At 43.5% G+C, this 72,089-nt stretch overlaps 2 protein-coding genes across 2 annotated transcripts; one reads left to right on the top strand and one right to left on the bottom strand.

Moving 5' to 3' along the window:
• The first annotated feature begins 22,224 nt into the window (after positions 1-22,224).
• LOC143840726 (uncharacterized) lies at positions 22,225-53,777 on the top strand. Its single transcript, XM_077344265.1, has 5 exons — positions 22,225-22,262; positions 40,833-40,997; positions 42,348-42,434; positions 53,246-53,332; positions 53,452-53,777. Exons 3-5 carry the CDS (start codon positions 42,377-42,379, stop codon positions 53,625-53,627), a joined length of 321 nt encoding a protein of 106 aa, XP_077200380.1. The 5' UTR covers positions 22,225-22,262; positions 40,833-40,997; positions 42,348-42,376; the 3' UTR covers positions 53,628-53,777.
• A 908-nt stretch (positions 53,778-54,685) lies between these two features.
• On the bottom strand, positions 54,686-57,915 carry LOC143840286 (uncharacterized). Its single transcript, XM_077343610.1, has 3 exons — positions 55,995-57,915; positions 55,362-55,445; positions 54,686-55,183 (listed from the first exon to the last, which is right to left on the bottom strand). Exons 1-3 carry the CDS (start codon positions 56,614-56,616, stop codon positions 55,086-55,088), a joined length of 804 nt encoding a protein of 267 aa, XP_077199725.1. The 5' UTR covers positions 56,617-57,915; the 3' UTR covers positions 54,686-55,085.
• Between the last annotated feature and the right edge of the window lie 14,174 nt (positions 57,916-72,089).

Genomic DNA, 72,089 nt, shown 5'->3' with positions numbered 1-72,089 from the left:
GATGACAATTTAAAAAGAAAACCTAACAGACATAGAGTTGTTAGTGGTTTATTGTCCACATACTGGGCAGTTATAGATCACTTCTGATCTCCTCCTGGTGAGTTTACAATAGGCTCACTATGATTTTCTTGGAAAGAAAACTGCTAGAGAAATGTTTCATTAGGTGAACAAGCCTTCATTCATCTTCATGTAGGAATACTGATCTTCCATACAGAGGAGAAAGGAAGGGAGCCTCCTGCATTCTCCAATACTTTGTAGAAATCAGGATTAAAAGGAACATAGTTATGTAGAAGGGCATGTGGTTTCTTTGGGCAAGAAAAACAGCCAGTCTTACTCTAGCCATTTTCTGAAAACCACATTTGCGGTCTTAAATCCCTCCCCAAAATAAATAACAGAAATCCTGGGAATCAAAAACATTCTGGCCACCTGAGTGTGGACCTGATTTTCGACAACACGATCCTTGCTTTCTCCCAATGAGCAAATGTTCTAAAAGCGTGTTTCTTACATGACGGCTCTCTTGCATCAAATGAATGCTCCATTAAACGGGTGGACACAGGGACAGGCTGGCATGCAGACGGGATTTGTTTGGATTGGCATCCCTGCAAATGGACTTGTTAGTTTTTCAGCGAGAGAGCTGTTTCCGTTACCTAGGTAAATAGTGTTCTGTGTTTCAACAAGATTATTATTATTTTGAGAATGTTACTCTGCTGCTGGCTGCATGTAGGAACAGGGATACACAGCTCAGCCATCCAAAAGGCAGCTTTGATGAAATAGCAGCCTTTAAATCCCTTTTTTATTGACTGTGGTGCCAGCTGGAGACTAGCTAAGGAGAAGACCAACTTTTATTAAAGCTTTTCGGAACATATGACCCTTCTGTGAAATTAGGACCAAAGCATGAGGCCCATCTATATGAGTGATACTGGATTTCTGATTTACCTTTATCCGTGAAACTAGCAGAAAAGCTTCTTGTATCCCTGAATGCCACAGGCGCTAGACCATCCCCCCCACCTTGCCCTGGGCAGGCCATCCAAGACCTGGAGAGGCCTCGGCAGGCCTTATTGGGGTGCAGGGGTGTGTGCTGGTGGGCAGTCTGCTCCTTCACCTGTCACCCTGACAGCTCTATCAACATCTGGCAAGGCTGTGGCTGGAGCTGCTTGAGGCAGCAGGAGCGCTGGCAGGGGATCCTTCCCACCCGACCAGCCCACAGTCCAAGGCCCTCCACCCTCCCTCCCAGCTTCTGCTTACTGCGCTGGAACTTCTTCCAAATGGAAGAAGTTGGAGGGGGATGCAACCAGGGGCAGGACATCCTTCCTGAGTGGCGATTCATTGGACGGACAGCCAATCAGAAATGGGCCAGCCGGGATAGCCAACTTGATTGGTGGTTAGGAGGCGAGTCCCAGCTCCTCCCAGCACCCATTACTGGCTTTATTAATGGTTACAGATACAGATATTAATACTTGCCGAACCCTTGAATCTTCACTAACGTTTTCCGCACTGGAAGCTTCATGCCAGGCTGCAAACTGGAGTTTCAGCCAAGGCAGGTTACTCTTCCTCATCCTGCTCCTGCACAGGGGAGCATTTGGCCCAGTGCACATTATCCGTCCTGGACTTTTGCTCCCACATGGGAGCTGGAGCAGCAAAGTTCCCAATGCAGAAACAGTCTTACAGGCCTGCTTGCAGCAGAACACATGTAGACTTTTATAACACAGTTGTCTAATATAGACTACATGTTGCGTTCATCATGGTATCCTGCCCAGACCTCCTCTTTTAAACTATCTAGTGAGTCTGTTTCTCTTTCATTTAAATCCTGATACTAAGTACATGTGTAATTGTTCCCCCAAATGTATGAATTTCTTCTATGCCTATGGGCATGCACAGCTGAACTATAACCAATATGCTTTTCCATTTAATCTCTACTTTGTTCATTTTTTTGTGTCCATCACTTTTTTCTTGGCATTCAGAAGTCCTGGAATGTGCTCAGCAGTAATGAGTGATTACCTTGGTTGAAAAGAAACATCTTAGGTTCATCTGCTCATCTTGAACTACGGTGTTAAAAATGGTTGCTTATGTATCATGGTACAAGTGAAAGTACAATTCAATTTTTTTCTTGTTTTTCAAAATTTTATTGTAATTCTATTGTTTCCCCACTCTTTCTAAAATAAGTATTCACTGTCTTAGTTTCTTTCCTTTTATGACTTGGGATGTGATTGTGTTCCCCTGCTGGGTGTTTTCCCTCACAGGTCATCCCAAGTGCCAAATGTCCCAATCTGTGATAGTATTGCTCCAGATGTTGACTTACTGTGCATTATTTAGATTAATGGCTCATAAGTGTTGGCTGATGATGGGCAGAAATGTTTTCAATTTCCGTTAAGCATTAGGACAAGCTTTCTCAACCAGGGTTTTGCCAATTGGGTACCAAAAGTACTTGTGGATGTAATTTCTGAACCTCTGTCCATTATTTTTTACACTTCTTGGAAAACAGGTGAGGTGCCAGATGATTGTAGGCAGGTAAATGTTCCCATATTGAAGAAGGAGGAAAAGGAGGATCTGGGTAACTACCGACCTGTTAGCTTGACATCTATAGCTGGGAAAAATTAGAAAAAAATAATCAAACAGTTGATCCTTCAACAGGTAGAGCAAATGGCTGTGATTACTAAGAGTCAGCATGGTTTTCTCAAGAACAAGTCATGTCAAACTAACCTTCTCTCTCTCTCTCTCTCTCTCTCTCTCTCTCTCTCTCTCTCTCTCTCTCTCTCTCTCTCTCTCTCTCTCTGAGAAAGTTACCTTGCTGGATCTGGGGGAATGCTGTGGATATAGTTTATTTTGATTTCAGAGAAGCTTTTGATAAGTTTCCACATTATGTTCTTGTTGACAAGCTGGTAAAATGCAATTTGGGGATCCTATTACTGTGAGGTTGAACGATAACTGGTTGATAAGATTGCACCCAAATGGTGCTTGTTAATGTTTCAGCATCCTCTTGGAGAGGAGTGACAAGTGGAGTGCCTCAGAGATGTGTCCTGGGCTCTGTGTTGTTCAACATGTTCATAAATAATTTGGATGCAGGAATAGAGGGGGGTGCTTATTAAATTTGCAAATGATACTGAACTGGGAGAGGTAGCAAACATAGCAGAAGACTGAATCAGTATACAGGATGATCTTGACAAGCTGGAAAACTGGACTAAAAGGAATAAAATTATTATTAGCAGAGAAAAATGTAAAATTCGGTATTTAGGTAGGTAGGGAAAAAAATCAAATGCATCATTATAGGATGGGAGAGTCCTGTCTTGGCAGTAGTACATGTGAAAAGGATGTAGGGGTCTTAGCAGACCGTGCATTGTACATGAGCCAGCAGTGTGACTTGGTGGATAAAAAGGCAAATGGGATTTTGGGTTGTCTCACAAGAAGTATAGTGTCCAGATCGTGCAAGGTGATGGTACTGCTTTACTCTGCTCTGGTTAGACTTCACTTAGATTACTACGTTCAGTTTTGGACACCACAATTGAAGAAGGATGTAGACAAGCTGGAGTGTGTCTAGAGGAGGGCAATGTAAATCATGAGGGGTTTGGAGACCAAGACGTATGTGGAATGATTGTGATTGCTTGGTCTGTTTAGCCTGAAGTGAAGATGACAAAGATGATATGATAGCCATCTTCAAGTACTTGATGGGTTGTCACATAAGGGATGGAGCAGAGTTGTTTTCTGTTTGCCTAGAGAGTAGGATCAGAATCAATGGGATAAATTTAATTGAGAAGAACATCCGGAAGAAGTTCCTGACAGTCAGAGCGGTTCCTCAGTGGAACAGGATTCCTCGGAAGGTGGTGGATTCTCCTTCCTTGGAAGTTTTTAAGCAGAGGCTACATAGCTATCTGACAGAAATGCTGATTCTGTGAATTTAGGCAGATTGTAATTGGGTCAGCAGAAGGGATTGTGTCTATGCTTGGGACTTCTGGCCCTTTCATTCATGCCCAGAGAAATGCCAATTGCCATGGGGTCAGAAGGTAAATTTCCTCCAAGCCAGACTGGCCATGGATTCTGGTTGTTGTTTTTTTTGGGGGGGGGGGCATCATCTGGGCATGGAATTGGAGTCATTGTGGTGGGCAGGTAGTTGTGAATTTCCTGCATTCTTCAGGGGGTTGGACTAGATGACCCTGGAGGTATCTTCGAACTCTCTAATTCTATACTTGCCTAGCCCTGTTTCTACAGGCAGCCTCTATCTGGTAGCCAGCACAGAGTGTAGGTATGGTTCTGTTCCACAAATTATCTGAAAATAGTTCCATGCTGTCACTTCCTGTGCTGTGGGAGTGGCCTGGTGGTGGCACTTCTGGTAACATATGACTTCCAGTGGCATGGCAAGAATTGTGGCCAGTTGACATCACTTCCAAGGTTTCTCGAAGCCTGAACAATATTTCATGGGTTTCTCAATGGTAAATTGGTTGAGAAAGGCTGCATTAGGACCTCAAGGGTAAAGCATATGTCACTGTGTGTGAAGGAAGTTTAAAATAGACTCTTGATCAATTTAATCAGGTTATGCTGGTCAATTAAAGATCTTTGTGGGTTCTAATAAGAAAAATGTAAGAAGTACGTGCTAACATTCACCCAGGGTATTGAGGACTGGAAATGTACTGAAAAACTTTCTTGATTTACAAATGAGAAATAAACATTCCTTATTTTAATTTGTCAGGGTGGGGTTATAGCAACAAAAAATAGAGCACAATGCCAGTCCAATCACACTGTGATTTGTGTATGTGTGGGAAATTATTTTAACACTTCAGATAAAATAAATCATTTTACTTAATTAAAAAAGATGTTACAATATTTAAAAATACACAACTAGCATAAAAACAACATAATACTAATGTAGCTGACTGAACCAAACTGTTATTTTTTAAGAAAAAGAATTTAGAAGAGACAAAGCAAAGGTCTTTAAAAATAAACGAACATTGAATTAGAAATGTCCACGTATATGCATTCCCGTTATTTTTCTGTCCCTGAAGGGCCTAGAAAGGCACATGACCTTTGAACAAGATCTATTCATAATCTCTAATTCATTCCACCGTCCTGCTGTTCTAAAAAGGAGTTGCTCCAGATATCCAAGGGCCTAGTTAAGGAGAAACATGTGTTTTGAACACATATTCCTGGAGAAGAATGCATGGCTTGACAATTTTTACAATGGGCTCAGTCCAAAGTCCTCCCAACAATAGTGGGTTTGTAATACACAGCAATCTCTCTCTCTCTCTCTCTCTCTCTCTCTGTCTTTCTCTTTGTGCACCCACCATGCAAATGTGCTGACAACAGCACGAATGGTTGAAACAGAAGCCTGGGTTCAGCCTCATCACACAGATGATCAAACAAGTCACCATACTTGTCAAACCCATTAACACATTTCCCCTCATCATGGAGCCTCAGCGCAAGCAAGAGGAACTGTATCCGTCTTCTGTACCTGCAAACCCAGACCAGAAGGGAAATTGTTTATGGAACCTTACTTCTACCAATAGATTACTCTTGCGGGATTAGATATTGCTGGCAGAGTTGAAATAAGCAATGTAGTATCAACGCACCGGCTGTTTAGAGAATACATAGGGCCTTTTTGCACAGGGATCTTCGTTGCAAATTGTTTGCGGAATGAAAAATCGCCATTTAAAATAGTGGAATTCGTCGTTATGCATACCTGCCTTTGTAGTGGAATCAGTTGCGTTTTTTAGTGTTTCCCACAGGCTTCCGGTCTCGGCAGAAATCGCTAGAAAGGAAGCGCTATTGCCAAGCTCGTCCCGCCCCTGGCCGTCAAGCAGCCAATGGGCAGCCGTTAGCATGCTCCCAAACAGCCCCTTTCCCTTTAAGAAAGGTTTTTTTAAAAAAAAAACGACCCATAGCAATGAATCTAGGTAGATTCGTTGCTACGGAGAGACCCATCCAGCTGCCTAATGTGAGCTGTCGTTTGATTGTATGATCATTTGCACGCTGCCTCGAGTGATAAAAAAAAAAATCCCCCCCCCTCTCACGGGCACGATTTTCGGCTGAATTTATTTGTAAAAAATAAAGGGACTTTATTTCAGCAAACGGGCTTTTCAGTTGTTTGTGCTTAGTGACTAAAGGTGAAGGACTGAAGCCAGGGAAGCCTCTAAACAGAAAGAGGCTCGCCGGTGCGTTTATCCCCGCTCGCTCGGAGAAAAAAAAATGGCGATCGCTTCGCCGGAAGTTTGGAGGAGAGAGCCAGGGGGAGGGACTTTGAAGAACCAGCAACAATGGTAACGCACAGATCTTTAGCGCTACTGTTGCAGATTGGTTGCAGGAGTGTATCGCTATCCGGAGGGTGAATCCACTTTTCTGGATTCCCCTGAAAGCGCCACAACGAAGCGCTTTTTGCTGATTGGTTTCAGGATTGTTGCAGATTGTCTACGACGTCGTGGGTTATGTCAAATTAGTAGCGTTTCCAAATAGCAACCATTCTGCTACTTTGAAGCCGTGCGAAATGGCCCATAGTTTTATTGAGAACAGAAACAACTTTGTAAAGAAGAGAAGAGAGGAGAGAGAGAGAGAGTCAAAGCTGTCTAACTGACTAATTGATGTGGAGGGAATGGAGATAGCAATTCAAAGGAGCAGGAAGCATCCAACTGAGCCACCAGGAGGAGATTATTTGAAAAAAACAGGAAATGCCTAATCTAAATATGTACTCTAATATCCCCCCTAGTCCCCTATAAAATATCCCTCATATAGAATCATAGAATCATAGAGTTGGAAGGGGCCATACAGGCCATCTAGTCCAACCCCCTGCTCAACGCAGGATAAACCAAAGCTTCCTAAAGCAATATGCTATTGAAGTATGCACACTACAGATCTTGCAAAGTCCAAGAGATTTATTATATTTGACAGCTTGCTGCCCTAGTGAAAGCATCATGGATTCACGTGATACTCTTGCTAAACTGACCACTTATTTCTGGTATGCCTAATCCTGCAGAGTGCTTGTGCTCCATATACACATTCTAATTAGATTCTGCATAGCTCTATAGAAAGCAACTTTGACAGATGCTGTCCTTGATATCTTCCCAGTAAATCTGTGCAATATTAATCTACATACATTATCCTTTCCCAATATTTTATATGGTAGAGACATATACAGGGACTGTCTAAAGGCCGCAAGGCATCTGATTGACAAATACAATCACATCAAATTGACATTTGATGATAACTCAGAAGTATGACTTCATTGGGCTCCGAAGGCTGTAACTCTGCTTGAAACGAAAGGTTGCTTAGGGCAGCAATTAAAAAGCATGCATGCGCATAGGACATCCCATTAACATCAATGGAGCATTTTTGAGTGCATTGGAATTGCAAAATGTATCAGGATTTTTCCCCCTTAAAAAGATTCTACACTGAAACAAAAGAAACAAAGTAAGTAAGCCAACTGCTGTCATCTGCACTATTATTCAGTAGTCAAGAAGGCCTCGGGCCATAGCTGCACAGGATGGTAGTCAGCTTGTGTCTTTGAATGCAGGTTGCCACTGAATACCTGTAAGACTGCAGCTGGGGGAAAAAAAGAATATCCATGTGTTTGTTTATTGAATTTATTTCCTGCCACTCCCAGACTAGCTGGCTCGTGGCAGGTCACAAATAAAAAAACTCCAAATAAAACCCCAATTAAAATCCACCCTACAAACCGCCTGGCGGCAAAATGATCTAAACTCCAAACCCCCCTCCCCACAAGCCCCCCAAATCAGTGCCTCAGGAGCTGTTAATAAGAGGTTATCCCAATGTTCTCGCTATTCTGAGGAGGGACTCTTTGATTTTCTCTGCATTCGCCTCAACCAAATGCCTGTTGAAAGAGCTCCATCTTGCAGGTCCTGCAGAACTGTTTAAGCTCTGACAGGGCCCTCAGCTCTGTGGGGGCAGGACCACAAAGGCCCGGGCCCAGGTCAAGGCCAGCCATACTCCCCACAGGCTACAAACCAACAACAGATTTGTACTCACAGAGTGAAGCACCCTGTGGGGGGCATAAAGCGATAGGCAGTCCCTCAGATACGTGAAAAACTCTAAGTGGGAGAAGGGATAAATTCTTCCACCATCAGGTTCACACAGCCCTTCTTACTGAGTTGCTGAACTGGAAATGAACCCTACTGGCTGGTCCTGCTTTGAGCAGAGGGTTGAACTACAGGGCCTGTATGGCCCCTTCCAACTCTATGATTCTCTGTTTTGGTGCACCTTCCCTCACCATCTACTACTTCAAGTGGAAATCCCCTGCCTCACTTAACAGGGAGTTGGCGGTAGCCCATCTTTGATCACATTGGCCTCCTGCTATCATACATCCCCCCCCCCCCCCAAAAAAAAATAATATTCAGGGACAGTTATTGGAGGTGTTTGTCTACATGCATTTCAGTTATTACAAAGCCAGATTTCGGTAGGGTGCTTAAGGAGGTCTGGTCTACAGCTTTCCCTCTTCATCCTTGTGCTTTTGTGGACCATTTATACATAGAGAAGAATGGGAAATTATAAATGCCTGCTCAAGAGAAGAAGTGGTTTTGGAGGAGATGGCCATTAACTTCTGCTGGGAAAGATTCATTATAAGGCAGGCTTAGAGTTTTGCTCTTCAAGCTGATTTTCATTTGTTTGTTTTCTTTGAGAGTGGCCGGTGTTTTGTTTAAATAAGATTCAATATGACATTGCAACTGATTACAGAGATGGCTGACATTCAAAGCATAGACAGCTCTCTAGTCACATGAAAAGCAGCAATCCAAATAAACTCGAGCTCTGCTGAATTTGTGACTTTGTTAAAAGTTTTGCATTCCAGTGCCTTCATGATATGCAACAAGGAACATGCAAAGCAGCCTCATTTCACAGGCGTTTTGGGGCATGCTTCTCAGCTGATTGGTTTGGGCCAGAATGCTCAGTTTTTCAAAATAAAAAATGCCCCCCCCCACCGTCCGCTTTCTGTTTCTTGTCTTTGGACAGTCTATGCTCACCCCTCATTCAGCATTGTGCCCTTCTTCACAAGGTGACTGCTTTTAGCAGCCAGCCGGGCTGAATAGCTGAAGTTTTGCCAATGGCTAAGAAAGCGGTGGATTTTTCTTTGCAATGCCAATTAACTCACTGCAGGGAAGGAACATTTCTCCCCCTTCTTTTGTAAATCAATGAATATGTTAACCCCGTATGTGCTGGAGGGTAAGTACTGCAGGCAGGTTGCTTAAATCCTCTTGGGAATCAAACACCCAAACTACTGATAGGATAACAGACTCGGTAAATTTTAGGCTGAGCTAATTTAGTGTGTGTTTTTAGCAAGAAGGCTGGGATCCTGGATAGGAGATCTGTGTTTCCCCTTGGCAGATTATATATAGACCAACTAGTCATTGTGTTAATTGAGCTACAGGGGTAAAACCATCAAGGGACTTATTGAGATTATGGTATAGTCACAGTTGTCACACTTGGAAGACCTCAACAGTTAAAACGCAGAGCTGGAAAGCACGTCATTAATGCCAAATGGTCACTATACACTGCCGTTATTCCCACGCACAAGCAAATGCATCACTGGACTGAACGAATTTAAGCCACTTACGTTGCATATTCAGTCTGTGCCCAGGACCATACGTTCCATCATCCATGCCCATGAACCCTACTACTCTGTTTTGAGGATGGGATGGCATCCCTGTGAATACCAGCTGCCAAAAGCATATAGGCAGGTCTTTGTGGTCTTAAATGTCACACCCCCACCCAGACCACTGCTCCCTTGTGTGAATCAGATTATTGATCAGTTGCCAAAGTTAGTCCAAGATTCTGGTTATTACCTACCCCAGGGATTTCAAACCAGGGGGTTGTGGACTCCTGGGGGTCCATGGGAGCTCCAGAAGGGATCCGTGGCTTTTGCCTTAATGGATTGGCTACAAGCTAGGGAACCGGCCACTTCCATTGCTCCCCTCGCCCTCCTGAGTGTGAGTGAGTTCTCTCATGGTTCTGTGCCTGGGCTTGTGTACGTCTGACACAGGAGCTTGTAGGCATGGAAGAAGGCACTGACAGCTCTGAAGAGGTGAACATTTAACCTGGGAATAGCTCCTGTAATTTGTATTTTGTAAATGTGCATTCTGAGGCTTATCCTGACCTGCATAGCCCAGGCTTGCTCAGTCTCATCGGATCTCAGGAACTGAGCAGGGCTGGCCCTGGTCGGTATTTGGATGGGAGACCTCCAAGGAATAGCAAGGCCATGATGCAGAGGCCGGCAATGGCAAACCACGTCCAAATATCTCTTGCCTTGAAACTCTATGGGGTTGCCATATGCCAGCTTGACTTGATGACAAAAACAACAACAATCCTAAGGCCTGAAATGGATGTGGGGAACATTTTCTATTTAATTCAGTGGATCAAAGATTTATTTATGGATTCAGCAACTCAGGGTGGGAATAATACCTCTACTGGTGTAATCCCGTGCAGACTTATTCTGGTCTATGCTTCTGGCGTCCCGCAGGGCCTGCAAGACGCAGCTCTTCCGCCAGGTCTATGGTTGAGGCCGGCGCACTAAGGCAGAGCTGGACCCCCCCCGGGTTACTCATATGGTGGGTTAATGGTCAATGACCCCTCTGTCCCTATGGCTGATAATGGGCTTGTTGAGTACATGTAGTTTTCCGCTGCTTCTGGTCATTTTGTGGATTATTTTCTCTAATTTATGGAGTAGTTCTGGCTTTTAGGGGAATTTTATTGGGGTTTCATATGTGTTTTTATATATGTTGTAACCTGTCACAAGCCACCGGGAGTGGCGGGCTAGAAATATGATGATGATGATGATGATGATGATGATGATGATGATGATGATGATGATGATGATGATGATGATGATGATGATAGAAGTCCCCAGAGCAAGTACTGGAGCAACTCTGTATAAGATGTCTCTGTAAGTGTCAGTGTTGCATATTTTGATGTCTGCAGGGGGGAAAAATAACAGCTATGGAAAGGTGACAGGAGAATGAGAGGGGCTAAAACGGAGTACGCGTTATCGGGAAAAGAAAATGAACGAAGCCTTTGCTAAAGTAAAACACATTTCTAATAGAAAATTAAGCAGTTTGTCTGCCGGCAGAGATAATGCACAGCCTGGTGTCACTTTGAAAAGGTATTAATTTAATGCATGACGCTGGTAAGAAGGCTTTGTGGAAATTATATGCCCCATGAGTAAACACTGCTCAGAGTTAGGCAAAGACCCTGGGAGAGGCCATGGAGAATCCTTCCACTTAGAATATCCATTCACCTCTATGACAGTAGCTTATCTTCAGTCTGTGACAGGGCATCAGCTCCTTGCCTCTCCTATGGGACTCAAGCCGAAGGGATGACATAGCTTTCTCTCCCCTTTTGCCTTTTTGTCTTTGCAGTTCAGCGTGGCAGTCTTGGGAGTTACATTCCTACTCAGGCTCTGGCATCACTGAAAAATCCCATTTCCTGCTTTCTACATGGAAGTGGGGGTGGGAAAGGAGGAAGGAGGCGCTCGCTGGGATATTTAGCCATTGTTGCAGGCTGCATAACGCAGCAGTTGCTGCTAATTGTTGGTGGCTGCTTTTACGCAGGGAGAAAAAGACAATAACTTGGAAGGGCTGTCTCTGGAATGCATAACGGAAGCATTTGGCTCACAGGGCTCAAATGACTGTACATTAGGCAGGCTGTGCAAAGCTCCCCAGCCTTGTAGCACTAATGACTCGTAATATCTTCAGCTGGAATTTACTGTAATAAGAAATTATGTAGTCCTTAGAAAAGGTAATGGCAGATAATAGATATGAAAATCTTGGTGCAGGGCCATGCTCAGTTCCGTGACTACGGTTGCCAACTTCCAGGCTGGGGCTGGATCTCCCTCACTGTTACGATCGGTTCCCAGCCGATCTGAAGCAGTTCCCCTGGAGAAAATGGCTGCTTCAATCCCTCTTTGGCATCCTGTGACACCAGCTGAGGTGTCCCCCCCTTCTCTGAACCTGTAGCTGGCAGACAGCTACAAGTCAAAGTTCTCTAAGAAACATATGATGTGGGTATATGCCAGGTACCCACTTCTTAAAAAAGAGAATTTTAAATATGTGGTGTGTGATATGATGATCCCTTGTTGTCTGTTGCCTCAGAGGGTTGGACAAGAACCAACGGGTTGAAATTAATTTAAAAGAATTTTCGGCTAAACATCTGGTAAAAGTTCCTGACTGTTAGAGCGGTTCCTCGGTGGAACAGGCTTCCTCAGGAGGCGGTGGGTTCTCCTTTGAAAGTTTTTAAGCAGCGGATAGTTATCTGAGAGAAATGCTGATTTTATTAACTTAGGCATATTGTGAGTGGGTGGGTAGGAAGGGATGTGCCAGTGTTCGTCTCTTGTGGCCCTTCCTTGTATACCCAGGGAATTGGTTAAGGTTGAGAACTTTTCTGTGTGTATACTCGGGGAATTGCTGATCACCACCGTAGGATGGTAGGTGAATTTCTTCCAGGCCAGGCTGGATTCTGGAGATTTTTTGGGTGAGGGGGAATCATTTGGGCAGGAAATTGAGGTCACTGAGGGGAGGCAGGTAGTTGTGAGTTCCTGCATTGTGTAGGGGGTTGGACTAGATGACCCTGGAGGACTTTTGTACACTATGATTCTAACAATAAATGCAAGAGCTTGAGTAGGGGGAAGATGCAATAAACATAAAGATCTGGGACAGGTATCTGGATATTGCAGTCTTTAGAATTGACTGTATGTCATGGCTAATTCCATTACTCCATCCTCCCCCACCCCTGGAAAAGATCCTTTATTCTTACAAAATGCAGTTTATAGGGTTGTGATCTGATGTGGACATCGAATACTCACCCTTTACCCTTGGGTTGTTTTGCCAACAAAGACCACTCAATCAAACTGCCATGGATATTGATCAAACCATGTGCTTAATTGACCTTTATGCAGTTCCCTTCCTGCTCTTCTTAGTTAAAGGTACGTGGCTCTTGATGTCCTGTTACAATATTCGCAACTGAAGCAAGCATGTGCCCAAGGAACATGATCAAAGCCAACTGACCTTATCAAAAGAAATAATATGTTTGCAAGTTAACAGAAGTAGCTTTGACCCATATGGAGTAATGGTTTATAAGCTCATCACACACAACCTGCTTGTTGCATCAGATATATAAAAAAATGCAGAACCATGGGAGAAAAGAAGAAGATGTTGGAGTTACAGATAAAGCAAGAAGACTTTTAACGATTACTATGAGTCAAACGAATGCTATTTAAAACTGAGCAGAATAATACTTTACAATTGGCTAGAGAGATGAAAGTTAAAATTCTAAGAAATGAAAAATACAATTCTACCCTAAATTATCTACAAAAAGATGGAAAACAGCTAACCCACTAACTGAAGGCAACAGGAGAAGCCAACAAACCAAGAAAAAGGAAACTGAACAAAACCCAAGAAACTCCTCAGAGGTGCAGAAAATGAAACTCAAAACAAACCAGGGCTAGTTTATGGAACCCCCCCCCCCCAAAAAAAAAAATGACAAAAATAGTAACTCTCCCAAATATTAGCAACCAAATGTTTCCTCCCTTCCCCCAGAGAAAAAATGGGATGGAGGAGAAGTTAGCTATGCATTAATCCAGTCTCTCAAGAAAAGAGCCCAGTGTAGTTCGGGTAAGATCTGTCCAACCAAGCAAGGAAATGAGGATCACTGAAGCACACACAGTATAAAATGGCTACCACATAATTCCTTATGAATCTGCCCAACTGTTATGGTAACCTCGGGAGGCCATGCTTTGTGTGTCCCTGCCTTCTGAGATTAGATGGGTGGCAATTAGATGGGTGTTTTATGTTTTCTTTGTAATTTAAGTGTTTTATATGCATTTAAACTCTTTTAAAAATTCTTTTAAAAGTTGTTTTAATGAGGTAATGGGCTATTTTAATGGTTTCATGATATAGCTTAATGATGTACGTTTTAAATTATTAGCTGCCTTGACGGCCCTTGTAGGAACAGAAAGGCAGGATATAAAATTTTAAGACGATGACAACAACAACAACAACAACAACAACAACAACAACAACAACAACAATGTCATTGATGGCTACTGTGACTCCCTGGGTGACATGTTGGCATTGGGACACTCCTGATGGCCTAACTGGAAGAAAACACATCCAGGCTTGAAGGGAGGTGAGGACGCTGGTGGAAAGGCAATGATATGATTGGGAGGGGGGCTGCAGGGGCCAGGTGCAACACAGAAAAGCAGCCGGGCCCTCACACCCTTCGCAAAGTACTTGAAACTCCAAAAAGAGGATGGAGGGGGTGAGGGGGTACTCAGGGGGGTGAGCAGAAGGCCATAGAGGAGCCCCAGACACCCACCAAATGGCGGCCATGGATCAAAAGTCTCCCAGGGATTGGAAAGCATGGCAGTATGAGGAGAATAACTGAATAGACAGCAAGGCGGGAAAGCATAGTGGCAAGACTGAGGTCCAGAAACTGGTAAGCCCAAGGAGAAGGATCCTGACTACTGTCCGGTGACCACTCTGAGGCAACGATCAATTGTTACCCCCGCCATTTAAAATTCCCCTCCTCTCTAAGAAACACTGTGTGACTGGCCAAGGCGTCTCTCCTGACTGCTCCCAGCGCTATGACTATGTTCCGGGAATGGGAGGCAAAGCAGGCAAGCTCCATTCAATTCCCAATAATTCATTCATGATTTTTCTCTGGGATGTCTTTGACTTTCTCAGATATAGCCTGCCGGATCTCATGCTGGGTGAATGGGATCACTTTCAGGGTTGGCAGTATCCAGCTGCACACCCCTGAACATGAGTTTCGTGTAGACATACTTCTGAAGGAGCTGAAATTGGCTACAGTTCCCTTGCAAAAGACCTTTTCACGCTTCACGTGGCAACTGCATTGCTTCATTGCTTCCTGTGCTAAACATGTGAAATATTAATCTTCAGCAGGGAGCCTGCTATGATGTGAATTCACTGCATCTGTGGCACAGGCAAGATTCCTGCAGGATCATTGGGGGGGGGGGGTGTTCTATTGTCTGGGTTAGGAAAACAGCTGCCTTTATAGAGTGCTGATTGGTCAGTCTTTTCTCAGTCACAAGGCTACTTTCTTCTTAATTAAAGTTGAACTGTAGATAGGCTGGGCTTTGTCCCTCCTTTATTGGAGGCAAAGAAAAGTGAAAAATCCAAGGGAGGAAAAAGCATTAAAAAATAATAAGCACCATATAATTGGATAACCAGGCAGTGAAAATAGAACAGAATGCAAAGGGGGACAAGTTGCCTGAAGCACTCTTTCTCTCTCTTGTAGCTTTCATTCCAGAGCCAGGTACATGTGTCAGTAGAGTACGAGAGAGAAGGGAGAAGCAGAGCACCCCCTGTGGTAAGAAGCTCTTGTTATTCTTTCAAAGACTGGCTTATTTGTTGAAGGAAATCCTGGCATAGCCGTGTCAAATGTGTCTGAATGTGCAGAATTGGCTAAATGTACTTCATTGATGAGAAAAAATCAACAACTTCTGTTTTTATCAGCTGAAAACCTCTTATATTCTTGCACATAAAGATTATTCGATGATTTGTTGCTTTAGAAATTATAAATGATAGTTGCTGTAATAATTTTAAAGTTATAGAATCATAGACTATTTCCGCACGAGGAATGTGTTCCTGGCCTTTGAATGCCAGTGACTTTTAGAGCCCCCTCCACATGATGTTGCCTGCATCCCAAGGCTGTCCAGTAGCCTTGTCAAGATTTGGCCATTTTTAAATCACGATTCAGGGAATCGCCAAAACTGGATTCACCACCCTAAATCACACACATCATCGGTTAGCAACCAGTGAGCAGCCAGGGATAAGACTGTATGGAGGGGGGAACACGCAATAGTCTCAGCAGCTTTGTCCCGCCCTCCCCTCTCCATTTCCTGCTCCAAGTAATTTTTTTAATGTTGCAGCATGACTGCAAACTTAGATTGTCAAATGTGAAGTAAGGTCTTCTTTAAAGTGTCCACAGTCTTTTTGGAATCAGGCAGGAAAAACATAACCCCTTTCTGTTTTCTGGAGGTGTGGAATGAGCTGGGAAAGGTAGTGGTAATCCAGCAGCCTTCTCCTGATCATACAGAGGTCTGAGCATCTTGTTTTTAAGACAACCATTTGCACAAAATGTATTTTTGGGCTTTGGTTACCACGTCCAGCCTTCTCAGGCAGGTAAAAACTCAGGCAGGCATAAACAGCCTCGTTTGTGTTTTCTGGAGGTGGGAAATGAGCTGGGAAAGAGGGGGGGGGGGTGATCGGGCTTCTCCCGATCATGCAGGGGTCTGAGCACTCTGTTTTAAAGCCAACCATTAGCACAAAATGTCTTTTTGGGCTCCAGAGACAATGTCTAGCCTCTCAGAAATCCACCCAGATAGAAATAAACTGCAAAAGAACATGAATTCCAAAAAAAAGGGGGGAATGCTGTATCATTCTGACATTTCTCCATAGCTACATGGCAGTGTTGATTTTTTTAATTAAAAATGCACCTGTATTGTGGCATTACCACATAGCAACAGGAAAGTGCCTTAAAAAAAATTCAGGGCGGGGGGGGGGGAGAGAGAAAGTTCAGTCCATGAGAGAACTGCTGTGCTGTGATTGGTGGCTTCCTGTGATTGACAAGCCAAGGAGCAGAGGGAGAAGTTTGGCTCGTTGTCTCTTGCAGCCTTGTCAGGAGGCAGAAAGCCGTGACAGGGCAGAGGGAAAACATGGGAGGGATCTCCCTGTGAGGAGGGCTGCAAATGCAAGATTTACCATCCCGTGTTTGTAAGCAGGAAGCCACTTGCATTTTACCTCTCCATGTGGAAAGTCCCAGACCCAGTACCAAGCCCTGTGGCACCCCACTGCTCACCTCCCTCCAATCTGATGAAGCATCATTGACAACTACTCTTTGGGTGCTGTTTTCTAACCAGTTCCCTATCTCCCTAAGCATCTGAAAATCCAGTCTTACTCCACACGCAGCCAGCTGGGTGACCCTGGGCCACCTGTTAGAGCTGTTCTCACAGCGCAGTCCTGTCAGAGCTCTCTCGCCCCCACCTACCTCACAGGGTATCTGTTGTGGGGAGGGGCAGACAAGACAGTAGTAAGTCACTTTGAGACTCTTCTGGGTAGTGAAAAGCTGGGTATAAAAACCAACTCCTCTTCTTCTGAACCTTTAAACTGGAGATTGAATTTGGAACCTTCTGCTATGGTCTGACGCTGAGCTACATCACCTGGACTGGGGGGAGATTAAATAAATGTCTTGAAGGATCAGGCTGAGGTGAGAAATACAGTCCTAAGAATTTTTTTTCTTACTTATGCAAATTTTAAAGTAGTGGTAAGAGAGAAGATCATGAAAGGATTCAAATCTATATTTTGTGTGGATAAGGGGGGGGGGGGACAGTGATTTTTTCAGCAAGTTAAATTCAAAGGGAATGTTTCTAAGAAGACAAAATGAAGCTAAATGAGGCCTCTTTGGCCCATCAGACTCAAGGGCACTTTTTGAATGCTGGAGGCTGTTATTAATGAGGAACATTTTGAGGGAATTCACGCATCCCAGACCCATTTGACACAGGTTCACATTTATCACCTTCTACCCTTTCTGGACTCCATTTAAATCAGAATGATGAACGCCATTAAGGGGGCTTTGAATTATATTGCCTGAAGGAAACTGGGATTCAACAAACATCCTAAATTAACAGGAAATAAATGGTGGGGGGTGGGGCTTCCTTATCTTGAGTTCTGTGACAAAAACAACAAATCTGCTATTTAAGAGGATTTCATTATATATTTTTGTATAGTGTTCGATGTAAAAAAAGAGGAAAGGACCAAAGAAGGGGGAAATTATTTTTCCCCACCCACTGCTCAACCCCCCCCCCCCAGGGATGTATTTTCACAACAATTTTATGTTTTAAAAACTGTCAGCAGAAGACCCAAAAAAATTAACTAATGATAGAAATCTGGCTGGGTGAAAGGGGATGATTTATAGCATTCATAGGCCACAATTTGCTTCTTCATTGCCCGCAATCTTGCTGCATCCAATAATGCATTTCATGTCTCTTTAAGTGAGATTAGCATTAAGGCTGCAGTGTTCTGAGCTCTGTGTGCGTCCATTCATCTCAGCACGCAGCCCCCGTTCACAGAGTGCTGATCACTGAGGGAAAGATGGGAAGAGAGAACATTAGGGCAAATTAGGGCACTCTTGGGTGGAGTCCATGTTTGCCTTGTACCACCAGAGAAGAATATATTTTCTTTGCCAAGTGGCTCAAGCTGAGAGACGAAAGCGGTGAGTCGTTTAATAGGCACCCAGTTCCATTTTTCCAACTTCTTACCCCACAGACTTGGGTAAGTGATAGCATAAATCTAACATGTTTAGGGTACAACTATCAGAACCCAGAGAACATTTCTCAGGGGGAGGGATCTTCCCCCCTGTGGGAAATACATGTTATGTGTATTTCTCGTGTCAATTTATTTATTGCATTTGTTCCTAAGCTTTTCCCCTAATGGGGACCCTCAGCAGCTTACAATATAGTTCTCCTTCTTATTCTTACAACTGTAAGAGGTAGATTAGGTTGAGTGTGTGTGACTTGGCTAAGGTCACTCAGAAAACTTCAATGGCAGAATGGAGATTCAAACTTGAGTTTTCCCGATCCAGGTTCAACATTATTATTTATTTATTGTATGGTAGCCAGAAGATGAAAAGATAAATATAGAGCAGGTAACATGAGAGAAAAATTTTTCCTGACAGTCTGACGCTCAGAGGGTATGTGGGACAACTAACTTCTCTGGAGTGTTGTCAGGGCCCCTTCCCTCCCTTGCAAACACACACACACACACAAACACACACAAACACACACAGATGCCTTTCCCTCCCCCCATACCTGTTGATTTCCCGACCTCCTCCCTGCCTCCTCTCTCCAGCATAAAGGCAGAGAGAGAGAGACTCCCGCCTCTCATTTCACCCATTACCTATGGGTTTTCCAATCTCCCTCCCTCCCTTCCTCCAAGCAAACACATACACACTGACTCCCTTCACCCCTCCTGCTTACCTGCTCCTCTTCTGTTGCCTTAACCCCTGCGGGTCATGCGCACATGTGCACATGTGTGAGTATGCATGCGTGTGTGTGTGAGTATGCTTGCTTGCATACACTCCCTCCCTCCCTTTGCCCCTCCCACTTATTTGCTCCTCCTCTGTTGTCTCGACCCCTGCAGGACATGTGCACATGTGTACATGTGTGAGTATGCATGCGCGTACGTGTGAGTATGCTTGCTCTCATGCACTCACTCCCTTCCACTCTCCTGCTTACTTGCTCCTCCTCTGTTGTCTCGACCCCCGTGGGTCATGCGCACATGTGCACACGTGTGAGTCTGCATGCGCATGCATGTGAGTATGCTTGCTTGCATGCACTCACTCCCTTTGCCCCTCCCACTTACCTGCTCCTCCTGTGCTGCTTCGGCCCTGCAGGTTGCGCAGCAACTGCACAGGAGCTGGTGCAGTCACTTCAACTGCCTTGGGGGAGGGGCATCCACTGCCTCGGTCCCTTGCATTTTACACAGAGGCTGCCCCGGCTCCTTGGTCTGGTGCGTCCACTGTGTCAGGGATGGGGCAGCTGCTGCCTCAGCCCCAGCAGTTCGCGCAATGGCTGCCCATGCCTCAGGGTTCAGTGCGACTACTGGCTGGGTCCTCCATCTTCTGGTGTGTTTTGTGGATGGGACAACAGATGTCACGTCCATCTACATTTCATTTTGATGAGGCGTGCCAGAAGATGTGTCCCACATCAATAATAAACTGCCCTTGTGGAGTGAAAGTGTTATTGCATGTGATAATTTAGTTTCCCAGAGTATTTTTGTATGCTTGCACATTTGTAAAATTATGTCAGGCAGCCTCTGAATAAACCCACTTCCACTGTCTTGCCGCTTCTGAGTAGAAGTCTATGCTAGCCTAGAGATTTAATGATCTCCATTAGCTTAATTAGCACACACACACACATATATATACTTGGAAAATCAGCAAGTACAATTATGCTTATTCTTAACCTATGCATGTAATGCATTTTAATAAGGCAGCATGCTACATTCTCCCAGCCCTCAAAATGTGTGTGAGATGGTAGAAATTAGACATATGTATTTGAAACAAGGTATCTGATGTCATACATTTGATTGAGCAGTGCAGTTGGATTATTTATATACATCTTCAAAGAAAGCAACAGAGCCTTCCTAATTACCCCTGTGAGAAAGATTCCACTTTCCACATTTCCAAAAACTGGTGCCTCTTGAAGATTTGAGACCAACATTAGTGCAGAAATGCCAGCTCTCAGGGGTAATGTATAATTGCACTTTTATCAGAAATCATACCACTTCTCTTGCACAGACTTATTGTCAATATTTTGACTCACTGAAAGCATCGCCTAAAACGGCAGTTCTGACTTGTCCCCAAGTAAAGGCGAAAAACCCAACAGGAGCCACACAGAAGGCTGTGAGGCATAATTCAACATCTGGGCTCAGACACTTGAAGAAGAAACACAATGGGATTAGTGAGACCGATCACACAAGTGCTTTGAATTAAGATGCCGGAATAACAGAAGCTTCTGAAGGAAACTGATCCAGGTGATTTCATAGGAGAGGTGTGCTCCAGAAAAATACAAACAAGGAGAGACCCAGATCAAATACTAGTGAATTGCTGGTTAGGAGAGCATTTTCTCACTTTCCATTCTTCACCTGCAGTATGGTTGTTATATCAGCAACGCAACCTGAAGGTTACATGGTAGAGCTCGTGTGGTGTAATTGAGTTTCAAAAAAGAATCTGGCAGCCAGAACTCCCAGACCACACCTGTCAATGAACCATGGACAGATACAGGGACTTTGTTTCATGGAGTTAGGCTCGCCTGAGGGTTCTTCTTCCCCTGGGCTCCTGAAGTGATAGGAAGGGGGTTGTTGGTAAACAACAACAACAAAGCAGATGGGAGTGGGGAACCAGACCCAGCTCTCTTGCCTTGTTTTGCTCTGTTTGGTTGATTTCATTCTTTCTTCTTCTTCTTCTTCTTCTTCTTCTTCTTCTTCTTCTTCTTCTTCTTCTTCTTCTTCTTCTTCTTCTTCTTCTTCTTCTTCTTCTTCTTCTTCCTGGAACTGTAGCTAAACTGAGAGAGAAAATTTAAAGCTTCTATCACTGGAACAAGGGAGATACAAGTCTGATGTTCAAAAATATAAGCCCTCACTTGTTCTTTTCTTAAACTCAGGAGAATGGAAGACTGGCTGCCTTTTCTGCTGCTAGGGTTCATACAAATGTTGCCAGCAGGGGACATAAGCAACAACAAATGAAATAATTTTTCAAAAATTTGATTCTCATATTTCTGTCACTCATGCATACACTTCACACACACACACACACACACACACGCACACGCACACGCACACACGCACACGCACACTTGCTAAGCTCCATATACAGACATATGCATCCCATTGGGAAATATGACTGAGTGAGTAAATGGCTGTTTCAGCAGAGATTCTTCACATTCCAGCCTTCAGTGACCCAAAGCTAACATGCAGTTTCTAAATGGCAGCTTAGCTGTCTGCCTTGGAGAGATGCTTCCTAAGCTACTCTTCTTCCGTTTAGGACAGGCTTTATCAACCAGGGTTTCTTCATGGCCTCGAGAGGGTTTTCCAAATGGGTATGACCATATATGGTCATGTTGACTGCTCTGCCTTCTTACAATGGCCAATGTTGGGCTTGGAGGGGGGGAAGGTCCTGGGTGAGCATGTACACATCTATGTTTCCCATCCATATTCTGCAATATTGTGCCACCTCTGGGGTTTCTCGAAGCCTGAAGAATGTTTCAGGGATATCTCAAAGATAAAAACGTTGAGAAATGCTGGCTTGGGAAATGGATGCACTGGGGCTTTCTAAACTTGCACAATCCTCCTTTATTATTCCACTTCCCAAAAGGGTCCCTTGGGGAGTGACACATTCTAGGGCCACCCGTGGCCTGTGCCTTGTATAGTATTGATCTACTCAGCACGGACTGAGCATGCTTGGGAAGGAAGAAGTCTCTTTTCAAAGGTACTCTATAAGAGCAGACCCCAGCCAATCCGTTCAGAAGTCAGTCCCACTTTACTCAGCAGATTCTCAGAACTGCAGCGGACAAATACCACAATTGGGTTAAGAACCCAGCATTACTTGGAAACTTCATTGTTAGTATGAAATGCACTATCTTAATGGATATCCTTGATTAATATTATTTTTCCACACAGAGAAAGATTTGAGCTGAGCTGTCAGGCCTTTTGCTTTTGTCTTGCAGTTTATGCAGTTTCCTTGTGTCATCGCAACAAAAACAGGTAATCACAGACTGCCACAGCAGCCTGCTAGGACAGAACAAGGCTGTTTTCAAAACTGTAGATGTCGCTGGATCCATCTGTGCTTCCTGCCTGTTGATTCATTAATCAATAGTAATAAATATTACAGAAAGGAAATTCTCCCAGTGCTTCGGTCGACTGTTTCAGTTCTGTTGCTTCAGATCTGAGGCTATTAGATTAAGCTTCAGACACTGTCAAAAATATTGATATTTCAAAATGCTGGACATTTGTGAGGAAATGCTGGGGAAATCTGTGGAAATCTGGAGGTGGGTAACACAGGAAGAAACCTAGAAACAGAACAATATTTTTGGAAGACTGTTTAGATAGAAGTACAATCACTCCTCAATTTTTTTCTCTGTTTACATTTGTACTCTGCTTTTCTTCTGAATAGGGACTTAAAGCAGCAGACTTCATACCTCTGTTTCATCTGACCACTACATATACTGCCTCAAAATGGCAGTCAGTATTTGTGTGAAGAACAGATTCCAAATCTGGTAGAACCAGAACGTTCTGCTGAGTTCGTTCTGTGTGACTGCAGAGAGTAGCACCAGCATCAAACAGGCTACACATGGGTCAAGCAGGCAGCAACAGTTCTGTTTACAGTAGGCCAGAAGCAAGCGTGACTCAACTCTCTTTGGTCTAGTGCCACTTAGAGGCTCAGTGGGAAATCAATAGCCTTTGAAGGGGAAGCACATAGATCTTCAGCATAACCAGCGCATCCAAGTGGTGAGGGTTTGGCAAAGGAAATGTTCCCCCCCTCCCATGCTGTTGTTGTCTGACTCCAAGGCAGTCATTCCTTCTGGGAATTGAATAACAGTGGCTCAAGGATGTGTGTGTGTGTGTGTGTGTGGGGGTACTGTCACCACTGGACTTCAGAGTGAATTGCAGAGAGTCATGTGGGGAGGGAGCACATAGCCCTGTCCCATTTGTGCTGCCCTCAGCTCCAAGGGGCTGCAGACTGAGGACTGTGGCAGCACCAGTGCACTTCTTTGGAACAAGGGAGGAGATAATAGGTGGCAACTAATGCCAATTCGGTGACCCAAGTAAGCATTTGCATAAATCAGCCTTTCTCAATGATTTTACCATTGAGAAACCCCTGAAATATCCTTTAGGCTTTGAGAAATCCCAGAAGTGGTGTGATCATGTAAAATATGGTTCTGAAGCACAGCTGTGTACGTGCCCACCCAGGGCCTTTCCCCTTCCCACCACCTCCAGGCCCATAATTGGCCATTGTCAAAAATTCAGTCAGAGTACTTCAGCAGTGGAATTGGCTGCCTAAGGAAGTGTTGAGCTCCCCCACGCTGGCAGTCTTTAAGCAGTGGCTAGACAGAACCTTATGTTGGATACATTAGGCTGATCCTGCATTGAGCAGGGGGTTGGACTAGATGGTCCATATGGTCCATTCCAACCTTAGGAGTCTCATAGAATCATAGAGTTGGAAGGGGCCATACAGAGTCTAAGGTTCTATGGTTCCTGAGTGGCCCATTTTGTTGATTGTACTGACTCATGATGCATATTCCACATTGAGTCCCTGTGATAAAGGCAGATTATACAGAATGTTAGGAAAGCAAACTAACAAACCAAAAAAGAAAGCAAAGAGTGAGATCTACTGGCTCTGCTGGAGCTGGGTTTGACAGGTTATCCAGTCACTGATCCCCACATTTCCCCACATTTGTGATTTTGGAAAACAGTCCACGCAATGCCAAGCCCAGGTCATGGTAGCCTTTCTCTCCATGCACTCATCTCCTGCAGCGCACAAACTCATGTAGCCATTTCCCAGCGTGAATTGGCTTGTGGATTTCAGATTGCGCTGCAAACCCAGCAGACGCGATACAAAACTGCATATTAGAAATCTCTACAATTGAACAGAGTGCCTCTAGATTATACTTGCCAATTAAAACATCCTCTGCATCTCCCCCCAAGGCATAGTTTGTCAAGGAATTCATGCCAGTCTTTTGTCGGCAGTCCAACAGGACTTATTAAAGCATATACTCAGGCCTCCAGTAGCAGTCGGCATGTTATAAACCTTTAATTCCTATTTCCTTGGATACTCAGGCTTAATCAATTTTAATTTGAAAAGGTAATTGCAGAATCCCCCGAGACCCCCCTACAAACAAAACACCCTCCCAACTTGATAATTATGTACAGTATAATCTGTGATAAACTGATTCAAAGAGGAGAGGTTGAGTTCAGGGAAGCAGGGGGATGCTGATAGCACTTTGCCTTTTTTGTCTAAACATTTGGTTGCTCTAATTACCAGCCGGAGAGAAAATGAACAAAAGAAAGGGCTTACAAAGGGCTCATTTTAAAACAATGTGTTATTAATGGATGAATCACACTGGTGTCAATGGTTTGATGCTCTGCCCCTTCTGGCCAAATCCCATAGATGCCGACACGGCAATGGGCACAACCCTTCAGAACTGGGCCTGAGACAAAGGAGACATCGGGAAGGCCAGCCTTTCCCACTGCAGAGTTGGCTGGGCTTAACTCCATATCCCACATGATTATATTTGTTATTATAAAAGGCCAGTGTAGTGTAGTAATTAAGAAGGGTGGCTTCTAATCTGGCAAGCTGGGTTTGATTCCCCGCTTCCCCACATGCAGCCAGCTGGGTGACCTTGGGCTCACCACAGCACTGATAGTGCTGTTCTGACTAGGCTTCAGCGCTTTGGCTGCTTCGGAGGACATTCTAGCACGAAGTGGCTGGTGCCGTGATGCGGGGGGGGGGTGGCGGGGAGGGGAGGTGGCGGCGCACCACTAGGCACACGGACAGAGCTCCACACCTGCATGCAGGCACCGGCGCCACCCCTCCCTCCCACACCATGGCGCTAGCCGCTTCAGGCTGGAGTGGCCACCAAAGCACACAAGCCTAGTTCTGACTGAGCAGTCCTCTTGTCAGAATTGTGTCTGTTGTGGGGAGAGGAAGGGAAGATGATTGTATGCTGTTTTGAGACTCTTTCTGGCAGTGTTTTGAGACTCTTTCGGGCAGGGTATAAAACTCAACTCTTCTTCAAACAGGAATTGTAATTCTTAAACAGTGTAGTCTGAAACAAATAAGAATTTTTGAGGAAACATTAAGGAAAGAAACAGACTGCCTTGATCATGGGGCTGCAAGGTTGCCAACCTCCAGGTGGGGCCAGGAGAATTTTCAGGATTACAGTTGATCTACAGTTCTTGTTGAGAAAATGACTGCTTTGGAGGGTTAACTCCCTCTCCTCCCCAGGCTCCACGCCCAGACCTCCAGGAAGTTTCCCACCCAGAACTGGCAACCCTACCCTTGTTGAGAAAGAGAAGCCATTGTGTCTTCAATTCCCAGAGAGACAATAGATGTAGTGCCATCATTCCCCCTACCTCCTGCCACTCCACTGAGCAAGTGCAAAGGGATGTGGAGTGCAGGCAGGAGTTTGCCTGCAGTGAGTCAGCAAGTGGCAAGCCTATTTCCAGAGCAGTGGCCATTCCAGATCCAGGTCCATGCTTTATTCTCAGGTAGCAACATGGGGCCTAATAAGCTGCGAGGACATGGCAGGAAGTCTCATGACATTGCAGTCATGTGACAGGAAAGGGGTAGTCAGAGTTCAAGAGCCTGCTGAATCCTTTCACCAGCTGCATGAACTCACTTCACTGTCTTGTTGTTTCTCTCAGGATGTGTGCAGACATCGTCACGATAATTCACTTAGGGCTCCTAACCCAGAAGGTGGGTTCCACAGTCAACATGTAGGTTCTGCCTCATGACCACTAGTCTAGACTGTTTTTTGTGAAATGGTTCTAGTTATATACAGAGGTGACCCAATTAGGGCTGCCCATTTTTGGCTTGGGAAACTCATGCAGATTGGAGGACAGTGCTCGTGAAGGGGTGGAGGATCAGTGGGGATGTGATGCCATAGCCTCTACACACTGAACTGCTACTTCCTCACATTGATCTCTGTACAATTCCCATGAGCCCCTGCCAGCATTTGCTGGCAGGGGCTCATGGGAATGTAGTCCATGGACATCTGGAGGGCCAGTTTGACTACCCCTGATCTAGACTTCCGGGAGTACTCCAGGTCCCATACTAAAACTGGTCCCTGTATTGTCAGGTTTTTTATTTTATTTTATTTTATTTTATTTTATTTTATTTTATTTTATTTTATTTTATTTTATTTTATTTTATTTTATTTTATTTTATTTTATTTTATTTTATTTTATTTTATTTTATTTTATTTTATTTTATTTTATTTTATTTTATTTATTTGTGGGGAGAGGAAAGGGAAGGTGACTGTAAGCTGCTTTGAGTCTCCTTCGGGTAGAGAAGAACAGCATATAAGAACCAACTCATCTTCTTCTACTAGGTTGTCTACTAATGTCCACTTCATGCTGATCCTAAATCTAAATTCTTGGGGAGTTCTCTTGTGGAGTACCATGGACTAATAGACATAGATAAAATGTGCTTGCTTTGATCAGATATTGACCCTCATGTTGCTCACAAGGTATCTCTTTTTGCAGTGTCTGCAAAGGAAATTAGATCGAGAGTTGTGACTAATGATTTTATTGCCAATTTAATGTGAATTTTAAGGTCACATGATGGCAGGGATTTGTGTATATTGGTCATCTGCTTTGAAACATTTTACAATGGCCTAAGGCCATGAGCAGTAAAACTGATGATGATGATGATGATGATGATGATGATGATGATGATGATGATGATGATGATGACGACGACGATGATGATGATGACGACTAGTGTCCACAATGCTACCTGGATAGCTTGAGTTGCCCATCTGAGTGTTAACCACTGGGGAAGTGGGGAGTCATCATTGCCACACAGGCTGGGGGCTTCCTACGTTGTCCAATGCTTGGCTCTCCAGCAGCTCTTTAACATAAATATATGATTAATATAAGCCTTTATAGTGGGCATGATGCAAATAGTCTGAGCAGCCCTTTACGTTCTATTGACTGTTCATTGATATGTTTCTAGCATTGGAAAGGCATGTGAGAAGTTTTATTAATATAGCCATCCTGTGTTGTTTCCTATGGGGGTGGGTGGGGTGGAATTCCATGCTTTCTCCAGGCCAAAGACTAGCAAGACCAACAAAACCAATTTCAAATGACAGAATCCAAGCCAAACCAACCTACAATTCAATACCAAGCCCTGGCAATTAGACAGATACACAGTAAAATTAAAGACAGTACCATGAGCTTTAAAACGCTGGCTTCTGGGATTCTTCGTTACTCCCAAATATTTCTGATTTCCCCCTTCAGGAGGTCTCCTAGGTAGTTGAGAGAAATTAGCTTAAAGGAGATGTTGCAAGAGGTGTATAACCGGGATCTCCACCAATGTTTTTGAGGATCGTTTCTCAAAATGACTGGAAAGGTTTTTATTAAAGGTAAATAAGTGGGTACAAGACACACAAAACACACTGAAACAAACATAATAGGCTAATTAATAAAATAATAAAGGAAAGGGGAGAGAGTATTTGGGGGAAGGCAATACTTACTAATCCAGCCAAAAAAAAAAGGTCCACAGGGTCAGCAACAAAATGACCAGCATTTCATGGAAAAAGAGGAAATGCCCACACACAAGTAGGGATGTATGTATGGAGCAGAGAACACACACACACACACAGAGGGATGGGGCAAGATTATTCTCGAGATAGGGTAAAATGCTCCCCAAGGAGCATCATCATCATCATCATCATCGGCGAGATGGTAATCCATGTTTTTATGTTTTTACTCTGTTGTGAACCTCCACGAGCCGGCCGGTCCGGGAGTTGGCGGTATAGAAATTTAATAATAAAATAAATAAATAAAAAGGTCAGCCACTCTTTCCTGCACAGTTTAAACTATACGTCCAGACTTGTCTCTGGAGGCTTGCTCTGGCCAGCATCCGTTTCTGGGCTCTGCTGGGCTGGACAGTGCCTTTGTACTTATGATCTGGCTGACACCTATTTCTGTGTCATTTTCGGTCAGGCAGTGTATTGCATTTTAAATCTGACATGATATTGAAGGAAGGGTGTTTATGATTTATGGTTATGCCTCTCAATGAGAGGAGTGGCCTGACTTCTAACACCTTACCTGACAGAGCGCACTCTATTGTTTGTGCGGCTCAACAGGTAGAACGGAGGTGTATTATTGAGTTGCCCCTTGTCTCATGATGAAGAGATTAGCAGTGCTTAGCAAACAGTTGCACTTTCCGAACGCTTTGTACTCATTGTTGTGGCCTTTACTTAGTCCAGGTTCAAATCATAGTAAATAATGAATAAAAGAGGGAGAGAATCAATAGGCATACAAAGTCACTGACTGGGACACAATCTTTTGTGAATGAATGCTTGTGGCCGACTCTTATGACTCAGGATTGACCTCCGCTATTGACTCCCTGTGTCTGCAGTCAATGACCTTCTTCAAATTAATGGAATAAATCCCAATTATTTTTACAAGAATAGACCATGGGTAATTGTCAGGGCTGATTCATATGAACAAGCTTGTATGCGGATAGTATCTTAGGGTAACTGAATAAGGACCTAGATAGAAGATTTATTACAGTACTTGATCAGAGTACAAAATATATACAGATTAAAATAAATTAAAACTAACAATGTTAAAATTTAAGATTGGATAATCTAAAATACAAGTAGCACAATCTTTGGTATATTTCCTCTAGATTCCTTTGGGACATTCCTAATCTTGAAAGCCAACCTACCAAGTTTGGCTACTGCAGAAATTAATACTTTATTTTTTATCAGACAGCATTTTCTTAAGTGTACCAGAAGTCTGCCTAGTTAGTGGGAGAGATGTTGTATGTTCTTTCCTAATTTGATTCTATAGTTTACATTCAAAAAGCACATGCTCTGTTGTTTCTATACTCCCATCCTGACAGATGCATAACAACTGAATGAGTAATAAATTCTAGGGAGGAGGCTGTGTTTGTCTGCTGAGACAAAAACAGAAGTAATGTCAGTGAAAGTTTACACTGGCCATTTTTGTTTTTTCAAGATGGCTTTCCAGCCACAGCACTCCATACCCCTTGGTATAAAACCAAGCATAACATGCTTCCAACTGGGACTAAGTTTTCGAAAAAAATGTTTTCTGAAAAAGACAGGGCAAAACCAAAGTTTTGCAGAAAAGTGGTTTAATTATGAGAGGGCACAAAAAATTATCACCATCCTATATACCAGTGGTCCCCAACCTTTTTATCACTGGGAACCGGTCAACACTTGACAATTTTACTGAGGCTCAGGAGGGGGGAATAGTCTTTTGCCGAGGAACCTCGTTGCCACCACCTGAGCCCCTGCTCCACTTGCTTTCCCGCCAGTGCCCCTGACTTCCCGCCACCCACTGGGGGGCATTGCCAGCAGCAGCTGTGCAGTCCCACACTGAGGGGGAGCCCCAGCCATGGCAGCCACCGGAGAGCACCAAATGTGAGCCAGCAGCAGAGTGGCAGGGCAGCCCCCGAGGAAGCAGCTGGTGAGGAGAACGAGGAGGAGCTGCGGCCCGGTACCGACTGATCTATGGACCGGTCCCGGTCTCCAGACTGGGATTTGGGGACAGCTGCTATATACCACACATAATTTTAGAAATATTTATTATTTCCCCCTTAAACTAAAAAAACCCAACCCAATGTTCAACTCTTTGCTCAATTTAGTTGACCTTTTCTTCAGCCTGAACGTTTTTGGAATAACTGTTTTAAAAAGGGAGAATACAGAGAAAGGGACCCATAAAGGGTTGATCAAACAGACCTTAGCATTCCTTACACCCAAAGCGTTCTTTAAAAGATTCTGTTCAGGAGAGCTGCTGTTTGGGCATTATCAATTTGCTCTGATCCGATTGTAAATCCTAACTTTTTAAATTGTGATGACCACCTTCACAAATACAAAGTCTGAATTCTGGACTCAAGAATAGATTGGCCCTCGTATTTATGGTGAAAATTGCTAGTAGGCCACTGACTGGGATCTCCTCACACCAGGCCATAATGAATAAACAATGTTTAGTATTATTATTAATAATAATAAATTTCACTTATATTCTGCTCTTCTCTACGGCTCAGGGCAGTTTACAGCATTAAAATACATGACAATGACTAGACATTCCACTCCACTCAAGAGCATTCCTTACGACTGTTCTGGCAAGTTACCCTCATCCCGTTCGTATTCCTTGTGTAAGCTTTGTTTCTTTGACCACGAAGAAGAAGAAGAAGAAGAAGAGTTGGTTCTTATATGCCGCTTTTCTCTACCCGAAGGAGGCTCAAAGCGGCTTACAATCACCTTCCCTTTCCTCTCCCCACAACAGACACCCTGTGAGTTGGGTGAGGCTGAGAGAGCCCCCATATCACTGCTCGGTCAGAACAGTTTTATCAGTGCCATGGTGAGCCCAAGGTCACCCAGCTGGCTGCATGTGGGGGAGTGCAGAATTGAACTCGGCATGCCAGATTAGAAGTCCGCACTCCTAACCACTACACCAAACTGGCAGTTTTGTAGGGGCTCCATCTGCCCCTAGACTGCCTTTCTTCTACCTGGATTCTTGAAGATTCATCCAGAGTTCTAGTCCTATCCCAAGGCTAATCCTTCCACCACTCCCACAGGAAAATTGCTGCTCTGCCTGGATTGTTCTCTTGCTAGTACAGAAATGTGTGTGTGTAAAAGCAGGAGTTCCACATTAAAAAAAATAAAAGAAAAAGTGATGGAATGGCAATATTAGAAAGAATTCAGGAACTTGTCTAGTAACAGGATACATGTGAAAGTTCAGCTACTTTTTACGTCTAACTCTGCAGAACTAGAATACTATTCACCACATCCCTTGTGGCAACATTATCTGAAACATCAATTTTAGCTTGCGCTAAAACTTCGTGTTGCTTACTCTTCTTATTGCCAACTCTTTCTGAAAATACAAAAGTGCTCCAACATATACATTCCATCTACTTTCCTTTCCCGTCCTTGGTTCAATGATACTTCAGCCACAGTCGTTTGGGACTAACTACAAAGAGACAGTATAACTAAACTCCATTTTGTCTCCTGTTCTAACGTTGTTGAAATGGAATGGGAAAAAATCAGCCAGATATTCAAGGATGTACTTCTCTGCCCAGAGAGATTTGGTTTTAATGGAGAAACCTGTATGAGGAACACTTTGAAGTATGTAAAATACAACATTAACAAACTGGAGGTGGATTGCTATGACAAAATCTTAGGTTTTGCACATTATACCTTGAGAATGTAACAAGCCTTAAACCAATGACCCAGAGAACTTCATCTAAAAACCACAAAGTTCTCCCACACAGAGTCCAGGGGAACCTCTTGTGTTGCCTTCATTCTCTACCATCCTTAATGATACTCAGATATTGTAACATGAGTAGTCATTGAAAGCCTTCACACTTGGAATACAACACATGCTGGAACAGAGCTTTTTCTAGTAGAACTAAGATGATGCTCTGAAGAACAATGAACACGTGTCTTGTCTATAGTAATATGGCCAAATGATTTCTTCAGGAAAATATTTTATCTATTTGAAATCCATCTGTCTCTTTTCTGGAACACCACAAATTGACATAACAAGACAAAGGTTTGGAATGCCTTGGATATGTCATAATCATGTTGCTATTGGAAATACTTCAAAGAGCAGATTCATAGCTTCGGGTGCTGCCGGATCCTTGCCTATGATTGAAAGTTCAGGTCTCCTCTTTTGCCAACTTTGGCTGATACACCCTTTATGTGCATTCTTCAGAATGCAAGATCTGCCCATGGTTATCCGTTCGTTGAGTAGATCCAGGCTAGATTATTGTACTGAACTTTACACAAAGCTGTCTTTGAAAATGGTCTAGAAACCTTAGCCAGTTGGGCATGCCAAGTGCTCACTTCCAGTGGGTAATCTCTCAGCATTGTGTTTGCATTCCTCCTTCCGCTGACATTTACAGAAGGGGAGGAAAGGGGGGGGAATGATGTCTGACCCAGAAGTGACATATGGGTTTCATTGTGGGGACTCCCAGAGCATCATCCAGAAGAGATGTTACTTATGGACCAGACATGATTCTCCCCAGTCCCAGGGAGCCAGATTCAGGGACCGAATCATTCCTATGCTAAAAGTTCTGTGCTGGCTGTTCACCTGTTCTTCAGCACAATTCAAGATGCTGGTTCTTACTTTTAAAGTGGTTTGATGCAGGGGTTTCTGAAGGACCATCTCCTCCCATGCCATCCAGTTTGCCAGCTATGGTCTTTCTCTCAAGCCTTGCTCTTCATGTTCTCCCTTCAGATGTGAGACAGGACTTTTTCAGTAGTGGTATCTCACCTGTGGAATATCCTTTCACTTGAGGCTCACCTGTGGCAGACCAAAAAACCCAACACTACTACATTTTACCCAGGCTTAACTAAGTTGTATAGTTTGTTTCTAGACTAATAGCTGTTTTAGGAGACTTGCTTAAAGCTGTGAAATGGTTTAATACCATGTTTATTATTTTGCTGGGTTTTAAATGATGGATATCTAAAAATATATTAGTTGCTAATAATGTATTATGTTTTATGTTTTTCTTATGCTTTGGAAGCTGCCTCCAAGAGGAAAGACAGCATAGACATTTTATCCTTATCCATTGTTCCTCTTAATATTTGTGAAACAGCCTGGGGGATGGAACATGTCCAGGGTGTCTGAGTTGGAATAGGGCCAATCAGGGTGCAGCCAGCAAAGCTGATTGGCCCGGCACCTACAGCTCTCACCCTCCCTTCCTGGACACTAGCCACTTTGCTCTCGGATGCTGCAGGAGCCAGCACGTGAGAGAAAGACACAGAGAGCCCTGCCAAACTGCTAACGAGCCCTGATTACCTGCTATGGTTCCTGCTGCGAGAGAGAGAGAGAGAGAGAGAGAGAGAGAGAGAGAGAGAGAGAGAGAGAGAGAGAGAGAGAGACGCCCCAAACTGCAAACTGCAAACGAGCCCTCATTTCCTGCTACAAACGAGCCCTGATGACCTCCTATGGCTCCTGCTGCGAGTGGGGGGGGGGGAGATATCTGCACCTGTTGGTGTCCCCTGGGTCATAGCGCCCATTTCATTCCTGGTTGCAATGGGCTTTCTTGCTAGTAAATAAATAAAAACTTGGTGACTGGAGTTTCCCATCCAAGTTTCCCATCCATGGTCACCTTATATCTGGATACCATATCAGGAAGCATTTTTTTCTCCAGCTGAGTCCTGCCAGTGAACCAGGAGGCTAGTAGCCTCCATTGCTGTGACCCAGAATGAAAACAGATGCTGATTCCTATTTCTTTACAATTTTGGAAACATGTTTGTTTTTCTGTTCAGGTGCTTTTCTGATGTTCGCTTTCCAACAGTGGTGTGTGGCTTGATTCCCTTGTTTGCACCTCCCAATGTACTCTGTAGGCACCTTTTTCGCTATGCGACTACTTAGCAGCTTGTCACACTGTGCAGAATAGATTGCAAGGGTTGATCTGTGAACTGTGGAGAAGTGGTTTTTGGAGCATTTTGCCAGCACTGCTGTTGGACCTGAAGACTCTTTGACCTCTTTCAGATTATCTTTAGACCGTAGTACAATTTTCCTCTGCAGTTTACTTGGCTGTGCATAAAGCTTGGTTTATTAGTAGATGCCATGTAATATAAAATAGTTTTTAAACACAATACAGTGCCTCATTTTCCCAAAAAGAACTGTGTTCTGAACGCCACTGTCATGTGCTCAAGGGCTGCAGAAGTGAAGAGAAGGGACTCCTAGAAACACTGTCCTTGAAGTTGAATGGGCACCAGAGGTTTGCCCCTGCTCCATCCCAGGAAGAGCATCTGTAATGAAAGGTCAGCTTGGTCCCAACTGAATACGAATGCTCACCTTGTTGCAACGCTGTCAGACTGATCTTCCTCATCTTCCTTTCCTTTTTATTCCTCTTCTTTGTGTGTCTTGTCTAAGGATGCCAGACTGTAACAATTTTGTCCAGTGCCCAATTCAGATTGAGACAGATTGGGCATGTGGATAAGGGACTTCTGCCTTTCCCCTTATGCTGTCTTCCTGACCTGAAACAATTCTAGGGGCCCACTGGAGAAATTCATGTCTGCTCTGTAATTCATTACTCTTTCCCCAAGGGGGCAGATACCATCCTCCCCCAGGACTTTTCCAGTTTTGGAAAACAATGTAGGAGTTAAGAAGAACCCTCACTCCCATCTCATTGCTACATAGAGTGGAGATTTCAGCCTCAAGTTGTGTTTGGAAGCCTGAGCCAGGAGCCTGGGTCTCTTGACTGATGTGAACCACTGTGGGAGACATGTTAATGCTGCTGCTAACATTCTTTTAAAACTGACCTGAAAACCCACACTTTGGATCTAGCGGCAAAGTTCATGGAAGGAACAGGTGGAGCATGTCTTTCCTTGCCTTCTTCTTTCTCCAGCAACTGGCCCTCTGAGCTGGAAAACCTCTTGGGAGAACCTCACAAAGTACTTGGAGCTGTAGCTATGAAGGAGAATCCAGCACAATGGCCTCATTCTTTCTCTTCTGCTAGCTGCTGGTGTCAATGGAAAAGGAGGAGGCGGTGATTTTATCTGATTCCCCAACAAGTTACTTGGGGAAGGAGAATATGCGGAAGGAATCACTCCATCATTTTCTTCTATGCATGTTTGCACTGGATCCAGTTTCCAGCATGTTACAGTTTGGGAGTGCCAATACATGCAGTTTGCCATTCTCCTCACAAAAACCCAACAGAAAATAGTCAGGACCTTAAAAGTTTGAGTGTCTGTATAGCATTAGAGGGTGTCACCCCAAGGGTCAGACATGACCCAGTGTTTGCACAGGGGATACCTTTACTCTTATAGCATTAGTTCATTACAAAATTATATGGCTTTTCTTGTACACAACTTAAACTAACACAATCAACGGAAGATATCTATTTATCAGTGGTTAGTTCTCTTCTTGGGGAAGGCACTGGAAAACCACCCCGTATTGAGTCTGCCATGAAAACGCTAGAGGGCGTCACCCCAAGGGTTGCACAGGGGATACCTTTACCTTTACCTTTAGTTCTCTTCTAAAAGCTGCCAAAAATTTAATGGTATGTTCAATTGTTAGCAGTAAGTTATTTTACAGCTCTTATTTTGTTTTTTTGTGTGGCTGCTGCACATGTCTTATGTTTAATGAATGAGTTTGTGTCATAATCAGACCTCTGAAGAAGGCCCTACATGGGCCGAAATGTGTCAGGTCTATACTTGATTTATATAACACTCTTCTTGCAATAGTCTGTGGGCTGTGTATGTATGTTTTTAACTTTTAAAGTTTTAAAGTTGTGCACAATAAAAGCCATATAATTTTGTAATTAACTGATGCTATACAAACTCTCAAACTTATAAGGTCCTGTTTGTTTTCAGTTGGGTTTTTGTGGGTCTGGTTCTAGATTCCCCCCTCCTTTGGCTCTTCTTTTTTCTTTTTGTCATTCTCCATTTCCCTCACACACACACAAACGCACTTAATTATTTTTTTAACCAACATAACTTGTGAAGACTGGAAAGAAGGCATGGGTGTTTGGGGGCTATAAATCTGTGATTACTGTACTGACTACTCTCACCAGGAGGTTCACAGAATATATTGTACACAGGATCCACAAACAATCCACAATCTGTGTGTGCCCCTTTATTGTTCACTCCCAAGGCAGAACGACAATGCATTGGCATGGAACCCCATAAAGATCTCTGCAGCTAGAAAGATTGCTTTATGTTTCTTGGTGTTTCATTTCAGCATGGTTCTTGTGATCTGACTTAGATTGATTTCCTTCTAAAAAAATGTTGAGTGCTGCTACATTAAGGAAAAGAAAAATGGGATTTTTTTTAAAGGGCAAGGAGGAACTATAACTATGCCCCACAGCAGTGTTTTTAAAAGCCCCAAGATCCTTATTTCCCATACATTTTCAGGGCCCCAAAATGTCTATCATTTCTGGGCAGTTCCTTTCATTATGTCTATATGTGTGCGTGTAAAATAATATCTAGTTGCAGTGGTTTTTTGTCAATCCCATAGGCTTTTCAAGGCAAGTGTAATTAAGAAGAGATGGCTTGACATTGCCTTTCTCCACGAAGTCTTCCTTGGTGGCTTCCTATTTAAGGAGTGACCCTATTTATTGAGTCCTGTGCTGTACTCAAGTATTGATATCTAATGAGATCAGTCTATACGATGTGGTTCCACATGCCAATATGCCTGTATAGCTAAAATATAGTAGTGTCATCTTGGCATATTTAAATTTTGACAGGTAAAGCTAAGAAATGTGCCCCAGAAACAGAACAGCCAATGAGAGTAATGCTCTGAATCCACTAGCAGGGGCTGGCTGTACTGAGGGGGTTTTGATGTTGAGGAACGCTACGTCTTGTGGGTTATTTTAGATAAAGGGGTAATATATATTGGCACAGAGCCAATCCCTTCCATCCCAGTTTGCATTCCCCTTTTAAATTTCCTGCTGGGAAGCCCAGCACAGCCAGGTAGGCGGGAAACTACAATCAGAATGGGAGGGGGGAATCCTATGTTGGGTGGTGGCCAGCCTCCAAGGATATTCGTTACAGAAACTATGTAATGTTTTTAACCACACTTTGGTCTTTCCTTGTTTTGTTTCTTGAGCTGAAAGAGAGTTACAGATACAAGATAAGGGATGGTTTTGTTTGCCACTACCATGTTTAACAAAACTATAGGGATCCTTTAAACTCATGCTTGAGTTGTAACTTGGAAATATACACACACACGCACTCATACACACAAAATTGTGGGTACAGGAGTCATAGGGATGGGGGGGGGGTTATCTTCCTTCATTGATAAACTTCAGGGATAGCTGAGCAACTCTCTGCTCCCCAAGCCTTGAATCTAACATCTTAGCCCCATGACTGCTAAGGACTGAGGACTAGGTAAACAGAAAAATTATCTAGCAGAAAGCTGAAAGGACTAGTAGGGGTGTGTATTCCGATATACCTGTGCCACAGATATACCTGAAAAATACCTTATTGGTATTTTGGGGGGGGGGGGTCTCTGAGATGTATTGGAAAACAAAAACAAAAATCCTGGATACATTAGGGATTTTTTGGGACGATTGAGACCCATTATTGTAGGCTCAGTCATGGGGACGACTTTTTCTTATTTCTTTTCTTCTATGGGTTTCCTCACTGCTCTTGTCAGGTTCAACCTAATATTGTCAGTTTCAAGGGTTTCCTCAAAGGATTTATATTGCCAATGCCTCTAGGCTGTTTCTGGTGGGAAATGGGAAATGGTTCCTAGAGTTGATAACTGGCAACCAGTGGAAGATCACACCGAGTACATGGTCATGCTCAAATTGCCTTTGCTCCATTCACACACACATGAAACAGGCAGGTTTGGAGACAGTTGAACATCTAGTAGAAGACAGGCATATAAATTGATGCAGGCTTTGTTGATTAGTAGTCTAATATAAACAAACTATGCATTTTCCACTGGAATTTGAGCTGTGGTCAGTGGAGCACAGCTAAAGAAGGGAATATGTGTTGTAATTTTGAGCCAAGCAGAAAATATAACATTTGCCATATACTCTCATAGATAATGTGCCATTAAACAAGACAGACTCATAAATATACAGTTACTCTTTCCCTGAGCGTACTATATTTCACACATCAGCTAAAACTCTATAAAAATGCAAATCCCTGGGAAAATATTGTTTAAGCTAATCATGCAAAATCCAAAGAAGTTTTTACGTTTCAGAGTAAAAGATTAGCTGCTTAAAAATATATATCAAAAAGATATAAGTTAAGGTTGCTACAGCCAAGAGCGGTAGGTGATTTTTGTCTGGAAGTGGCTCAGAGAAATCTCAGAGTCTCAATCACAAAAGTTTATCTCTCTAAACCACCATAAGGTACTTTCTCTTTCATGTTTGGCTGCATCACTGATAGAAGGGCAAAACATAGTGAGAGATAATCCACAGAGTTTAGAAGAAACTAATATGAAACTTCTAGGACTGAGATCCTAAAGTAATACACTTAAAGGTGTGTACGGTGTTTAGAATTACACTGTAAGGCAGCAATCCTTTGCACACTTACTTGGGGAACTGTGTTGCTAGTCTCAGACAGATTTACTCTCACAGTTAGCATTAAGTCGTTTTGTACTCTAGATTTAATTTCTGGGGGAACTCCCTCTTTATCATGAGGTCTGACTAATGAGATGTTTGTAAGGACTCCCACCCCCTCCTCTAGCCAAGACCCCTTGGTTAATGGGTCCCCCTCTTAGTTTGGACTGGCACTTAGTTAACATAAGATTCTCAGAGACCGATTATGCATGGGCCAGGAAAGGCAAGCTGGTGCCAGCGGGGTAAATCCCTGCTTGTGCATGATGCCAGTATCGTCCTGGCCCTCTCCTGGCCCTGGCCCACATTAGGGCCTCTTCCACATCCCCTGTCTTGCCATGGCGGCTAACAGAGGCCTGACCACGGCAGGCCTGTGCATAAGAGCAGAGGCCCAACACTTCCTTCTTACCTATGGTGTCCCTGCAGGGACACAAAACACCATATCCCACCATCCTGCATTGGGACCCTCATGCCTCCCTACCCCCCTGCTGCCACCACTGCCATGAGGTGTGGCAGAACTTTCCCACCCCATAATCGTGCATGCACACACACAAGTCCAGGGCAGTGTGTGCCACCACCATGCATAATTGGTCAGATAAATATTATTCTCAGTATGCACTGGGGAGAAGGAAATAGAGAAATAAATGAAGATGTAAGTGAACCGAGAAGACCTTATCTGTTTCTTCTTATAGCCTCCATTTGGGCCTCCAAATTTTCCTTCCAAAGTCCACCCATGATCCTGCCATTTGGAGTATTTAGTCTCTAGCTGATTATTTTATTTGTTTGCTGATGGTGCGGTATAACTTTTTCTGGTTCCAATTGTTATTGGGGAAAGTCTCACCACAGACATTTAAACTCTGTTTTGGTTACGGTTCTCATGGGATTTTAAAAGCATTCTTTTCAGAGCAGTGAGCAACCAGCCGTTTGTGGAAGTATGCATAAGCTTCTAGCAAAGACAAATGCAAGAAGGTGACATTTATATTCTATCCACTTAGTAGCATTACAACCATAACAGTAACAGTTCAGCAATAGTAATTTATTTTTTCCCTCTCTCTCCCTCACTTGTATGCAATGTGAGAATTAGCTAATGTTAGCAAAGTGATTTGAAAATGTGATGTTGTAGATATCTAGGGAGTCATATCTTGAGATGCAGAGCCATGGAACTCCAACAATAAATGGTAAAAAGAAGAGTTAAAAAGAAGAAAATGTAATGCCTGTAAGATAACCCAGACACGTGCGTTTTGGTTATAACTTGTATGTGAGATTCAGGTGTGAGTGTGTGTGTTTTCTAAAATGTACAGATGTCAAGGGCATAGCTGAGCCTTTCATGCTGTCATCCTAAGTCGAATTGTGTTTAGGTGTACAAGAATGTGTTCTTAGGGTTGCACTGTCAAAGTTTAATTAGACAAGACGGCTGCATACTTTAAATATGAAATTGCTGCTGTAAGGTAAAGGTAAAGGTATCCCCTGTGCAAGCACCGAGTCATGTCTGACCCTTGGGGTGACGCCCTCTAGCGTTTTCATGGCAGACTCAATACGGGGTGGTTTGCCAGTGCCTTCCCCAGTCATTACCGTTTACCCCCCAGCAAGCTGGGTACTCATTTTACCGACCTCGGAAGGATGGAAGGCTGAGTCAACCTTGAGCCGGCTGCTGGGATTGAACCCCCAGCCTCATGGGCAAAGCTTTCAGACAGCTGCCTTACCACTCTGCGCCACAAGAGGCTCAAATTGCTGCTGTAGAAGGCCCCAATTTGATCAAAGAACTGCTTGATGTGGTTAACGCTTTCAGCCATGTTATGTTTCATTGACCGAAACAAAATTTGCTCTCGACCAGCCCTGCATTCCGCCCCAGCCCCCTCCCCCGCCCCCTCCAGCTTAACAAGAAAGTTGAGAAAGGCTTCATAGGAGCCAAAAATGCAGCAAGCAATTCAACCACCACGGAGCAAGGCATATGAAGTTCTTTATGGGAAGAGGCTGTCTACATTCTCTGATTCTCTGGACTCTGATTTTGTTTTGCTGTACATTCTCAGTGTGTGTGTTTGTGTGTGCGTGTGGGACGTTGTGCAAGCATGCACTTCTCTCCCATGCATGAGGAACATTCCCCCACTGGGATGTGAATGGAGCAGCTGCTACTTGTTGAAAAGCTTTCAGCCTATCCTGCAGAAACTGGAATCTGAACAAAGCCACACCTTTTCAAAGTCCATTGAATTCAGTGGGCACGAAAGTGTGTCGCTCTTGCATAGCCAGCAATCTGTTTTCACACAAAGGTGGCATTCTTAGCACCACAGCCTGCATTTTGTAAAGGCCTCTTGGGAAGCAGCTTATAGTGTCACAAGAGAACAGCGTTAAGATTTGCGTTCCATTTGACATGACAGCCCTGTAGTGGCAACCAGAAGACGGCTGCTGCATTCCCCCTTCCTACAAGCTAAAGATGCAGTCAGTCTTCTAAAAATCTCCTTTTTGGGTTTAAAATGGTGTTGTATAATTATGTAGCTCATCTATTTTGATTATTAATTCTTTGAATTTATTTTGAATACCCTGCTGCACAGCCAGCGTCTGCTCTCACACCTGCGGTGCTTTCAGGTGGCTGCCACGGAAATGAAGTTTCCTTCACCTTTCAAGCTGCGATGATCCTTCCATATGGTGGAGCCTGATAGAGAATATTTTTTTGTTGTTGTTGGAAGCCTTGTCAGTGTGATACATGCTGCAAAAAGGTAAAAGAAAATTACATCCCTGCTGTTTTAGCATTTCTCCTAACATGTTCTTTTAACATTCATGTGGGAATGTTACAATAGAGAACACAGCCATTTCAAAGGTTTTCGAACCATCGCGGAGGCACAAAATAATTGGGTTCAGTGGTTCCCTCCCTTTTTCCTCATTTGTCTTGAAATCCATAGTATCAAATTGTGTAATCAAAGAGGGGAAATAATGTCAGAGCAACCCCCCCCCAAAAAAAAAATACCACAGCACACTCACATTTTATGACCCTTTCCACATGAGGAATCTGTCCCTGGACAGTCTCTGGTTGCTGGTGGGTTTTAAAGCTCCCTTCACATGATGTTGCCTGCATCCCAAGGCTGTCCAGGGGCTGACTCATGTTTTTCCAGATTTGTCTTGGGATGAAGGAAATCGCAAAAAGTGGATTTGCCACTTTTTATCTTGCATCCCATTGGTGAGCAACCAGAGGCAAGCCTGTATAGAGCGGGAAAGGTACAATAGTCTCTGCAGCATTGTCCTGCCTTCACACCCACCCTCCCCTCTCCATTTCCTGCTCTGAAAGCTAAACTGTCAAAGGTAAAATAAAATCTTCTGCAAAGTGTCTATGGGTTTTTTGGGATCAGGCAGGCAAAACACAGTGCTGTTTCTATTTTCTGGAGGTGGGAAATGAGCTGGGGAGGAGGGAGGAGGTGATTGAGCAGCCTTCTCCCAATCATACAGGGGTCTGAACACTTTGTTTTTAAGCCAACCATTTACACAAAATGACTTTTTTTGGCTCCAGGGACCATGTTCAGCATCTTAGAAATCCACCAAGACATAAGTAAAGTCCTAAAGAACACGAATCCCATAAGGGAGGGGGATGCTGTATTGTTCTGGCATTTCTCCATAGCAATACAGGAGTGTTGATTTTTATTAAAAATGCATATGTGTTGTGGCATTACTGTACAGCAACACAGTAGTGCCTTTTAAGAATAATTAATTTCAGGGCTGGGGGGGAGTGTTTCAGTCCACGAGAGAACTGTTGTGCTGTGATTGGTGACTTGCTGTGGTTGACAAGCAAAGGAGAGGAAGGAGAAGTTCAGCTTGTTTTCCCTTCCAGCCTTGTCAGGATGCAAAAACCTGTGACAGGGCAGAGGGAAAACATGATAGGGGTCTCCATGTGAGGAGGGCTACAAACATGAGGTTTGCCGTCCTACATTTGCAAGCAGGAAGCCTTGCCCATTTTACCCCTCCATGCGGAATTGGTCGTACAGTTGGCAGCATGTTCATTGCTTGAATAGCCATTTGGGCCATAATTCTGTAGACTAAGGTTTTAACTTACTTATCAATCAATATCCTTCTTACAGTGCTATTCTAACCACTGAATTGAGAGGACATGGAAGGCTGTAACACTGCTCAGAATGGCACTATTAACTCAATATGGCAATTGGAAGGTATTAATTATCTTATGTTATCATTTTTTCAGGGGGGATATGTGTAATAGAAAAAAATATGGTGCAACTAGGCTCGGGGGGGGGGGGTCATTTATATTGTTTTGCTTCCTTTGCTTTTCACAAAGGGATCCTATCTCTGATAACTCATGGAGAATCTTAACCAGGCAAACACATCTCCAAGGCAACCTTCAAATGGCTTCTTGGATCTCAGCATGGGGTAGAACAGTAAGCACTTCCATCTAACCCCCCTCCTTAAATATGAATTTACAAATGTGAACGAGCAATTCATCTTGCAGTGTCCATCCTTTGGAAACAGGCTCTGTATTATTATTGCTCTCCTTTTTGTAAGTGCAGAAGTCCTTTTTCCTCCTTTTGATTTTTTATTAAAGATAATTATTTTGTTTTTGGATTATTTTTTAGGGAGACAGGAACCCTGTGTGCCTTTAGGGGGGAATAGGCACCCCATTGTGGCAGGAATTGTCCTGGCTTCTGCTGCCATTTCCTGCCACTGTTTCAAGTCTGGTAGGGAAAATGGGAGAGGAAATTGCTGCCATTACACTGGTGCATGATGTCACCTTTGGCATGAAACTCAAAGTGGTGTCATTGTGTTAGTGCAATGCTCTAGTTTCAAGCGAATCTTATAGCATCGCCTTGACATGATGATGTCATTTCCAGTTCTGCACTGGAAATGATGTCATGCCTTTGTACAATGTTAGGACTGTTATAAACGATCTGGAATAGGGAGTAGAGGGATCTCACATTAAATTTTCAGATGACACCAAATTGGGAGGAGTACTGAACACACCAGAAGACTAACACATAGAGCCTGAAACCTTGCAGTAGTAGCATTATATCTGGTCAATAACTGGATGGCTGGCATCCTGAATACCTTACACTATGGAGTATGTTCCATGGAAGTCTGTAGGAATATAGGAATACCAGAGTGGGTAGCTCAGATCTTGCCTTTGTCAGTTCAGCTGATTCATCCCAGTGACAAATATTAGCTTGTTTATATTTAACATTTTATCTATTTTTTAATTTTATTTTACTTATATTCATATTTATTAATCACCACTCCCTGGCTCATGGCAGTTTACATAAAAATCTTTAACAACTCCACATAAAATAATACAAGTCTAAGACTACCCAAGATGGCAGCAAAATCTCAAACTGTGGAATATCCCTCCTCTCTCCCATCCCCCCATCCCCCATTCACAACAGCCATCATCCCTCCAGGGGAGGGCAACTTCAGGCAATGCTGGCCAGCAGGCCTAAGCAGGCCTGTATGGGGAGGTAGCCAATCTTCCTGGCCTGGCCTGGCCTCAACCAAACACCTCACAGAAGAGTTCCATCTTACAGGTCCTGTGGAACATTGACAACTCCATCAGGGCCCTTAGCTCTTCCGGGGCCAGGCCTAAAAGGCCCTAGCCCTGGTTGAGGCCAGGCATACCTCCCGTGGGCTGGGGACAGCCAGATTCCTATCCACAGAACAAAGAGCCCTATGAGGGGGATAAGGAGACAAGTGGTCCCTCACACAAGTGGGGCCCTGGCCACAGATGGCCTTAAAGGTAAGACCCAAAAAGTAAGTATTAGTTTCTATACATTTTTTTAAAGTGGCAGAATAATTCACATTCATCTCTTTTCAATGATATTTATGTTTTCATTAAAATATAAGCAAAAGTTTATTTACTTGAAGGAAAAAGATGACAGTTCCCAGTAGATTAGCCTTTCTGGTTTTCTTTTCTTTTCTTTCTTTTTTTAGTACAAAAATAGTTTTCTATAAGCAGTTGGGAATAATTTCACTAATACCCTTTCAAGACAGCAGGTTATTCTTAGAGGCAAAATGCAATTCTTTCTGCTTCTTTTCCTTGGCTTTATAGGTTCTATGCATTTGTTTCCTTTGCTACCCAAGCCTAGTAAAGCAAAACTCGAGGCGTTCTGATGGTTGCTCCCTGTCATCGAATTCAATCCATGCGGCAAGCGGGTCATTTAAGAGAGCAGCAGGCATCTCCTTATATTTGGCTGATAATTGCTTTCTGTTAAATGACTCACTCTGGCAGGAAGTGTGCGTTTATTGTTGAGTCTTTCTGTTTATGGCTTGTCAGGTTGGCTTTAAACATTTCAGAAGGAAGCATGGGAAAATATGGCTGATGTGAGGGCTGATCTCCCCCCACCTCCTTTATGTTTAGATAGGATCAAGGAGGGCCCTTCTGATGTCACTTTCATCAGGATTGATAGGCAAGGTAACAGCTATTTTCTGCCAGTCTGCTTCCATCAGTTCCCCCATTTGGCAGATGATCCAATTAAAGTCAGAAGGAGATGATTTGACAGTCTGCACTGCAATAGGGGCGGGGGTGGATGAGCAGAGTGGTGGATGGCAGAGCTGAATGTGTGTATCTACTGGGAACTGTAGACTAAAGGTCCTGTCAAATCACTCCATTATTACTGAATCAGTTGAATAATTAGTTTAGATTTCATAAACAGCAAATGCAGCACCCTGAAAGGCTGCTTCTAGGAGGTCTGTAGCCATTCACATCACATCCCCAGTTCCAGGGAAGAAATGATGGTCGCAGTGGAAGAAATGTGAAAAATCTGTCAATGATTATGTGCATGTGGTTACATTCATTAAGATGGAAAAGCAGGGCAGGCTGGGTAGAAGTGGTCTGGTGGGACAGGCTGTCCCAGTATTATCATTATTTGTTTGTTTGTTTGTTGCTCGCCACTCCCTGCTGGCTCGTGGTGGGTCACAACATCTGAGTAAAGAAACCCACGAAACCCTAATTAAACTCCCAGATAAAAAAAATCACAGTCATTAATCAAACTAAATAAAGGTACACGGCAGAAAAACAGTGCCCTCAATAATCTCAGTTACCACAAAGTATCTCAAAAGGAGTGGGAGAGAGGAGGGTGCAGGTGTTACTTCCTGCAACCATTACTTCCTGGAAGGGGGGCCATGTAGATCACCCTGTCCATACCGACCTCGATCATAGACCTGGTGGAAGAGCTCCGTTTTACAGGCCCTGCAGGATGCTGAAAAGCTCCCGCAGTAAGACTGTCCTTACGTATCTCTTGCACTGTATCAACTTGGGATCAATCTTAATACTGAGGGCAGATGTTTGTAATGGGGGTAGGCATCCTGGCTTAAGGGTTTTACATTACTTATTTATTTATTTATTTTTGTGATTTTTATTTTTGTACTTATTTACATATAGATAAACATACAGACAATTATACAAAATCCTAAATTAAATACATTTAAAAATCTAAAACAAAATTCACTTATCAGCTGCCCTGTTTCCTGGAATATTTTCTTAAGGTAGTGATAAAATCCACACCGAAGAGTGGGAGGCCACAAAAGAGAAGTAGTTCTTCCATACTAGGTTTCTGATGCCATTTTTGTGAATATGTATGCTCTTTGAGGAGTAACATCATCTTCACATTATGTCTGCGCTATATGTGTATTTGAACCGTAGTAACAGAAAGCCATAATCAAAAATTGATACACTGAAATGGTATTTTATTACTAGTGATGTTCATATGAAGCTATAACCCAATGGAGAATACCAGAAATCATGATATGTAATTTCAGCTACCATATGGGGAAAACTGGTTGGATGAATTGACGTGAGAAACACAGCAGAGTTTGATTTCCTGGATGAAATGTCATAGAATCTTGAACTTCATTTCTATGACACAAAGTCAATAATATCTTTCTTTATGGGAGAATACAGATAAAAATAAGGCTAAATACAAGGGACTAATGCCTTTGGAAACTGAAGTAATAACCTTTGTGTTCATAGATAAAAATAAAATATCTAGGGAAGAGTAGGATAACAATGAGATTTTTTATGAGGAAGTGAATAGTTCGAGACAATGCATTATCTTAAAGTCACATACTGCATACCAATATCTAGTATTAAGGATAACATGAATGAAAAATTAACCAATTTAAAAACTATGTTCCATAGAGGCATATAGAGTTTATGGATGATTGCGTACAATGGAAATTTTAATATTGGGCAATGGTCTGATCGATTAAGAGGAGCAAATAGATATGCTAACTGTTGCTTTGCAGGAGATCAATAACACTCCTTAGCCTCAGTATAAGCCCAAGCTGAAATTCCTACAAACATTATCCTATTCCTTAATGACCACAGTGCAGAAATAAAGTTTTTCATAGCATAAAATGATAGCCACAGTAATTGCTTTTGCTATGAATATTTAACCAACATAAGAACTACAAAATTACTATTATACAAATGCATTTTACATTTACTAACCAAAAAGTCCTTAAAGGCTGTTATGAAAGTGGGTTTTATAGTGTTTCATTGAACTGCATAAATGAGGGCAGTCTGGAGAAAGTTAGGTGTGCCAAGACCCATTGAAATACTGGAAATTGATATTTATAGGGGAAAGCTTTCAGTCTCATTAGGTTTTCTCAATTTATTCTAGTTTGTATCCAATAAGCAAAAGAATCACCATTATTATACCATAAATTTATCCTAGGTCACATTGCATCCCTAAGGACAGTATTCTGGGAATAAGCCTCATTAAACAGCATAGGGCTTGTTTCTTAGTAGACCTGGTTAGGACTGCTCCCTAAGAACTAACATACACCAGATTCTTTTATACTTTCAGTGGGAACACAAATCCATAATGAGACCCATTAATTAATTAGTTTAATAAGAACAGCATTAACATAGAGCAGAAAGACCACTAACATGTTGTGATACTTCTTCCATATATATATCTGGATGAAGATGCTGTTCAAGAATTCCTAAGTGGCCAATCTCCTCATCCTAATGACAAAGAACAGTGCTATCTTTGTAGATAACACTCAAGCTCCCTGGTGGTTTCTCCATCTTACCCTTGTCCTTAGAGACTCATGAGTTCAAAAGTCATTTATCAAAAAACACCATTGAGGCTGATTCCGCACAGGCGGAAAAGGCCTAGAGGGTGCTTATATGGAAATGGGGTTAATTCCCACTTCCACGTGATATAACTGCTGGTCCAGCCCCCTCCTGGGCCTGGTGTGCATTAGGCTACCGTTGCCCTGCTTTAAGGGAACTCTTAAAACAAACTCTTCTTTTTATATGTCAAAAAAGCACTTCTAATTTATATACCGCCCTGAGCCTTCGTTTTTTGTACCAAATCTTGTGTTCATGAACCAGACATGTTCAGACTTTATAGAATTACACATACTTCCTCCTCCTCCTCATCTACCCAGTGACAGTTTCTCCAAGAACAATTTTGTTCCTGCAACCAAATATTGTGTTCATGGACCAGACATGGCCAGGTTCTACCCAATTCCATATACTTCCTCATCTATCATGTTGCAACCCAATGGTAGTTTCTCCAAGAAGTAGTTTTATAAATGTTCTTTTTTGCTTTTCCTAGACTATTCATGTGAAAGAAACCTTTGACTAGTTTTGAACCACAATATATCTCTTACTACTGTACAAGTCTCCTTTTTCTCACATGCATACCTTTATAACTGAAGTGTTCCTGTTTCTCAGCTGTAACTTCTTAGAATTAGTGCTTCAGCCAAGTTCTTCCTGAGACCCTAAACATATCCACACATTTTCAACAGATTTTTCTTCCATTCCCATTTATTTTGTCCCAGATCCTCATCCGCACCACTTGGTTTGGGTCAATTGGAATGAAAACTCAGAACTGGGCTTTATAAATATAGGCGGCATATATCCAATTTTCATTTTTTCAAAAAATTATCTTAAGTAATAATATTTCTTTACTCTCTCAAAACAAGACTTATTTCATTTGCAAGATGATGGATGTTTGTATTCAACTTTAAACAGGAGTTTAATCAAGGTCACTATAATCTTAGATATTCAATACCTCAGTTGATTTAGTGGGAACTTCTTAGACTTAATCATATGCCAATAACAATAAAGATATAGGGGGAAAGTGTGAATATTCACTGCAACAGGAAGACAAATAGCTCTTATATCATACCTCTGAAATATGTTGTTTCAGTCATTGTGTTTAGGAGGAAAAAAAACACACACCAACTGTATTTACAATGAAAATATATATGCCATTTGCCCCTGCCTCTGTGTAGTAGACATAGAGTACAATCCAGCACAGGTCCATTCAGAAATAATTTCTGTTTAATTCAGTAAGACTTATTCCCAGGAAAGTGTTTTTAGGATTCTACTCACAGTTATTTCTAGCCACTGGAAATTTACATGTACGATTCTAGCATTTCCAGCTAGAACAATCAGGCAGGAAGTGAAGTGAAAGAGATCTACCTGGTATCCTAGAGTGCCACTGTGGCTCTGAGTAGACAATACCAATCTTGATGAACTGATGGTATGATTAAGACCATTTCTGCATGAGGAATGAGCCGCATGACAGCCTCCGGTTGCTGGTGGCTTTTAGATCCGCCTCCACATGACATCGACTTCAACCTGAGGCTGTCGTAAAGGTGGCTGAGTTTTAGCTCAATTTGTCTTGCAATGAGGACAATAAAGACCTAAAGCAGCTTACATCATTCTCGTCTCTTTCATTTTATCCTAACCACTACCTTATTATTATTATTTAAGTAATAGGCTGCTCATCCCTGCGAGTAGGTTTGGGGAAGCTTACAATCTTTTCTGTTTTCGTAGGTTAGCTTGAAGGCATATGACTGATCCAAAGTTCACTCTGTAAATTTCTGTGCCAGTAGGGGAACTGAGCCCCCAGGTATCCCAGATCACAATTCAAGGCTTTGAACTAGACTTTTTCAATCTTTTGACCATGGAGGATCCCCTGAAATATTTCCCAGGCTTTGAGGAACCCCAGAATTGGTGACACGCCCCTTCAGAGAAGTGAATGTAGAAGTAAGATGTGGGAACCAGCCAGAAAATCAATCAATCAATTGATTGATCATTTACCATTTCTATTGTGGAGAAAGAAACTAGGCCTGTAGAGCAATAGGGGAAGTGGGCTCCAGTGACATCTGGTGATGCTAGCGAGCATATGAACTTCTGTGGAAGGGTGCATACGCCCTGGGGAGCTTCTGTGTAACCCTGGTTGGGAATCCCTGCTTTAAACATTTCAACCGGGGACTACACATTTACCAATAAAATTAAATATCTTTTGCCTCCATATAGAAGGTGTTGATCATTGCCCCCCATTTTTTTGCTTAAAGAGCTACATATATTTCACCAATTGTGTATGTAAAACATATTTTATTGAGCAATATTTTAATTATATGTTAATATTAATATTAATCTAATAAATATGAAATCTAATAAATGAATAATATGGTATTTTTAGTCATGTTCAGATTATTATTTCTGAATTGCACATTATTTTGGATTCCTGGCCAAAGAAAAAACTGATCCATGTCTGATGAAGGGCATAGGATAAAAGTGAAGGATGGTTGGAATGAAATGGAAGAGATTCTGTCCTGGACAGTCTGACAATATTGTCTGCCCATGAATATACTAGATCTATTTCTCCAAGGTCACATCTTACATGAATATTTATGTATTTATTATGTAATTTTATCTCATCAGTACTTTTCCACACAGACTTATTCAAGGACATCCTCTATGCTTAAGCAATCTCCCAAGCACACTAATTCTTTTTAAAGTCTTATATATGCAATATCATACCTTACCCACAATGAAACAACACACTAAACATTATTCAAAGATAACACCTAACAATCTCTTACTGAATTAAAACAAAATGAAGTTTTTACTACAGTAAAAATGTAAATTCAAAGCCATCGTTTTTTATAAAGCTGATTTATTTCTTGGTATACTTCGCCTATCCTAAGTCTCAGAGTAGATTATTAGGGCCATTTCGCACAGAGCTCAAAGTTGCTATTTGGTTGCCGTTTGTGAAAGCGCTACTTCAAGTAGCGAAATGTAACTAGCCGTGCCCGTAACGCACAGCTGCGGTTTTTGCGGAATTTGGCACTTTCACTTCTCGCCACTTTCGTAACCCACAGGCTTCCGGTTCTCCGTCTTATCGCTACAAAGGAGGTCCCTTTTTAGCGCTTCTGGCCTCCCGTGCCCGTCAATCAAACTGCAGGCACACCTTTGACCTCGACCCTAAAGCCGAACTTGTCGGGGTTCCCTTTTTTTTAAAAAAACCCAGGAAACCCCGTAGCAACGCGTTATCGTCCGATCATTGGCGCCCTTGGAACGTGTTTTCTATTGTTTTCTAGGAACCAGATGCATTGACATGTTTGATTGGTTAATCCCCGCCCACAGTACACGCCCACAGGTTACCTGCTTATATGCACCTGGGCAGACACGCGGTCGGCCTCACTCTTTTGTTTGCGTAGCCTACTGCCCGCAGCACAGGTCAACGTTGCAATGGAGAGGCTTATTTTTCAATTGCTGGCTCACATGCTCGCGGTGCTCCAGCGCATGAATACCGCCTTGTCGCGTCGGACGTCTGCTATCGCGGAGTACCGAGAACGGGTGCCCGGAACGCTGACCAGCAGCAGAAGACGTTCTGTAAGGGTAACCATGGCGGCCAAGAAACGCTGGCAAGCTCTGGCAGAGGTCCGGTTCCCCAGACAGTTCTGGGTGGACGAACGATCCTCTGACTGGTGGGAGAATTTTGTGTGGACTCGCTGGGATGATGACCACTGGATTGCCAACTTCAGGATGTCGAGGGGGACATTTTTTGAACTCGTGGAGGCTCTACGTGGACGCATGGAGAGGCAAGTCACTGGCATGCGGCGCCCCGTTCCAGTTGAAAAAAGGGTGGCTGCCGCATTGTGGTACTTGGCCACCCCTCAGTACTTCCGGACAGTAGCCCAGCAATTCGGACTCGGAGTCACTACGGTTGGCGATATCCTTAAGGAGTTCTGCCTCGCCATGGAGGCGGAATTGTTCAGCAAAGTCGTGTGCCTCGGAGACCGGCTTGGAGCGGTGAGTGTCATTCTATCCCCTTTGCCCTTTAAATTTTTTTTCTTGTTTGACAGGTCAGCAACGAAGACGCGATACACCCCACGCTGACATGCAATGGCTTATATTCTTTTCTTTCCCTTATTCCAGAGTATGGACGGGTTTGCCAGGCTTGGATTCCCGCATTGTTTTGCGGCCGTCGATGGAAGCCACATCCCTATCCGTGCCCCCGGGGGAAGCATAAAAGAGTACGGGAACAGGAAGGACTTTTGCTCTGTTCTCCTGCAAGGAACAGTGGACTTCTCCGGCCGGTTTATCGATGCCGAGGTGGGGTGGAGTGGCAGGAGGCATGATGCCCTTGTTTTCAGGGAATCCAACCTCAGGAAAGCCATGGACGAAGGGGTCTTTGTTCCAGGAAACCCCACCGCCACCATTGAGGGCGTGCGTGTGCCGCCGTTGGTGCTCGGGGACGGAGCCTACCCAATACGACGCTGGCTCATGACTCCCTACAAGCGGCCAAGGACAGACGTGCATAGCCACTACAACCTCACTCACTCCCGGGCAAGGAATGTAGTGGAGCGTGCCTTTGGACGTTTGAAGTCCCGGTTCCGTTGCCTGATGTCCCGACTACACGTGCATATAGACAATGTGACTCCGCTGATCATCGCGTGTGTCATTTTGCACAACATATGCGAGGACAAGGGACATAACATCCCCTTCCCTGTGGATGAACCTGATCCTGTTGTCCTTGAGGACACACAAGACATCCCTGAAGCAAGGAGAAGAAGAATCTATGCAGAGGGGTGCAAGGTTCGGGACGCCATAGCCACCCACATCTACAGAAACAGGAGGCGTGTTTAATTGTTTTTCCCACTCTCTTGTTGGTGAATAAAGTTTTGTGTTATTTGTTTAACCTTGTCTTGTGCGGTTTGTGTACTTTGCCAGCAAAAAAACGGGGATTCTCTGGTCCAAAAGCACTTTGACAGCCCTAAATGCTAACTCCCAACTGAAATTGACAAACACAATACGGAAGCGCTGAATGGGGAAAGTTCGGGGAGGCGGGTAGCCAGGAAGTATTGGCGACCCCTGTCAAACCGGAGGATCAATCCACTTATGTTCCAATGAATAATTTTATTGGTGGGCAGCTTTGATACATTTAAAAAACGGGGTGGTCTATCGGAGCAACGCACGTTCGTTCCCTAACCGTCATTCCGAAGATGCCGAAGCCACGGAAGGGCTCCTTCTGGCAGCGCGCCGAGGCTGAGGCACTTCTGGAGCTTGTGCTCCAATCGAAAAGTGTTGGCCGCCTTATGGCCAGCACCCACTGCCACACCAAGGGTGCTTACCTGGTGTTGGCTTCAAAGCTGAGGGAGAGGGGCTACGTCCGGACCTGGGAGCAGGTCCGGACAAAATTCAAGCGCCTTAAGCTGGACTTCCTAAACAGTCTGGAACAGTGGGGGGGGATCCCGCAGCCAAGTGGGAGGACGGTCTTCCACGACCAGATGGTAAAAATATGGGAGAAGGCTGGGAAGCCCCCCCTGGACATGAGGAGGCATATGGGTGAGTGCTGCCCTCGTTGTGTTTTGCCCTTAAACATGCATGGAATGACTAGCTGCCTCTTTCCCCTACTGTCCCCAATGAAATTCGAGAAAGTATTTAGATGCTGTCAACCCCCTCTGACTTAGCCCTCCAGTACTGTAGAACCACTTTGGTGTTTTACCCTTAAACATGCATGGAATGACTAGCTGCCTCTTTCCCCTACTGTCCCCAATGAAATTCGAGAAAGTATTTAGATGCTGTCAACCCCCTCAGACTTAGCCAGCCAGTACTGTAGAACCACTTTGGTTATGCGCTTAGACTCTAACTGTGGTGTGTCCACCAGCTGTGTTTCATCTCTGTTTTGTGTGCTTTTAATTATGATTTGTCTTTTTCTTTGCCCAGCCACACAATCACCATCCAAGCTGGCAACAGCACCTGAGCGTGAGGAGGGGGAGGAAGAGGGACCTTCCACCTCGGGACAGGCTGCAGGTGAGAGTTTTATGTCTGTGAGGGAGACCCATGTGTGTGTACCCCCATGGAGCCATATGGGAGCCTGATGTGATGCTTCCTTTTGGAGTGTGATCAAATTCTTTGTTTGATTCCTATAGCTGAAACTGTGGAGGCAAGGCTGCGTGCGATGGAGGCCAGAGTTACTTCCCTGGAGGCTCAAGTGGCAGAGCTGAAAGGGGAGATTGAGCAGCAAAGGCAACAGAGGGAGGCGGAAGAACGTAGGTTATGTTCCCCACTGCCCAACTCTTCTCACACTGTGGCTAAGGCCACTTAAAAGTGTATGCATGTAAACTAAAGAAATTTGAAAATATGTGTGGCACTAATGTGTACTTTTTCTCCCTCCCCACACAGTTAAGAAGAAGGAGGATGAGGACCTCTTCCGCCGCAAAGTCCGGGGGTCCGTGGGAAGGTTGAGCAGGAGAGTGAGGGAGATGGAAGGGGCTGGGCAGGGGAGCAGTGGGACCTGAGTTTTGTTTCCTGTTTGTGTTTTGGGGTAGGGGTTGGGGGGGGGCTCCAAGTTTCATTCCCTAATGTTTTTCCCCTGTTAAATGTATACTTTTGTTAAAAAAAATAGGTTTTCCAGGGGGGTGGGGGGTGGTGGTGCTGGTGGGGCTCCAAGTTTCATTCCCTAATGTTTTTCCCCTGTTAAAATGTTTTTTAAAATAAAATGTTATTGCAAATTTTATAACAAGACTCCAGTGTGACTTCTTAAACTCGCACATATTTAACCCCACACCACACTCCTAAAACTCCTTGAACTAACACCCCTCCAACCTCCAACCCACACAGCAGTACCACAATATAGACAATCACTAGAGAGGCCGCTTTCGGCCTTGCAGATTCTACAGTAGGGTACACAGAGACAGAGTCAAAAATATAAACTTTATTCAACAAACAACAAAACACAGATAACATGAAATAGAAAAAGTGGGCAAAACTAGGAGGGGGAGTACTTGTCTGCTGGTTTTATTTTTCTCTTTCCGAGAATAGTCCTCCTTCGTGTTTGGGTGGAGGCATTCTGAGAGGGAGTCGGTGGGGTGGGTGCTGGAAGTGGTGGTGTTGGTGTGGGTGGTGGTGGGGGTGGTGGTGGGGGTGGTGGTGGGGGGGCGGGGGCGATTTGTGGAGGGTAGGCCCTTTCCATGACCACTACAGCCCTCTCCATGAGTCTCCTTATCAGTCGCACCTCCTCCACGCCTTCGCGTAGGATTTGGTTTGTCTCTCTAAGGACTGCCCTCAATTTTCTCCCCTCCTGGGCAATGAGTGTGAGCATGGCTTGGTCAGCAGCAGCGGCACGCCGTGACTCCTCATAGCAGTGCTCAAGGAGCCTCTCTCCCACGCTTGTCAAGACGGAGACGCGCCTCAGCCTGCCGCGTTCCCTCGTAAGCCTCTCCTCTGCTGGGAGCGCACCTCTAGGTGGTGGGCTGCCTGGAGCCAGGGGTGGTTCCTCCTCCTCATCTGAAAGAACCTCTGTTGGCAAAAAATGAGAAACAAAACTGTTAGTAACATCAATAAAGTCAAAACACACCATGGTGGACATGGTGTTCTTTTTTGTCCCCGTGTTTTCCTGCCAAGAATTTAAACAATCCCCGGCGAGCACATGGCTATTGTTTGTTTGCCCATGGTGTGCTTTTACTTTTGCCTACTTTCACAGCAGGACTCTCAACAATTAAAAGGGAGCACATGGTTAGTGCCTAGCGACATTGTCCTGCAGCTATGGCTCGAAAGGAACAGGTCATGCACGCTCACCATCTTGAATCTGTATCCGCCTGCGCCGGGCAGGAGGTCCAAGCACCCCAGGCTGTTCCTCCTCCTGTGTTCCGGGTATGAAATCTGCAAAAAAAGGAAAAAAAACAGATCTAGGACCAAAGGGTGGCAAAGCCAGCTTCAAAGCCTACACCAGCAACGCAGAGGGACTCTCTTCTTTCTCTTAGCAGTGCTGCTGCCCTGCACAAACAGAAAAGCACAAAGCAGTTAAAACAGCCCCCCCCCTATTTTAACTAATACTTACCAATGTTAGTTGATGCCCCCGAATCACTATCCACGTCAGGTGCTGCTGGAGACTCGAGGGGCCCCGTCCCTGGCAACTGTGTCTCTGTGGACAAGAGCAGAAAATAGTGAAAAATGAGCAAGCATACACCATGAACCACAAAGCAAGCTCCCAAAGTAGTGAGCCAAAGTACTGCAGAAGGCCTATGGGCGAGGCATGCAGCAAATATTTTGGGGCTGTTGGTTAAACATGACCGTTTCAAATACTAACCACATCAAGCACTCCACAGCCAACCATCTTTTAAAATCTTTTAAAAATTAAAATTAAATGATGAAATCAAAACCGTTTCAAATAGTAAACACAGCAAGCACTCCACAGCCTACCATCTTTTAAAATCTTTTAAAAATTAAAATTAAATTATAAAATTAAAACCGTTTCAAATAGTAAACACAGCAAGCACTCCACAGCCTACCATCTTTTAAAATCTTTTAAAAATTAAAATTAAATTATAAAATTAAAACCGTTTCAAATAGTAAACACAGCAAGCAGCCTACCATCTTATGCGTTGCAACGAACTGACGAGAAAACGATGCCCAAACGTCAGAACACACATTTGCTCAAAAGGAAATATAAAATAAAAAGAAAATCACTTACCGGAGGCAAGGGGCGTTTGCTCAGGAGCCTCCTCTGGCTCCCCAGGAACGATGGCGATGAGGTCCAGCGTTACCGATTCCGCGGCTCGTTGCTGGACGGGGGGTGGAGGGCGAAAGCTGGACGAGGTGCCCTCGCCGGGATCCTCCTCAGCGGGTGGTTCCTCGACCGGGGCAGCCGGCTTCCGAACCACCTTAAGGCTCCGGCCGACGCGCTTCGGCCTGCCGGATCCTTCCCCGTCTCCGTACAGCTGGCGCTGCTCCTCGAAGTAGGGGCAGGTAACCTTCTCGTTGCCGGAACCCTTATTATGGTTCACGGCACGCATATACTCTGCCCTCATTGTCTTGGTCTTCGACCGGCATTCAAGGCCGGTCCTGTTGTGGCCCAGGGCGCGCATCTTAATGGCCACTTGTTCGAATACCTCCCTATTCCTGTGGGAGGACTGGAACGCGTCCTGGATTTTCTCCTCCGAGAAAATCCCGATCAGGTCCCTGATCTCCGCGTCCCTCCAAGTTGGGCCACGGCCGGTTGCAGGGACGGACGAGGCTTGAGAAGACGATTCCATGTTGCTTTCGCTAGTAGCTGAGCAAAATGGTGGTGGAAGGTGCAGGGTGCAACGGATCATATACCTTCCCGCACACAAAGACAAAGGGACTAGCCGGCTCCTGATTGGTAGAGGGCAGTAGGGGACACGCGCATTGGCCACATTAGGTCACATGTCACGTTCAAAACTCCTCGCGCGGGAACAGGATCTGCTCCTAATGGCCAGATTGGCGCCCTTGTTGTTTGACTTAACGCATGCGCTGATTCGTTTACACGAGAGAAGAGCAGTTTGAACATGCAGCGGGAGCCATTTTAGGAAAATGTCCGCCATTACACAAACGCATGCCGGTGTTCAACCGAGAGCAAGTGCGGCAGTACTCGGCAGTTCCCCAATAATATTCACCAGCCACAGCATAAATCAACCAAACATGACATGTTACTGGCGTACGTTCGTTGGCACGCTCAGAGGAATGTTTTTTAAAATGAACGGGGGACGGCGACTCCGCTTGCCGGAGGTATAGCTGCCAATGGAAGGGGTTGTCCGCACCCAAGCACAAGCACGCACCGGGAACCACACAAAGACCCACTACACATAAGCCGCCCCTCATGATATCACCTCGAATCATGTCTATTGAACCCCTGTAAGCTAAGCAGGAGACTGCGAGCGGCGACCGTTCGTTGGCACGCTCAGAGGAAAATTTTTTAAAATGAACGGGGGACGGCAACTCCGCTTGCCGGAGGTCTAGCCGCCAATGGAAGGGGTTGTCCGCACCCAAGCACAAGCACGCACCGGGAACCACACAAAGACCCACTACACATAAGCCGCCCCTCATGATATCACCACGAATCATGTCTATTGAACCCCTCTAAGCTAAGCAGGAGACTGCGAGCGGCGAATGTTCGTTGGCACGCTCAGAGGAAAATTTTTTAAAATGCTCCCTGTACGTTGACTCCGCTAGGACTGGCCGATGGTAGACGGGGTTTTAAGCTTTGGGCAAATTTTGGGAACGTGACGGTGTGTGCCACTGTGCTTGTGAAAAACTCTTGTGGTGTCCGGGCAGAATTTCCGAAAGTAATCGTGCTTGAAAGCCAGTCGCTGTCCCGTTGCCTCGTAGATCCCCGCTCGCTCGGAGAAAAAAAAAATGGCGAACAGTTCGCCGGAAGTTTGGAGGACAGGCTCGGGAGGAGGGACTTTGAAGAACCCGCAACAATGGTAACGCACAGGTCTTTAGCGCTACTGTTGCAGATTGGTTGCAGGAGTGTATCGCTATCCGGAGGGTGAATCCAGTTTTCTGGATTCCCCTAAAAGCGCTACAACGAAGCGCTTTTGGCGGGTCGGTTTCAGGATTGTTGCAGATCGTTAACGACGTCGTGCGTTATGGCAAATTAGTAGCGTTTTCAATCAGCAACCATTGTGCTATTTTTAAGCCGTGGGAAATGCCCCTTAGTTTATTTATTTCATTTTGAGCCCACCTTTCCCCACAATGGAGAAGTTTTTATCCTCACAACAACCCTGTGAGGCAAGTTAGGCTGGGAATGTGTGACTGGCCCAAACTCCATCCAGAAGTGTTCCAAGGCAGACTGGGGATTCGAACTTGAGTCTGCCAGCTCTAAGTCTGACATTCTAACCTATATACTACACTCATCCATTCAGTACTTATACAAGGAAAAGAGAAAATGGGTTATTTATTTTCCTAAACAGGCCAAGGCTTAGGGCAGTCTTTCTCAATGGTTTTACTGTTGAGAAACCCCTGAGACATTCTTCAGGCTTCACGAAACCCCAGAAGTGGCACGATCATGCAGAATCTGGTTGGGAAGCACAGCTGTGTACATACCCACTCAGGGATTCTCCCCATCCACACCCCCTCCAGGCCCATCATTGACCACTGGGGGCAGGTGGGTCAACATGGCCATATATGTTTCATAGCTGACAATAAATGTTTAACAAATTTTTAAATATATTTAAAAATGAATTAACTGCCACCCATTTGGGAAACCATTTCAAGGCTGTCAAGAAACCCCAGGATTTCATGAAACCCTGGTTGAGAAAGCATGACTTAGGACCTAGCACTGTCTTTTACTTGCCTTACAACTAATTCAATGATAGCAGGTTTGTAAACAGCCACTCATTTAATCATCATTGATTTCTCCCCCCGCCATCACGTCACGGCTGACCTATGATGACCCTGTAGGGGTTTCAAGGCAAGAGACATTCAGAAGTGGGTTGCCATTTCCTGCCTCTGTGTCACAACCCTGTTTGGTATTCCTTTGAGGTCTTCCATCCAAATGGGAAGATCTTGGGCCCCTCCACTAAGCATCAACCTTGAGATATATGGCGGAAGAAGGGGACTATGTGGTGGGAGGGGGTGTTTTATCTGTGATAGACGATTGTATTTTAATTTATATTTTGTTTTTAATGGCTGCGATATGGCTGGACCAAGAGTGGTGGTGTATAAATTCAATAAATTCAATAAATAAATACATAAATGATGAAAGCCAGCCAGAGATGACCCTGTTTAACTTCCAAAATTTGATGAGATTGGGCTATCTTGGGGCACTCAACTGGCAAGTATTAGTTGTCTCTATGTCGGACAGGACAGTTTTTCATAAATCAGACAAGAGAGTGCTACAAATAAATATTCAACAGAGGTATGTGTGGGCAGGTGGTCTCACAGATTTGTCTGAGGACTATGGAATGATTTTGCAAGGTTGACAATGGATAGCTCCCAGGATTCAGTATAAGGTGATCCCAAGCAGATCAGCAGTGGTCTTACACTGCTTTAGTGTTTAGACACTAATAAAGATGTGTCTTACATGGAGACAAGTCCTAACATGCTGCACATTGTTCCAGTCTTGAAATGATTGTTGGTGCTGACCATTTGTATGAAGAAAGCAGATTTCCTCTTCCATACAGACAGCCTTAGTCTCTTTGCATATGCCCCAATGCAAGAAAAAAGGCTTTTCACTGGCTCCTGTACATGAGTAAGTACATTTGAAAAGAACCCAAATTTTACTACCGAGGGTTATGTTTATCCTTCAATGAAATTGGTGGCTAGTTCCTTTCCAGCTGCTTTCAGTGGATCCAACTTCTATCATTTATTTGATTAGAAATTTGTATGCTGCTTTTCAGGATCCTGACACAGGTGGCTTGCAAAAGAAATAAATAAAGCATTTAGAAATATTGATTAAAATTCATAGAATCATAGAATCATAGAGTTGGAAGGGGCCATACAGGCCATCTAGTCCAACCCCCTGCTCAACGCAGGATCAGCCCTAAGCATCCTAAAGCATCCAAGAAAAGTGTGTATCCAACCTTTGCTTGAAGACTGCCAATGAGGGGGAGCTCAACACCTCCTTAGGCAGCCTATTGAGTAGTGAGAACTCAGCTCAGCATAAAAAATAAGAACAATAACAAGACAATAACAACAGATCACTGACAACTTGAAATAACCGTTTCTAACCGAAAATAGCATTAAAAGATAAAGCCCATAATTAAAGCCTGGTTAAACCACAACATTTCTATAACCATCAGTAGAGGAAGTAGACCGACATTTCAATTCCCTTGTTTACATGAATATGCTTCTCTCACTGGAATATATGAGGCACCCTACGTGCAAAAGATACCCATGTACAAGTATTGATCTCTTAAGAAGAGCCTATAAAATGAGAACAACAGTTATGAAGCTTCATTTGGTGCAGAATGTAGCAGCTAAAAGAAGTATCTTGACCACATACTGGCTTCTGGGAAGAATTCAAGGTGCTGTTTATGGACCAGAGTATTGGAAGGATTGCTTGCTTCTCTATGGACCTGCATAATCACTGCAGTCAGAAGCTGGCTGCAATGATTAGGAAAGTTCATAAGGAAGCGACCACCTCTTAGAAGATAAAATCCTGTTGTGGCTGTCACCACTGCCTAATATGGACTGGGCCTTTTCTATGGTGGCACTACAGCTATGGTGGAACTTGGCTAATATCAAGCCTATTAACAAGCCCACCTCAGCTTGTTTACTTATGTTTCCAACAAAACCAGTCATTTGCTGGTTTCTCTTTAAATTTTCCGAAGAATTTAAAAATTCTGTATCCTAGATGATTGTATGGTTTTGGTTTGTTTTTTAAAATTTTTCTATGGTTTGTCACTTTATTGTTTTGATTTGTGAAATGGATTATCTTTTAATTCTTTCTTGTTTTTGAACAATCTTGTGTAAGCTGCCCCAAGAGACTTTCTGGAAGCTTAGAAATAAGTGAAGAACAAACAATACACAATATCCCAAATTATGGAAATCAGCCTCGAGAAGACGGTAACCAAAGCACAGCGGCATTTGAAGCAGAACAAGCGAATGTTCTGTCTGACTGTAAAAAAAGGGGGAAAAAACCACCTGCCTCTGTTTCTTACATTTCATAGTGACACACAATCTCATCATCATTAGCTACAAAATGACTAGGTTTGTTAAATATGCCAGCTAATGTACTAAGCTTGATTTAGTGGCACTCAATATGATATCCCGCACATCACCATCAATCCATTATTGAAAGGAACAGCTGCGCAATTACTAAGGCCTTTTTTCCTCAATGTATTTAAACAATTAATGCTTTTGTAAAGAATGTCCAAGTAACCTGAATACTTATCAGAGTAGTATCAGAGCTCCATTATATATCTCAAGATGCAGGGATGAATGTCCGCCCTCCCCAGAACGAATATAATCTTGGCATAGAGTCCAGAAGTGGGAAATCTATAAAGAGAAAGTCAAATCGACTGAAAGCATTCTTTCTTTCTCAAATTTTATATATATACACAGATACAAGTCAGCTGACATAGCTAAAGGTAAAAGAAAACAAATATCAACGATTAAAACATGCCCAGTGTTGTTCTAAACTCTACTTTAAATATATATTGTAAAATTTCTTGTTGATTAAAACATGCCCAGTGATGTTCTAAAGTCTAATTTAAATATATTTTGTAAAATTTCTTGTTGAACCTTTTTTGTTGGATTCCTCTTACTATTCCAACAGCTGATAAGAGTGGTTGTCACTGCTCAGTAAGTATTTCCATTTTTTCCTCCCACAGATAATGTGGTTCATTAAGATTGTACACCACTCTTTCTATAACTATGCATCTATTTCTTCCCTGTTTCTGTAAACTTGTCCATATCCAAAAGCCAACAATTATTTTTTGTGCAGAAGTCAGTAAGTTTTATCTTAAATTATTAGGTAACCTTCTATCTTGCAGAATTCCAGGCAGCTCACAACATAAACAAAGGTAAAGGTGAAGGTAAAGGTATCCCCTGTGCAAGCACCGGGTCATGTCTGACCCTTGGGGTGATGCCCTCTAGCGTTTTCATGGCAGACTCAATACGGGGTGGTTTGCCATTCCCTTCCCCAGTCATTACCATTTACCCCCCTTCAAGCTGGGTACTCATTTTACCGACCTCGGAAGGATGGACGGCTGAGTCAACCTTGAGCCGGCTGCTGGGATTGAACTACCAGCTTCATGGGCAGACAGCTTCAGACAGCATTTCTGCTGCCTTACCAACCTGTGCCACAAAAGGTTCTTATATAAACAAAACTATTATTAAAAATACATGAAATATTACAATTTAAAATCTTCAATTAGGACTGCCAATAAATAAAAACTTGATTAGGTCAATTATTCATTCATTCAAAATATTTATTAAAATATTTATTAATTTAATCAGGGTATCAACACTTCCAGTAAAGTCTTGGGCTAGAATACATATGAGACACCCCAACTGGGTTTATAATACCATCCATATAATAACTTTAACCCATTGGGTTGGATCCCACAATACATGAGAAGAAAGGAAATCTTACTTAGAAAAGTTTTGTTTGAGAAAACAGTAGCTGAGCAGTGGCAGCTACACATAGGGCTTTAATATAAATTTGATGGAACAACAATGTCCATATGGAACAGCGTAATGGGCAGCAGATGGTTCACATGATTTCATTTTACTTTGTTTTGAAACTGTATTAGAAGAAATACCTTGTGGCATGTCTTTGGTTGCTTTCACTTCATGCAAACAAAGAGCAAGGAGTAATTTTAGAAGTTCGGCTTATACAAGGCCTGTTGCATAGGTGGAAATCATCTCTGGAATCCAACCCAGCATTATATATGCTAATATATCTATTTCTCAAATGTGGGTCAATCTGCACATTTCAAAATCTGTGGATCAGGCCAAAACTGTAAGAGAAGAGATTTCCTTCCAAACTTTGGAGTTTCCCCATTATGCAGAAAGATCTTAAAATTCCTAAAAATTACATTGGAGGGTTTAAATCACACCCCCCCCCCAACCTCTGTTGGGGCAATTCTGCACCAGCGGCAGAATTGCCATCTATGTGTTGCAGTGGACCTGCATGCTCTGCTGCTTTCTGTGTCCTCACGGGGGACACATTTCAACAGGGGACCCCGTCCACCCCGGATTTGTGCTTCCCAACGGACACAGCCAGGATGAAAAGGTTCTGCCTTGCAGGAAGTGGCGGGGAGGGGGGTTATTTGCAGGAAGGTGGGATTGCAATCCCCTCTGCGTTTCCCATAAGTTGACTGCAACGTGGCAGGACTTACCACTACCACTATGTATGGTATTGTATGTGAAATATTAAGAAAACCTTCTGGACAAGTCAAAAAACAATTCTAACATTATTAAGGCAATCCCCAAATATTTAAAGGCAACATTATCAGTGAAACCTATTGCTGTTACTGAAGCATTCTTCCTGGAAGTACAGAACAACAGTTTTGCTTTCCAGTATGAGCTATAATTGGTTTTTTTTAAAAAGAAAAGCTTATTAGCATGCCATATATAAAACAGGAGCAATGCTGGAGCTGGAATAGTGGTATACCCATGTCGAGCGTCTGGATACATTATGCTGCAAATGTTGTTGTTTTCTGTGGAACCCATGAATATTGTGTCTGGTTGTTTTTAACTAGACATGTAGCTGGCCAGTAATCATCTTCTGAATAATTTACTCTGTGATTAATGACAGTGTTCCCCGCTTCAGCCACGAGGTGAATATTTTCTCAAAGTCATCAACCCACTTGGAAAATATTACTCCGTTTTCATATTATCGGTTGGTACGTGCTGGCTGAAATAAAATAAAATAACACGTTAACAGACTTGCAGTCTTACTGGCACCTCTTGCAGCAAAAGGAAACCCTAACAGGGGATTTCCAAAATTTAGAAAATAACTCAAATAGAACTGTAAAAATGATTTCCTTTTATATTATAAAGGCAAAAAATGTTGACGTTTTCTCCTTTACCTACAACTTCATAGCAGCTCTTGGCTTCACAGCATTAAGCAGAGGGATATGAATTCAAGTCTGAATTCTACCAGTGTTTGTCATGCCCAGAACTACTGATTTCCATGGGAAATGTTCCTGGCCTATCACATTTGACCTAATTGCATTTACACTTCCATATGTATTGTACCTAAAATTCTAAAGGCCCAGAAATGTTATTGCAAACATATGAATGGCATACTATAGTAAAAACATAAGAGGCAGTGGTCCACCTAGCCCAGCATCCAGTTGCACACAGTGGCAAACCAAGTGCCACTGGAAGGCCAACAAGCAATGCATGGAAATCCAGACAACTCCTGCTGTTCTTGCCCACCCCAACACTGGTATTGACAGAGTTCCAGTTCTCTAATACCCTTTTGAAGGCCTCACTACATCATGTAGGAGTAAACTCCTTTAGTCAGTTGTCCATGGTGCAATGTGATGGTAAGATATACAAAATTACTCTGATCTATGGTACTCATCCTGCTTTTCCAGGATTAGGGTGATAAAACCCACTGTCTTTATTCAGGAATGGCCCATGGCTCCCAGAGTACAGCACCTTCTTGCCTTGATTCATCATTTTTGAATGCTAATGCTAAAGGATTTGTGGTCCAAAACTCATTCTACGACAGCATGCCATTTCCCTTAATTAAAGGGAAAAAATCTCTTTAGGAGAATGTGAACACTTCTACGATTCCTATTGCACAAGACATTGCATGGGTGAATGAATGTGCAAAGTAGGTGTTGCAGGGCAAGCTTATTTCAAATGCTGTAACAGTGTTGATCAACATCAGTATATCCAGTGACATCCATTTCCAGCAGTGATTCTGTAGCAAAAATGTGGGAGCGATGCAAGTGATCACAGAGTCCTGTGTGTGTAATACACCATTGTCGACAGCACTGAAAGATTAAGGACGTGTAAGATGAACGTCACTCACTTGCCTCGCATATAAAGTCATCATAAGCACAAATCATAGTGCCTTTAGAAAGACCTATTCATGCCAAACCGTCATCAACTACTGATACGTTTTTAAAGAGATTACCTGGAGAAGGACATTGGAGAAGGGGATCTAAATCTTGGTCCCAGCCTTTACTCTTTGCATTTTCTAGAATGGCAACAATCATATATGTTAGCTGGGGATAGGAATAATATTAGTTGGATGATCAGTTCTATCCTGGTCCCCACCTGGTGGAACAAGCTCCCTGAAACGATCAGGGCCCTGCTGAACTCCCACAATTTCGCAGGGCTTGTTGCCTGAGACCAACCACACCCAAATAACATCCATAGGTCCCACACAGGCATCCTCTCCATGGCCTGAACCAGTCTGACCTCTCTAGGGGCCTTAGCTAAGATACCGTTCCTGTTATATTGTTGTTGTTTAAGATCACTGAAATTGTGTTATTCAAAACCACTGTTAGATTAGTGTTCTTGTATTTGACTATGATATATGTCAGGTCGTTCCATGTACCCCCCTGTGATGTTATATGTGATGTTCCTGAACCATATGGAAGGGGGGTATAAAAATCTAATGGATGGATGGATGGATGGATGGATGGATGGATGATGCCATTTGTTTTTAGATACTTGATGGACGTTGGAGATATCCCCGATGCCCTCAAGAGGTAGGACTAAGGCACTGGAGGACTGCTCAACAGGGAGGATGGAAGGAATCCTGCCCACCATCCAGCCCCCACCACAGATGCCACACAGCTGGTTGAAACAAGGAAGAATATGACTGGACCTGTGCTGCTTAGCGCTCTAGCTCTTGGGGGAAGGCTGATCCATCTCTGAGAACCAGGGTCCTGGGGTAGACATACCCCTTTGTTAGGTTAGCCTTTAAAAACAAGAGGCAGGTGAAGACCGACCAGCCTTTGCAACTGGCAGTGGAGGAGGAAGTCAGGGGAAAGGAGGACAGGGGTGAAGCTCAAACTCTATCCTCTTTTCAGAGCTGAGGGATGAAAGAAACAGGCAAGTAGTTTTCCAAGGCAGTGTGGTTGACTAGTGGGAGGAAGTCAAAATGTGACAACATTCCTGGGACATTTGGTATGCTTCCCTATGTTAATCTTCTTGACTGGATATTCCTATTGGTATCTCATAAACTATTTTATAAAAACAGTCTCAAATCTTTTTTGTTTTCAGCGCCATTGGTTAATCTTTATGCTAATTTTTAAACTCTTGGAAAATAGTTTAACTTTGGCAAGTAGAGGATGAGGCGGCCTTTTCTGAGGCACCATTGAATGAGTGGTGCCCACTGCTGATTCTTAGCACAGGTCTTTTATATATTAACGTCAAAGGTAATAGTAATTAAAAAAGGATATTCTAGTCCTGAGCTTTTTTTAGAGGTTGTCTATCAAAGGAGAAAAGAGGCTGGTTATGATCTGACAAATGCTTCAAGCTGCCAAGGATGTACTCAATCCCCCCCCCCCTCCTCTAAAGGATGCTTCCTCTAATCAGTAAGCTGTAGTCCCACTTGAATGCCTATCACACAGCTCCAGACTCTTAATCCCTCTCTGATGTTGCAGATTAATAACACTGTTGTGTCTATAGTAGAATTTATCTTCTGTTTGATCCCCCCCCCCTTACTCTAAAATTACTTGCCACATAGGAACAGGCTGTCAGTCCAAGGATGCTGGATCATTGGAAGTATTCAGCAAAACACACACACACACAACAACCCCAAATGCAAGTTAGCCACAGTTTGTCCACAACAGTTAAGGAAACACCGTGCACTGAAGACAGCTTTTGCCAATAATTAAAAAAGATAAAAGAGGTGTCCAAGAAGCACATCAATTTCTTCAGAGAAATATACTTCCCAGTGCCCAAGGAATTCAGGTCTGAAAGACTGGTGGGATTATTTCACCATTTATAGTATTTCTGGCCAAAAACACTGGGGTAAGTGGATGATATCAAAGAAATATATGAATAGTGCTTTGCACTCTGAAGTATAAGAGTGGATGATATGAATACTTGCAATGCCAATTGAAAGCACAGAAGAGAGATGTGTTTGCCATAGGTCTATGGGAGCATTTTATCCTGCTCTTTATTCTTTCCTTCCCACCACCGGGGCGGGGGGGGGGGGGGAGAACAGAGAAAAAGAACAATCTACCAGGAAGCTGTTCTGCACAAGCCACATCAAAATCAAAGGGAGCACTAAAAGAATTCTTTTGGACCTGTGTCCTGCTTCCTATTCATTTCAGTTCCATATGTGCAGCATGGCTTCCTGGTGGGCTGTTTGATAAGCTACGGAAAATCAAATTAAAGATTTTAAGTTACAGCTGTTGGACTTTACACCAATGGGAATCCAAGACCATCATGTTTAGTCAAAAGTAAGTGCCACCTATTTCATTTAGACTTCTAAGTAAGCATATTTAGAATCGTAGCCTTAATTCATCTTCTTGACTCCTAATGATTAACAGATTGGTTCCAAAGCTATGATAAAGTAAGAGTTTTTAATATATTTCTTAGATATCAAAGTTTATCATGGTAGTTCCCAATAGTACAGAGAGATTCTGAAGGACAACTTGACAATTCCATCTTAAGCACCACTTCAAAAGAGTTTAGGGAGCAGCAAAGGTCTATGATAGTGCACCTTGGAGACAAACTGGATAAAAGCCTTGGTGGTGTAACCTCTGCAATGGAATAGAATTGAGTGGGGTCAGGGGCATTCTAAGTGGGACCTTGTCAGCTCCCTAAGACCCTCCATCAAGGCTAGTCCTTTGACACTGGCACAACGTTATTCCACTGGTACAGCTCACATCAATCCCATAGGGCTAATTCAAGTTGAAAAACCCTGCTCTACAGCTCCCCCATTCCCAAGCACTACCATTCCCCGGAGTCCATTTAAGTTTGCACCTACTGCTTCAGTGACTCCATCCATCCACCTCATTCTCTGTCGTCCCCTTCTTCTTTTGCCCTCGATCTCTCCCAGCATTAGGCTCTTCTCCAGGGAGTCCTTCCTTCTCATGAGGTGGCCAAAATATTTGAGTTTCATCTTCAGGATCTGGCCTTCTAAAGAGCAGTCAGGGCTGATCTCCTCTAGGACTGACTGGTTTGTTCGCCTAGCTTATTAGCATGCCATATATAAAACAGGAGCAATGCTGGAGCTGGAATAGTGGTATACCCATGTCGAGCGTCTGGATACATTATGCTGCAAATGTTGTTGTTTTCTGTGGAACCCATGAATATTGTGTCTGGTTGTTTTTAACTAGACATGTAGCTGGCCAGTAATCATCTTCTGAATAATTTACTCTGTGATTAATGACAGTGTTCACCGCTTCAGCCACGAGGTGAATATCTTCTCAAAGTCATCAACCCACTTGGAAAATATTACCCCGTTTTCATATTATCGGTTGGTACATGCTGGCTGAAATAAAATAAAATAACACGTTAACAGACCTGCAGTCTTACTGGCAGCTCTTGCAGCAAAAGGAAACCCTAACAGGGGATTTCCAAAATTTAGAAAATAACTCAAATAGAACTGTAAAAATGATTTTCTTTTGTATTATAAAGGCAAAAAATGTTGACGTTTTCTCCTTTACCTACAACTTCATAGCAGCTCTTGGCTTCACAGCATTAAGCAGAGGGATATGAATTCAAGTCTGAATTCTACCAGTGTTTGTCATGCCCAGAACTACTGATTTCCATGGGAAATGTTCCTGGCCTATCACATTTGACCTAATTGCATTTACACTTCCATATGTATTGTACCTAAAATGTATTGTACCTAAAATGTATTGTACCTAAAATTCTAAATGGTACATAAGACTGCAGCCAATCACATTTCTTCACAGATGCCAATGAGGCACCCCTGCAGCATTATATAAACCCCAACCAGGACACCCATAGTTCAGATGAGAACATGTGTCACATAAAACTATATCTCTCTATGACCATTTACGCACTGGGAACTTCACTGCCCCAGCTCCCATGCAGGAACACAAATCGGGGGCAGATGAGGTGCATGGAGCCAAGTGCTCCCCCGTGTGGGTGCAGGAAGAGGTGGGGCAACCTGCCACGACTAAAACTCTAGCCTGCAGCCCAGCATGAAACCTCCATTGCATAAACGGTAGGGTTTCATGACACCCTGGAGTTTCTTGATAGTCCTGGAAGGGTTTCCTGAATTGGTGGGAGTTAATTTGTATATATATATATATATATATATATATATATATATATATATATATATATATATATATATATATATATATATATATATATATATTAAAACACTTATCAGGTGATATGACCATATATGGTCATGTCAAACTCACCCCCCCCCCTCCATGGCCATTGATGGGCCTGGAAGGGGTAGAAAAGGGAGGGACTCTGATTGGGCATGTACACAGCCATGCTTCCCAATCATATTCTGCACAATTGCACAACTTCTGGGGTTTATCGAAGCCTGAAGTTTGTTTCAGGGGTTTCTCAAAGGTAAAAAAGTTGAGGAAAGCTGCTCTGTGTCATATCATGAACTCTTACAGCAGACAGTCTCACACTTTGATGGTAGGAATGACTTGTAAACGCCACTTAGAACCACAAAAGGGACACTAAACACAAGTAGCCAAGGGGGAGAACCAACACTGTTGCTGCAGTTGCCTGATACAGCTCCAATCAGAATCATTACAAGTGCTCCATCCCAGGACACGGACCCTAAATGGAAGACCCACTGGAGTGATATAAGGATAGGCAAGTTCAAGCCCCCAACTAGGACTGCTTCAATAGTCCACCCCTTCGATGTACCTACTTTGTGCATTAGCTCAACAATCCTAACTCCCACAGCAGTTGGTTGTAATAAGTATGCACATTGCTGAAAGATGGGGGGACTGGCATATATGTTGACACCCCAATGATCATGCTAACATGACAGCATGCCAGCTGGTGTCACCCCTGCCACTGCAGGTGGGAAACAGCCAATACTAAGGGTGTTTCTACACAAGGATCAATGTTGCCAATTGTTTCCACAAAGCGGAAACGCTATTTTTAAAAGTGCAATCTCGGCGTTACTCATACCTGCCTTTGTAGTGGAAACCAGTAGCATTTCATTCGTTCCCCACAGGTTTCCGGTCTCGCAAAAATCGCTAGAAAGGAAATGATTTTTTCTGTGCTTGGTCCTGCCCCTGGCCATCAATCAAACGAACAGCCAATGGGCAGTTGTTATCATGCTCCGGGAAAGCCCCTTTCCCTTTAAGAACAGGTTTAAAAAAAAAGAAAAACACATTGCAATGAATATGTCTTGATTCTTCCTAACGTAGAGACCCATCTAGCTGGCGTGTGAGCTGGCGAATCATCGTTAACATGCTCCCCCAAGTGAAAAAAAATCCCCCCCCCCGCACGGGCGCGAGTTTTGGCCGAAAATAAAGGGAACTTGCAAACGGGGCTGTGTTGTGCTTGGGGACTTAGGGGAGCTTTAAAGCACTTCTGTGGAGGGACTGTAGCTGGAGAAGCCTCGCTGGGTGAATGAAGTCTCACTGGTTCGTCGCTTTCTGCTTTGAGGAAAAAAAATGGCGACCGCTTTGCCAGATGTTCGGAGGAGAGAGCCAGGGGGAGGGACTTGGCTGGAACCGCAACAATGGGAATGCACAGGTCTTTTTCACTAGTGTTGCAGATTGTTCGCAAGAGTGTAGCGCTTTTTGGAGGGTGAATCCACTTTTCCCGATTTCCCTAGAAGCGCTACAACAAATTGCTTTTCGCGGGACTGTTTCAGGAGTGTTTCAGATTGTGTGCGATGTCTTGCGGAACTGCAAATTAGTAGCATTTACATTTTGCAAGCCTTCTGCTACATTAAAGTCGTGCAGAATGGACCTAAATTTCTACTTGTTCTAGATCTCTTGCTGAAATGCAAATACAAGTGCCATAGCCACTTGCACTGAGTCAGACTTATTGTATCTCCACTAATGTTTCTACTTGTGCAAGATTTTGTGCAATCAATTTTGGGGCATTATAATACATCAGGAGGAAACCACTAGGTGTTACATGGAATCTATAGGGAAACTGACTAGTCTGTTTATGTTCTGCTTTTGCAAAGGTGGATCTGAGCCAATATGTACAATTGCAGTCTGGGATGATTGTGCTACTGAGCAAACAGCCAGCCTATTGCCTTGCAGGTTGGAAGGCCTGTAGAACTGCCCCAGCAGAGAGTACAAACAGACTTCCATTGCTAGCTTCCATGAGACACGGGTGATGGTTCAGTGGTTACACCAGGGGCAGCTGTAGCTCTTGCTTGAGTACCAAGGCAGAACTTGTGGTGGGGGAGGCACTTACTTCCTCCTATCAATGTTCACTCATTATTGTGCTTCTCAGATTATGTGCAGGCAAGCATTCAACAGAAAAAGGAGCCCTGAAGGACTGCATCCCCAGTACAATCCCAACTATCTGCTGGAACTATGGCATGACCAATGGCTACTGTAACCAGTGTGTGTCTCACTGCTGGGCTGTGGGTTGCCATCTTTCTCATATCAGCCTAGCTACTGAACAATCACAAACATGAGAAAGTAACATTTTACATAATTCATACTAAATATGATGGAAAAGAATCAGTATGAGGTAGTGATTAGATTGTTGGGCGAGGAGGCCTAAGACTTGGGACTCTCAAATTCAATTTCCCATGGCACCATGCAGCTTGCTATGGCAGTTCCACCTCACAGGGGTTCTGGGAGGATGAAAAGGAGAAGGGAGATTCACAGAATTCTGCATTCCTTGGCAGAAGAACGAATAAAACGTCTATGATAGATTTAACCAGATGAGAAGTATTTGTATATGTGTACACAAAGACAAACACACGTGGTGCCAAAGCCATGTGACAATTTCACAAAAGAACATTTAGAAGAAATAGCAAATATGAAACTTATTCCCCCCCCCCAAAAAAAGCAAATAAAGGGTCATTTAAAAGATTTATGGTTACGAGGCCAGCACATTAGCCTGTTAACATTAAATTGGAGTGGAAATGGTACTCATACATAGTAATGAGTCGAATGTAGAGGCCCGGAGTGCTAAATGGGCAACGGCATCATTTTGAGTTAGCACAGGCAGAACTCAGGAAGGACAAGGGAAAGAGATGCAAAATGACAGAAGAAGGGCTGCAGTGAGCTATTCCCCAGAAACCTGACCTCTGAGCGAAGAACACCCTTCACAGTTTTGCCTAGAAGTGCTCCGAGACTTGCTGAAGTTTATCCTTAAGTGAAGGATGAAAGATGAACCAGCTAGCTGCCAATATTTGATTCAGCTGTTTCATCTAAAGAGCAAGACGGAGCATCCACAGGGGACGCTG

This window comes from Paroedura picta, chromosome 6, assembly GCF_049243985.1.
Source record: "Paroedura picta isolate Pp20150507F chromosome 6, Ppicta_v3.0, whole genome shotgun sequence".
Lineage (NCBI taxonomy): Eukaryota > Metazoa > Chordata > Lepidosauria > Squamata > Gekkonidae > Paroedura > Paroedura picta.
Note: the sequence above shows the minus strand (reverse complement) of the source record. Positions and strands in the feature narration are given on the sequence as shown.

Bases quoted from the DNA above. Each gene is read 5' to 3' on its own strand.
- LOC143840726 (XM_077344265.1), top strand. From the start codon at position 42,377: ATGGAAGGCTGTAACACTGCTCAGAATGGCACTATTAACTCAATATGG. The intron at 42,435-53,245 runs GTATTAATTATC...TTCTTTGCCCAG, and splicing joins CTCAATATGGCAATTGGAAG to CCACACAATCACCATCCAAG. The intron at 53,333-53,451 runs GTGAGAGTTTTA...TGATTCCTATAG, and splicing joins CACCTCGGGACAGGCTGCAG to CTGAAACTGTGGAGGCAAGG.
- LOC143840286 (XM_077343610.1), bottom strand. From the start codon at position 56,616: ATGATCCGTTGCACCCTGCACCTTCCACCACCATTTTGCTCAGCTACT. The intron at 55,446-55,994 runs GTAAGTGATTTT...TCTTGTCCACAG, and splicing joins GCAAACGCCCCTTGCCTCCG to AGACACAGTTGCCAGGGACG. The intron at 55,184-55,361 runs GTAAGTATTAGT...CTTTTTTTGCAG, and splicing joins GGGGGCATCAACTAACATTG to ATTTCATACCCGGAACACAG.